We start from the raw sequence: 63,581 nt of genomic DNA on the forward strand, positions 1-63,581 counted from the left end.
GATCCCGGGGTCCGGGAGCTCAGGGGTGGGCCAGGGAGTGGACGGGGCGGGGTAACCGGGGAGCGCCAGCTGGGGTGGGGAAAGAAGATGCCCAGAACTCCAAGCAGGTGCGCGGGGCGGCGGGGCGGCTGCTCATACCGCAGAGGTCGCTCGGGGTTCCGGGGGCGATGTCGTTGCTGGGCACTTGAGTAATTAAACGCAGCGGGGTCGCAGGTGACAGCGGGGAGGACAGGGGATCAAGGGGACCCTGGCCAGAGGGCAGGAGGCTGACCTTGAGCGCCACGGAGGCAGTGCGGGGAGGGCCGGGGTCCCGTGGGGCGCAGTGACACCGGGTGCGTAGCTGGCCGGGGGTGACGCTGGCGGCGCCTGAGGCTCAGGGTGTCGAGACCGCCACGCGGTCGCCCGCAGGCCTGGAAGTCCACGCCGGTTCCTGGAGACGGCGCCTCTGCTCTGAGGGTTCCGTGGTGGGGAAGTCTACCCACTGCACCCCGGCGCCCACTGCACGCGGCCCGGAGGACCATGTCGGGTGAGTAGCTCAAGCTCCTTCAGTTCGGCCTGCCTGTTCCTGCCGGCTTGGGTGAGATTGGTCTGCGCTGCGGAGAAACCCAGTTTGACCCAGGACTGCCCCAAATCCGAGTCTCCCCTCATTGACTCACCCAGGTCTCTGTGGGTCTGGAGGGACTGGTCCATCCGACGCTGCTGGAAATACCGGTGGGCTTCAGCTGCTGGGAGGGGGTGATTGGTAGCAAGTGAGGGTGGCGTTGGGATTTCACCAGTTCCACTTGTAAGATGTAGTCCTGGAAGTTTCACTGGGCTCGTTTCTTGGGAATAGCATTGAACTGTCTGAGATTCTCACTGCGTGGAAGGCCGATGGTAAGAAGTCTGTTCTCCTAAAATGGCCCTAAAACTCTGGGAAGAGGCGGTCTTCCGGTTCTTGGAGTTCAGGCCATCGGTTTAATTTCCGTGCCCAGCACAGACGCAGGGATGGCCTGGCTTGGTGGCTCGGGCCTGTAACCCCAGCACTGTGGGAAGCTGAGGCAGCAGGATCGCTTGAGGCCAGGAGTTTGAGACCGTCCTGGACAACATAGGCAGACCACATCTCTAGGAAAAATAAAAATAAAAATTAGCTGGGAGTTGTGGCATGTGCCTGTGGTCCCAGCTACTAGGGAAGGTGAGGTGGGAAGGTCCTGAGCCCAGGAGGTCAAGGAGGCACCACTGCACTCCAGCCTGGGTGACAGAGTGAGATCCTGTCTCCAAAACCACCAAGAAACAAAATAGGAACCCAGGTCAATCCTCCTGCAGGCAGCAGGCAGCAGGCAGGAAAGGCCGGAAAGGCCTGCCCCTTGAGGACTGGCGAGCCCCATCTCTCTGCACTTGGTTCTGTGGACATCAGATAGACCGGTTGACTTCAGATGCCTAGATATGAGAAGGTAGATTGTACGTCATCCCATAATAAAGATGCTGGTTCTATTTTTTTATCGTTAAATCATTAAGGCACCTCCTTGTACCAGACCAGACTGGATCATTCCTGAGTGCATTTTATGTATTTCTTTTCAAAAAAAATTTTTTTTAACTTTGTAGAAACAGGGTCTTACTATGCTGCCCAGCTTGTAGGCTCAAGCAGTCCTCCTCCATTGGCCTCTCAAAGTGCTGGGATTATAGGCAGGAGCCACCGCACCTGGCACACACAGAACAGATTACTCTTTTATTCAGAGGAGAGATTCAGTAAATCCCAGAGCTGCTTCCATCCTGTTTTCTCCCACTCTGGACTTAGAGACGAAAATCATCAGGGGAGGGACCTTAAGAGTTGTTTTCATGAGGTGTACTGGCAAACTCTGTCCCAAGGAATGGCAAAAAGGGTCTCTGTTGTAGGGCTGCGTTCGGAGCTCTCTAAAGTGAAAGCCACACGGTTCCCCAAGGCTGCTAGGGTATGTATAATAGCAGCATTCAAGATGGACATTCGGATACATCTTGCTCAGCCTCCTGCCTGAAGAGAAGATTCAGCTGTGCAGAAAACAAAAGCCACCTTTGAGTAGAGAAGGGCTGAGAAGGAAGCTGCTAAGGTGATTTTGATGGGTGATTAGAAGATGCCTTGAGTGCAGAGGGCAGGCGAGGGGTAGAAACAAACGGTTGTCATGGATTCATAAATTCTTAGCCCCTGCCATCTCCAGGCTGGACTTAATTTTGTGACAATAACTCCTTTTTGTGGGCTGGAGTGCAGTGACAGATTTTCTTGCTGTGTTTCTACTCCATGCTGCTGCTGAAAGTGCCCCCTTCAAGGCAGCCGCAGCCGCATTGGAGAACTGTGACTGTTCTCCAGCACCACACCAGGACTTGATCTCCAGTCGTTTCTCTGGGGCAAGGCGATGTGGAAGCTCAGCACCTGTCAATCACTGTTCCTGCCACCAAAGTTCCGGTTATGCAGATGAAGCCTCCAGGTAGAAAGCGTCAGAGAGTATAGTTTGTAAATCAGATTTTAAAAGGTGCCAGACTCTTAGTTAATTATCTTCTGAATCTGATAAAAGGACTGGAAAGTGAAGGAGATTCTCTACAGAATGCAGATTTTTTTCTCCCCACAAAAGACAGCTTTGCAGGACCATTCCAAAAATATGTTGCATAAATATATTTTGGGGTAAAATACTTGGATTTCTCTCAGGACCTGCTATCTGTCCTGTTGGTTATGGCTACGAAGAGTCTGTTTCCTCAGTCTGAAGGTCTCTGTTTTAATGTGAATGCTGGTCAGCCATGCCTGAATTCCAAAGGAAGGTAATGTGAATGCCTGAATTCCAAAGGAAGGAGAACCTAATGATGCATGTCCAACCCCCACTTCCAATTATCGTGTGAACTAGCTTTTCAGGTTTACTTCGGAATGCCTTTGGCTGAGGAGAGGGTCCATTCAGAGGGTTGAATTTTATTATTTTTATTAAGCTATCCAGATGCCATTCTTCTCCGTCTGGCCAAGATTTGCCAATCGCAACATCAATGACCACTGAAGTTGAATTTTATTCCATAGCATTGCCAGGATGGCATGACAGCCTGCTCCCCATCCATCCTGTCCCTTTATGGGACTCCCTCTAGGGAAAGTGAGAGAGTAGGAAGGAAGAAACCAGTCAGGCTGGCAGTGAGCGTGGATCCGCAGTTGAATCCCTTCAAATGAAAGAACAATCTGCAGGCACAGGTAAGGGAACTTGCACAGGGTGGTTGCCCAAGACATGCCCACAGCTACACAGATAAGAAAGGCCACACAGGTGGCTTGCCCAGACATGCCCGCAATGGAAAACTCTGTGCCTTGACACACATGCAGTAAGCAGAATAAAACAATATGGAGTAACTTAAGCTAAGGTGAGAAGTTCAAGACCGGCCTGACCAACACGGCAAAATCACATATCTATTAAAATATATTAAAAAAAAAAAATTAGCTGGATGTGGTGGCAGCTCCCTGGAGGCTGAGGCGGGAGGATCACTTTAACCTGGGAGGTAGATGTTGCAGTGAGCCGGGCTCAAGTAATCCTCACACTTGAGGTTCCTGAGTAGCTGGGACTACAGACATAATGCCACCATGCCCTGCTGATTTAATTTTTTTTTTTTTTTTTAGATGGAGACCCAAGACTATCATTACTCACCTGCAATTAATTTTCCTCAGGACTGGTCCAGCATTTCAGTCAGAAATGAAAGAGGTGATGTAAAGTCGGTGTTTTTTCTTTGTTTTTTGTTTTGAGGTGGAGTCTCACTCGTTGCTCAGGTTGGGGTGCAATGAATAATGTGATCTTGACTCACTGCAACCTCTGCCTCCCAGGTTCACAGGATTCTCCTGCCTCGGCCTCCTTAGTAGTTGGGATTACAGGGGGGGTGGGGGGGTGGGGGGGGGCGGTGCACAACACCACACATACCTGGCTCATTTTTTGTACTTTTAGTAGAGATGGGGTTTCACTATGTTGGACAGACTGGTCTCAAACTTCTTTCCTGGTGACCTGTCCCGCCTCAGCCTCCCAAGGTGCTGGGATTACATGCTTGAGCCACCACGTCGGGTCTTAAATTTTTAATAGAGACAGGGTCTTGCCATCCTGCTCTCCTTGAACTACTGAGCTTACACAATCCTCCTGCCTTAGCCTCCCAAAGTGCTGAGATTACAGGCATGAGCCACTGAGCTCAATCTTAATTTCTCATTTTATTCCACAGTGGTGGTAGAATATGCTTCATGGGATTTTGGTTCTCTGAACTTTTTTCAGAATTGTTTCGTGACCTACAGTGGTCTGTCTTGGAGAATCCTCCATGTGCTCATGAAAAAAGTATGCCCTCAGCAGTTTTGCGGTAAAACATTCGGCAAATTTTTGTCAGGTACCTTCAGTTCGATGTCTAGTCGGAGTTCAGTACTTTATTGTTGTTTTCCTGTCTAGATGATTGCTGTAAGGCAAGTGGGGTTTGAAGTTCCCCCCATTCTTGTGTTGAAATATCTCTCCTTAGATTAAGATTTGTTTTATGAACCTGAGTGTTCCAGTACTGGCTGCATATATATGGAATTGTAATGACCTTCTTTGTCTTTCCTATTTTTCCTGCCTTTGGCCTAAAGTATAGCTACTGCTGCTTACTTTTGGCTTCAGTATGCTATTTTCTGTCCGTTACTTTCAGTCTGTATGCTGTCTTTGCAGGTATAGCGAGTTTCCTGTAAACAGCATAATAGTGGATCACGTTCTTTAATCCATGGAGTCTGTGTCTTTTAAGTGTGCATTCTAGTCCATTTGTTTTCAAGGTTACTGATAAGTTGATATGTGAGGTCCTATAGCTGTCATACTGTTAATTGTGTTCTGATTTTGTATATTCCTTCTTTCTTTTTCTCTTACTATTATTGTGTTGTGGCAGTTATCTGTAGGGGTACCATTTGTGTCCTTTCCTATTTTTATGTTTTCTTACAATAGAATTTTATGTCTTGATGTGTTTTTGTGGTGGCAAATATTTTTCTTCCATTTTCAGAGTTAGTACTCCCTTAAACAGTTCTGGTAGGCCCCATCTGTTGGTGATGAATTCCCTCAGTCTTTGCTTGTCTGGAGAAGACTTTAATTCTCCAGCATTTGTGAAGGAAAATTTAACTGGATATAGAATCCTGGGCTGACAGATGTTTTCTTTCAGCACTTTGGATATATCATCTCATTCTAACCTTGCGTGCAAGATATCTGCTGAGCAATCTGTTTGTCCATTGGGTTTTCTGCTATAGATAACTAGATCCCTTTTTCTTGCTGTTCTTACAATTCTCTCTTTGTCATTGACTTTGGACGACAGTGTTACTATAATGCGCTGTAGAGAAGATTTTTTTTGTGTCACATCTGAGCGGGTAGCTGGATCTCCTGTATCTGGATGTGTAAATCTCTTGCTAGACTTTGGAAGTTTCATTTGTTATTTTGCTAAACAGCTTGTGAGTCCTTTTGTTGTTTTTTCATCTGCTGAGATACCAGTAGTTTATATATTCGGTCACTTTATGGTGTCCTATATATTGTAAAGATTTTGTTAATTCTTTTTTATTCTTTTAAAAATGTGTGTCTGCTTTGTTAATTTCTAAAGACTTGTTTTCAAGTTCTGTGGTTGTTTTTTCTTTCTTTCGTTTGCTTGATCTAGCCTATTCTTGCTGCTTCTAAACCCACTGTGTGTAGTTCATGAAAAGAATTTTTCAGTTCTAGAATTTAGTTCTAATAAAAACTAAACTGGTGTACTCCTCCTTCATATACTGACTTGCTTTTGTTTCTGGTTTTTAAAATGTTCTTCTTTCTCGCTGAGCTTCTTTATAGTTATTCATGTCGTTTTTCTGCCATTTTATGAATATCTTTTTGATTTGGTTCTATTTCTGGAGAATTATTGTGTCCTTTGGAAATGTCATATTAACTAGCTTTCTCATGTGTCCTTTCACTGATACCAGCATAACTGGCCTATCAGTCCCTTCCAGTTTTCTATAGGGAAGGACATATTTCTGAGGATGAATCTAGCATTGCTTGGGTAAGGCACTTTGGCTTTAATTCTCGGTTCATGCAGTAGGATAGTCTCTGTATGATTTCTTGGTTGTAAAGAGCATCTGAGACTTTTTCACTGGCTGTGGGTGCAGTCAGTATTGGAGCCTGTACTGCAATTTCACTGGGGACTCGGACGCCAGCTTGGCCAGACTGCAGGCCCTAGTAGTGGCAGCAGTGGACTGAACAATTATATCTTTGGGCTTCAATGTGACCTGCAATGGCACAAGTGTTAGTGTGTCCAAGCAGGCCAATGCTTGGGCCCCCAGGTGGCCTACACTGATGGAATAGTGACAGCTGTGTGCTGGGCATGTGGGTAGGTTAGTGGGCCTCTGGACAACTGATGTAGCATGGCTGATGGCGCTGGCAGTGGCAGTGGAAGGTCAGCCCCCAAGCAGTGTGTTCCAGGCTGCAGTGGGCTTGTCAGGCCAGTCTCCTGGCCTACGTGTGATACCTTGCATACACGTATCCGCTGTGGTTATAGCAAGCAGGTGAATGAGATCCAGCCTGAGCCCCCTCAAGAGGAGTGTTCAGGTGTCAATAATACTGGACTGAGCTGGGTAACACCCAAGCTCCAGACTTAGCTCTGGCATAGGAAGGGGATTAAACCTTGTCAGGCTGGTTTTTTTTCCTCAGGGCTGATGTTGTGTACATATGCTGGCCATGGAAAAGCAGGGGTTGGGAGGATCCTCAGGCCACTGGCAGAATGCTTAGGTGAATGGTGGCAGGATTTGTGCCACTTCCCTGCCACTAGGCAGGCAATACTGGTTTCAGTGACAGCAGCTTTGGCCTGCCTGTTGTCAGCACATGTGCCACACGTGCCTCAGCTCTGGTAGTGCTAACTACGTCTCGGGGACAGCAGCAATCTTTTCTATTGCCTCTCAGCCCCAGCACTGCTGGGCTCCAGAACAGTAGGCAATCTTGTTAGGTCTCAGTGAATGTAAGGGATCCTGCACAGGCTCTATCCATAAGCCAGTGCCTTCACACTATTTCTCTGCAGCTCCCTATGTTAGTTTCAGGACTCACTGAGTGGGGTTAGTTCTCCAGTGGCTAGGATTACAGGGGTACTGGTGTCAATATGGATCCCTGGGGGTCATTAACCGCTTAAGTTGTTAGATAGTCTCTCAGCTCCCAGCCCATCCTAGCCAAGCAGGCTGCCTCACCTAATTCTTCCCTGCTTCAGGTATTGCCTCTTTTCCATTGCTGTGTCTTGGATGATCAAGTTAGGTGTGGTTACTCACTTTGGTTCTCTTATTGGAGAAAGCAAACGCCCCTAGTCAGCCATCACGAAGGCTTCTTCATTTCTCTTCGAGAGATGTAATAAGTCGTACTGGTTTTTTAAATTTCTATTTCCCATGTTCATCTTTAGTGTACAGAACGATGATTGGCTTTTTTATTTATCTAATACTCTCTAACCTTGCAGAACTCATTTATTAATTCAAAAAGGTTTTGGAAATTCTTTGGCATTTTCTGTGTGTACAAGCTGCAAGAAAGAAGAGTGTGTGTTCCTCCCTTCCTATATGTCGTTCACTTGTTTGTTTTCCTTTATCACAGCAGCTGGAACTCCCAATATTGTGTTAAATAAGAATGACGAGAATGGACACTCTTGCTTTCTTTCGTCTCCAATCTTTGAGAGAAAAAAAACCCCATATTTTTCTTAGTAGTACAATGTTAGCTGTAGTTTCATTAGGAAATGCTCTCTATTAAGAATAAGTTCTCCTCCATTCTTAGTTTCCTAGCAGGTTCTACCATTGAGTGTTGAAATTTTCAGATGCTGTCACTTTTCTGCATCTGTTGATATCAACCATATGACTTTTCTTCTTTTCTTTTTTTCTATCTATGCAATTGCTGAGGAGTGATTTACTTTCGATTATGTGGTCACTTTTAGAATAGGTGTGATGTGGTACTGAGAAAAATGTATGTTTTGTGGATTTGGGGTGGAGAGTTCTGTAAATAGTTGTTAAGTTTACTTGTTCCAGGTCTGAGTTCAAGTCCTGGATATCCTTGTTAATTTTCTATCTCATTGATCTGTCTAATATTGACAATGCAGTGTTTAAAGTCTCCCACTATTGTTGCGTGGGCGTCTAAGTCTCTTCGTTAAGTCATTAAGAAGTTGCCTTATGTATCTGGGTAACTCTGTATTGGGTGAGAATATATGTAGGGTCGTTAGCTGTTTTTGTTGCATTGATGCTTTTACCATTATGTAGTGTCCTTTTTGTCTCTTTTGATCTTTGTTGCTTTAAAGTCTGTTTTATCAGAGATGAGAATTGTAACTCCTGTTTTTTTGTTGTTGTTGTTGCTGCTCTCCATTTGGTTGGTAAATCTTCCTGCATCCCTTTGTTTTGAGTCTTTATGTATCCTTGCATGTGAGATTGGTGTGGATACAGCACACCGATGGGGGGAGGCAGAGGCTACAGCTATTCCAGAGATCATGCCATGGGACTGCAGCCTGGGTGACAGAGGGAGATTCTTTCTTAAGAAGGAACAAAAAAGAAGAAGGAATGAAGTTATACATTAAAAAAAATATCTAGAGACAAATGACAGAAGAGACATACCATACCAAAACACATAGGATTTGCCAAAAGTGCCTCTAAGATGAACGTTTATCATACTAAACGTTTATATTTGAAAAGAGGAAAGAACTTCTCATGATGGCTGACTGGAGATAGTAGACATGAGTTCTCTGCAGAAAAAGAAAAGTTACAGGTGAATAATTATAACCCCTGGACTGGAATATTGAGTGGAGAATGGTAAAGCCTATCTGGGAATCCAAAAGGGAAGAATCTGAAAGTAAGAAAGGAAGAGCTTGGCAGAGATCAAATCCCAAGAAACCTGGAGTCCTTCGGAACAGGTAGGTGGGCTTTTGTGGTTTCCCTTACCCTTGTTGCAGACTGTTGGTTTCTGAAGTGTTGCAGAGTCTGTCTGCCATAGTGAGCCCAATCACTGGAGAGGGAAAAATTTGAGAACCTCTTTGGGGGAAAGCATGGGCTGGCAGCTCACACAGGCTGGCTTGTTATCTCCCCAGACTTCAGCTGAGGTGGCAGGTTCCGTAATGGATGTCTGTTTATTGTGAGCCTCTTTCTTGTCTAGAGGATCTCAGCCATTGTGTCTCTGTATCACCGAAACGCCTGCAAATTTTCCCCAGCACCTACTTGGACTGCAGCCATCATTTAAGGCTGGTAGAACCCAGGAAGCTGCAGGAGGCCCGATTCCTGGAATCCGTCTGTGCTGGATTCCTGGAGGTCTGACCCTTGCAGTGGGATATCGCTAGGAGAAACAATAGTGCAGTGCACCATGGGAGCACTCTTTGGGACAAAGTAAACCAGAGCGTGGTGCTTTCTTGCACGTGAGAGCTTCCCGCTTTGCAGACCGAAGATGACTGTATTCTTTCCGGTATAGATGGAAGCACTGTCCTGGGCTCTGTAGGGGAGGAGTGTGGATCTGCCACAGTAGTCAGCTGGAACCAGTACTTGGACATGGATTTGGAGAGAGAGACTTCTCCTCCCACCCACTCCTGCATTCACAGCCATGGCTGCTCCTGCAGAGAATGGACAGTTATTCCAAGACTATTTGAGGCAGCTCTCCCATCTCCCTTCACGGGCAGTGTGCTCCCCAGACCTGGGCTTGCTTGAACAGCAAAATCCCACCCCCACCGTCTCTACACAGAGTGTCAGTGTTATTGCAGTTGAAGTCAGGTGAGCCACAACCTGTGTGTTTGGGGCCGTGGGAAAAATTTCTGAGTTATGGATCCCAAACAAATGTGTGATAGGAGGCAGCTTGCCTTTTGGCCTGCCCAACATGCATGTGGAGCTGATGCATCCCTCTCCCTTCCCTGGCAAGACCATAGTACATTTCACCATAAGCTCCCCATGCCACCCTCAGAGATGGTGCTTGTGCTCTCTGCAAACCAAGCCTCCATCCAGCTTTGTCTCCCTCTCCAGGGCTGGGCAGGGAAGTCATGGCACTGAGCAGTCCATCTTTTTAGACAACAAAGAGCTCCACCTGGGAAACTAAGTTCTATCACATGCTCATCTGCTTCTGCGGCATTCAGCTAGCTCTTAGCTATAAGCACTGCCTACTTGTCTGGAGGCTAAAATGAGAAACCCAGTACAAATCCTGTTGACAGAGGGCAGGCTGATGGAGAATGAGATAAACTTCCTGAGACGTCTGCAATCTCAGTCTCACAGAAGGTAGTGAGCCTGCTCGAATACACAGTAAATTGCTAACAGAACCAGCATTTGAGAAGGCTACTGGACAAAGCCTATTTATAACCAAGGAACTCATACAGAACCTTGGCCCCTACAGCATCCAGGATTGAAACCAAATGACCACAGACAACAAACATTACAGTCACACAATGAACATTACAGTCACCCACTCAAGGGGTGGAAAATCCTCAACCAAAGGAAGGTAAATTAAAAAGCCGAACACGACAGCTGCTGCATAACAGAAGGGATGAGTGTAACGATTCCGGCATTATACGAGAGCATGGTTGTTATGACACCCCCAAGGAGCATACTGCCTCTGTAGCAATAAATGGTGATGAAATGAAAATTCTGAAAGGCCACAAGGAGAACTCAGATTGTAGGTTGTAAGGAAGTGATATCAGCAAGGATCCAAAAAGAATGTTAAACAACAAAAATGAAAATTGGAAAAATAATTTAGAATGTGATTTATTATTATATTACACTTCCTGTTCCGGGGTACCTGTGCAGAGCGTACAAGTTTGTTACATAGGTATACATGTACCATCATGGTCTGCTGCATTCATCACCCTCCCATCTACATTAGGTATTTCTCTTAATGCTATTCCTCCCCTATCCTCCCACCCACTGCTTTTCCTCCCCTAGGCCCCAACCCCCGAACAGGCCCCTGTTTGTGATGCTCCCCTCCCTGTGTCCATGTGTTCTCATTGTTCAACTCGAATTTATGAGTGAGCACATGCAGTGTTTGGTTTTCTGTTCTTGTGCCAGTTTGCTGAGAATGGCGGTTTCCAGCTTCATCCATGTCCCTTGAAAAGGACATGAACTCATCCCTTTTTTATGGCTCCACAGTATTCCATGGTGCATATGTGCCACATTTTCTTTATTCTCTCACTGATGGGCATTTGGGTTGGTTCCAAGGGTTTGATATTGTGAACGGTGCTGCAATAAACCTAAGTGTGCATGTGTCTTTATAATAGAATGATTTATAATCCTTTGGGTATATACCTCGTATTGGGATTGCTCAGTCAAATGGTATTTCTATTTCTAATCCTTGAGGAACCACCACACTACCTTCCACAATGGTTGCACTAATTGACACTCCTACAAACTGTAAAAGCATTTCTATTTTTCCAGATCCACTCCAGCATCTGTTGTCTCCTGCTTTTTTAATGCTCACCATACTAACTGCGGTGAGATGGTATCTCGCTGTGGTTTTGATTTGCATTTCTCTCATGACTAGTGAAAACGAGCCTTTTTTCACATTTTGGTTGGCTGCATAAATGTCTTCTTTTGAGATGTGTCTCTTCATATCCTTCATCCACTTTTTGATGGGGTTGTTTGGTTTTTTTCCTTGAAAATTTAAGTTCTCTGTAGATTTGGGATATCAGTCCTTCGTCACATGGATAGATTGCAAGAAGTTTCTCCCATTCTGTAGGTTGCCTGTTCACTGTGATGATAGTTTCTCTTGCTGTGCAGAAGTGCTGAAGTTTAACTAGATCCCATTCGTCATTTCTGGCATTTGTTGTCATTCATTACTTTTGGTGTTTTAGTCATTAGGTGCTTGCCCATGTTTATGTTCTGAATGATACTGCCTGTATTTTCTTCTAGGGTTTTTATGATTTTAGGTCTTATGTTTAAATCTTTAATCCATCTGAAGTTAATTTTTGTATAAGGGGTTAGGAAGGGATCCAGGTTCAGCTTTCTGCAGATGACTAGCCACTTTTCCCAATAACATTAGTTAAATAGTGAATCCTTTTCCCTTTGCTTGTTTTTGTCAGGCTTGTCAAAGATCAGATGGATGTAGATATGTGGCATTATTTCTGAGGCCTCTGTTCTGTTTCATTGGTCTATGTATCTCTGTTTTGGTACCAGTACCATGCTGTTTTGATTACTGCAGCCTTGTAGTGCAGTTTGTAGTCAGGTAGCATGATGCCTTCAGCATTTTTTTGCCCCCCTTAGGATTGTCCTGGCTTTATGATTCCATCTGAAATTTAAGGTGGTTTTTTCCCCCAATTCTGTGAAGAAAATCAATGGTAGATTGATGAGGATAGCATTGAAGCTATAAATTACTTTGGGCAGTATGGCCATTTTCACAATATTGATTTTTCCTAATCATGAGCATGGAATGTTTTTCCATCTGTTTGTGTCCTCTCTTATTTCATTGAGCAGTGGTTTCTAGTTCTTCTTGAAGAGGTCTTTCACATCCCTTGTTAGTTGTATTCCTAGGTATTTTATTCTTCTTGTAGCAATTGTGAATGGGAGTTAACTCATGATTTGGCTCTCTGTATAGGTGTACAGATTTGGCTCTCTGTATGTGCTTGTGATTTTGGCACATTGATTTTGTATCCTGAGATTTTGCTGAAGTTGCTTATCGGCCTAGGGAGATTTTGGACTGAGATGATAGAGTCTTCCAAATATACAACCAGGTCATCTGCAAATAGGGACAAGTATCTGATTTCCTCTTTTCCTAATGGAATACGCTGTATTTCTTTTTTCTTTTTTTTTTTTTTTTGGCTGATTGCCCTGGCCAGAACTTCCAATACTCAGTTGAACAGGAGTGGTGAGACAGGGCATCCTTGTCTTGTGCCAGTTTTCAAAGAGAATGCTTCCAGTTTTTGCCCATTCAGTATGACATTGGCTGTGGGTTTGTCATAAATAGCTCTTATTATTTTGGGATACATTCCATCAATACCTAGTTTATTGAGAGTTTTTGGCATGAAGCGTGGTTGAATTTTGTCAAAGCCCTCTCTGCATCTGTTGAGATAATTTTGTGGTTTTTGTCTTTGGTTCTGTTTATGTGATGGATTATGTTTCTAGATTTGCATGTGCTAAGCCAGACTTGCATCCCAGGGATGAAGCCAAGTTGATTGTGACGGACAAGCTTTTTGATGTGCCGTTGGACTCTGTTTCCCAGTACTTTATTGAAGATTTTTGCATCGATGTTCATTGTGGATATTGCCCTGTAATTTTCCTTCTTTGTTGTGTTTCTTCCTGGTTTTGGTATCCTGATGATGTGCAGGACTATCCCCTCTTTTTCTATTGTTTAGAATACTTTCAGAAGGTGTGGTTGCAGCTCCTCTTTGTGCCTCTGGTAGAATCTGGCTATGAACACATCTGGTCTTGGATACGTTTTTTGGTAGGTTATTGATTGCTGCCTCAATTTCAGACCTTGTTATGGTCTATTCGGGGATTCGACTTCTTCCTGATTTAGTCTTGGGAGGGTGTAAGTGTCCAGAAATTTATTCATTTCTTCTAGATTTACTGATTTGCATAGAGGTGTTTGTAGTATTCTCTGGTGGCCGTCTGTACTTCTGTGGGATCCGTGATGATATACCCTTTATCATTTCTTATTGCATCCCTTTGATTATTTTCTCATTCCTTCTTTGCTATCAGCTAGCGGTCTATTTTGTTGATCTTTTCATAAGACTGGCTCCTGGATTCACTGCTTTTTTTTTTTCTTTTTAATTTTTTTTGTGTGTCTGTCTTTTTGAGATCTTCTCTAATCTTAGTTGTTTCTTGTCGTCTGCTATCTTTTGAACTTGATTGATCTTGCTCTTCTAGTTCTTTTAATCATGACGATAGGGTGTCGATTTTAGATCTTTCCTTGCTTCTCATGTGGGCATTTAATGTTATAAATTTCCTTCTACACATTGCTTTAATCGTGTCCCAGAGATCCTGTTATGCTGTGTTTTCATTCTCGTTGGTTTCAAACAACATCTTTATTTCTGCCTTCATTTCATTATTCATCCAGTGGTCACTCAGTAACAGGCTGTAAATTTTCTGTGTAGTTTTGGGGTTTTGAGTGACTTTGTTAATCCTAAGTTCTAATTGGATTGCACTGTGGTCTGGGAGACTATTTGTCTCTGATTTTTTTCTTTTGTATTTGCTGAGGAGAGTTTTTCTTCCAATTATATGGTCAATTGTAGAATAAGTGCAATGTGGTGCTGAGAGGAATGTATATTCTGTGGATTTGGGGTGGAGAGTTCTGTAGATGTCTTTTAGGTCTGCTTGGTCCAGATCTGAGCTCACATCCTGCGTATCCTTGTGAATTTTCCATCTTGTTGATCTGTGTAATATGGACAGTGGGTGTTAAAGTCTCCCACTGTTATTGTGTGGGGGTCTACACCTTTTTGTAGGTCCTTAAGAACTTCCTTAATGTTTGTATCGGGTTGCTCCTGGATTGGCTGCATGTTTATTTAGAACAGTTAGCTCTTTTTATTGCATTGATCCCTTCACCATCTTTGATCTTTGTTGGTTTAAAGTCTGTTTTATCAGAGACTAGGAATGCGACCGCTGCTTTTCTTTTTCTTTTTCTTTCCATTTGCTTGGCAAATCTTCCTTGATCCTTTATTTTGAGCCTATGTGTGTCTTTGCACATGACGTGGGTCTCTTGAATACAGCATACTGATGGGTCTTGACTTTTTATCCAACTCGCCACTCTGTGTCTTTTAATTGGGCCATTTAACCCATTTACATTAAAGGTTAATATTGTTATGTGTGAATTTGATCTTTCCATTTTGATGCTAGCTGGCTGTTTTGCCAGTTAGTTGATGCGATTTCTTCATAGTGCCAATGGTCGTTACAATTTGGTATACTTTTGCAGTGGCTGGTACTGGTAGTTTCTTGTAAGGCAGGCCTGGTGGTGACTTGGAAATCTCTCAGCAGTTGCTTGTCTTTAAAGAATTTTATTTCTCCTTTGCTTGTGAAGGTCAATTTGGCTGTATATAAACTTCTGGGTTGAAAGTTCTTTTCTTTAAGGATGTTGAATATTGGCCCCCACTCTCTTCTGGCTTGTAGGGTTTCTGCGAAGAGATGCACTGTCATTCTGATGGGCTTCCCTTTCTCTCTGGCTGTCTTTAGCATTTTTCCCTTCATTTCAACCCTCGTGAATCTGATGATTATGTGTTTTGGGGTTGCTCTTCTCAAGGAGCATCTTCATGCTGTTCTCTGTGTTTCTGAATTGAATGTTGACATGTCTTGCTAGGTTTGGAAGTTCTCCTAGATAAAAATATGCTGAAGAGTGTTTTCCAACTTGGATCCTTTCTCCCTGTCACACTCAGGTACACCAGTGAAACATAGATTTAGTCTTTTCACATTATCCCATAATTCTTAGGGTTTTGTTCATTTATTCCCACTCTTTTTTCTCACATCTTGCCTTCTCACTTTATTTCACTGAGTTGATTTTCAATCTCTCATATCCTTTCTTCCACTTGATCGGTTCAGCTATTGGAACTTGTGCAGGCTGCACGAAGTTCTCCTGCTGTGTTTTTCCACTCCATCAAGTCGTGTATGTTTTTCTCTTCACTGGTTATTTTAGTTAGCATTTTGTCTAACCTTTTTTCAAGGTTCTTAGCTTCCTTGCATTGGGTTACATCAGGCTCCTTTAGCTTGGAGAAGTTTGTTATTACCCACCTTCTGAAATGTGCTTCTGTCAGTTCATCAAACTCATTCTCCGTCCAGTTTTGTTCCCTTGCTGGTGAGGAGTTAAGATCCCCAGGAGGAGAAGAGGTGTTCTAGATTTTGGAGTTTTCATCCTTTTTGCACTAGTTTCTTCCCATCTTCATGGATTTATCTACCTTTCTTCTTCGAAGTTGATGATCTTTGAATGGGGTCTTTGAGTGGATGTCATCTCTGTTGATGTCAAAACTATTTCTTTCTGTTTGTTAGTTTTCCTTCTAACAGTCAGGATCCTCTGCTGCAGGTGTGCCAGAGTTTGCCGTAGGTCCACTCGAGACCGTGTTTGCCTGCGAATCACCAGCAGGGGCTGCAGAGCAGCAAAGGTTGCTACCTGATCCTTCATCTGGTAGCTTTGTACCAGAAAGGTACCTGCAGCCAGAACTGTCCTGTATGAGGTGTCTGTCATCTCCTGCTGACCAGTGTCTCCTATTCAGGATATATGGGGCCAAGGAGTCACTAGAGCAGACAGTCTGTCCCTTATTAGAGCTCAAAGGCTGTGCTCCCTTCAGAGCTACCATGCAATGATGTTTAAGTCTGGTGAAGCTATACCTACAACAACCCTTTTCCCAGGTGCTGTGTCCCAGGAAGGTGGGGCTTCATTCATAGGTCCCTGGTGGGCTTCTGCCTTTTTTCAGGGAGCCCCTGTCCAGCAAGAAGGGAGTCGAGTGACACAGTCTGCCTGCAGTGGCCTTACTGATCTTCTGTGGGCTCTACCCAGACACTGTGTAGACTTCCTGGCCACTTGGTTACACAGGTGAGGTTAAAGCTTAGTGTCTTCCTGAAAGGCCACCCAGTTTTGTGCTGGAAATCCAGACACTAGTGTTGTAGGCACTGGAGGTAATCTCTGTTCTGCGGGTTGTGAAGACCATGGGAAAAATGCAGTATCTGAGCCAGAGTGCCCGAGTACCAGGAAAAGTCCCTAATGGCTTCCCTCATCTAGTAGAGGAAGTTCCCTGGCCCCTTCCACTCCCCAGGTGAGACGACGCCCAGCCATGCTTTGGCTCACCCTCCTTGGGCTGCCTTCACTGCCTAACCAGTCCCAATGAGATGAACCAGAAACCTTAACTTGGAAATGCAGACAGTACCTGCCTTCTGCCTCGTTGTAGCTGGGAACTGCGCAGCGGAGCTGTTCCTATTCGACCGTCTTGCCACAAATCCAGTTTAACTTTAAACAAGTTTGTTTCATTAAGACAAATACTCTGTGCTTTGTTATTGATCCTGAGAATTAAGATTTCCAGAATCTGAGACGCTCTTTTTCCCACAAGAAACTAAGCAACATAGGTAATATGTTTCAGAATCCTTTGACAAATTCAGGCTTTAGTCTTACACAGAATCTAAACCATATATGTTAGTGTTCATTTACATTTATTGTGGCATAAAGGAAGAGTTACAGTTTGGTCACTCATGATTTTATTCATATCTCAAAAATCTGGAGAACAGTAAACATTCTTCCAGGCCACAAAGTCTCCTTAGAATTATGAGCCCCACAATGTCTTCAGCTCATTTCTGGTCCTGATAGACACATACCGAGAAAGCAGGAACCCCAACTTTGAAGTGGAGATAGAAGTGGGTCCGGAATATGGGACGAGGTAGGATAGGAAACAACTCTGTGTCAAGAGCTGCTTTACATGAAGAAAGCTAAAACAGATTTATCGCCTTGACACAGCTAACTCGGTTCCCCTAGGCAGCTCTAAAGTGAACACTTGTGATATTCATATTAAGATCCCTGTTGATTACCAAACATAAAAGTGAATTGGGCTATAAGAGGGGAAAGAACGTGAATAGCAGCTGCCACAGATATGGCACCTGCAACGTTTCTCTATGCTGTCTTGTAACAGGTCTGCTTATAAGGCCTTCTATTGCTAGTACATAAAAGAAGGCTTTTCCTGTGTCTGATACATATAGATTTAATAGAAGGAGAAGACTCCTAGACAACATCGTATGAGAAGTACTACCTTGGAGATGCAATAGACTATCAGAGTACTCTTGGCTCGGTTTGCTAAACATATAAAATTGGCATAAACTTAGCCAAGGAATACATAGTCTTGCCCTTTTACAATCCTTTAACAAATCAGTAAAATCAAGGTTTGCAAATATTCATTTTTTACACTTTTATGGAAGATTAAGTTCACTACTATCATTAATATTTTTGGTACCTATTTCGTCATTTTATTTGGAATGAACAAATAAATTATACCACTTTATTCAATAACAAACCACTTTATTCAATAACAAACATGTTTAACAGTCCATACAGTGGTTCTATTTTGTCCTTTTTTTTAAACCAAGTATTTGTCTTTAATTATCTTACTTTCTTCTGTAGCACTTACTTTTCTTTTTGTTGATTGTCCAAAGCTGCCAAAATGCTGCTGAAATGGCCACTGAATATCAGTTATAGAAAATGAGAAAAGAACTAATTAGATTAAATATATTCTTAAATATTTTAGTAAATTTAATATATTTATATTTAGTAGATTTGTTTCATTTCTATCTGCTTTTGCTATTACGATAAAGGTATTTTAGACCAATGAAACAACATGGAGAACCTAGAGGTAAGGCTGCACACCTACAACTTTCTGATCTTTAACACACCTGAGAAAAACAAGCAGTGAGAAAAGAACTCCTTATGTAATAAATGTACTGGGATAACTGGCTAGCCGTATGTCCAAGATTAAAACTAGATCCCTTCCTTTCACCATATACAGAAATCAACAAAAGGTAGAATAGAGACTTAAGTGTAAAACTCAAAACAGTAACAAGTGTGAAAGGCAACCGAGGAACTACCACTGAAGACATAGGCACAGGCAAAGATTTCAGGACAAACATGCCAAAAGCAGTTGCAACGAAAGCCGAAATTGACAAATGGAATGCAATTAAACAAAAGAGCTTCTGCACAGCAAAAAAGAGACTATCAACAGAGTAAACAGATAACCTAGAGAATGGGAAAAAAAAGTTTTGCAAACTCTGCATCTGGCAAAATCTACCATCTAGTATCAACAAGGAACTTAAACACATTTACCAGGAACAAAACCAAACAACTCCATTTAAAAGTGGGCAAAAGTTATGAACGAACACTTTTCAAAAAAAGAGTACATGCATGTAGCCAACAAGCATATGAAAATAAGCTCAACATCACAGCTCATTAGAGAAATGCAAATCAAAGCCACAGTGGGATACCATCTCACACCAGTCAGAATGGCTACTTAATAGGGTAAAAAAACAACAGACACTGGTGAAGTTGTGGAGAAAAAGGAATGCTGATACACTGTTGGTGAGAGTACAAATTAGTTCAACACATTGTGGAAAACAGTTTGGCAATTCCTCAAAAACCTGAAGACAGAAGTACCACTCAACTCAGCAATCTCATTACTAGCTGTTTACCCAAAGGAATAAAAGACATTCTATCATAAAAACACATGCATGTGTTATGTTCAATGCAGCACTTTTCACAATAGCAAAGACATGGAATCGACCTAAATGCCCATCGATGATGACTGGGTAAAGGAAATGTGGTACCTATACACTGTGGAACACTAAGAAACCATTAATAAGCACAAGATCATGTCTTTTGCAGGGACATGGATGGAGGTGGAGGCCATTATCCTTAGCAAAGTAATGCAGGAATAGAAAACCAAATACCACGTGTTCTCATTCGTAAGTGGGAGCTAAAGGATGGGAATGAGTGGATGCATAGAGTGGAGCAAAACACACTGGGACCTGTCAAAGTGTGCAGAGTGGGAAGAGATTGATCAGAAAAAATAACTAACGGGTGTTAGGCTCAATACCTGGGTGACGAAAGTAATCTGTACAACAAACCCCCATGATAACACATTTACCTATGTAAGAAAACCAAACTTGTACCTTTGAATCTACAATAAAATTGAAAAAATAGAATAAATGTATTTGTTTTTACTAACTTTCATTAGTCAACTGTGCTTACATGAAAGTTAAGCACACATACGTAACCAGAGGTTGACTGTCTGACAAATTTCCATAGATTGGCATGCCAGGAAAACAAGTTTTATAGATTATTCTTTCACTAGAAGAATGCACTCCTATCTTTGGGCAAAAATGTTTTCCTAAACTAGAGGTTTTTTATATTGTGTTTATTGTCAACCACAGTGAAAATACTGTGCTTTTAAAAGATATTAAAACCAGTAAGAAATTTCTCTCTCTAGCTTGTCAAGATAAACACATTAAATTCTAAACTGCTCTGATGTCTGTCTATCTCCACTGGAGGGATGCTGAGCAGAATTAACTCAGACTCTTAGTTCTTGTTATTACACTTCTGCTCTCCTTTCTCTATGGCTGTGTCTAGATTCCAGGTTTTGTGGCATCAGTGTCCTTATATCAGGCTTACTAAAATCTCTTACAAGTAACAGAGAGGCCTCAAAGAAGGGTAAGAGCCCTAAGACAGTGCTAAGAAGTACTGCTCCTAAGTCCCTGAAGGCATCAAACCTTTTACTTTTTCCCCAAAAATATATCTCTGTCAACCAGGGTTACCACTTTTTGTTTCCCCATTGTTCTGCTTCTTCACTGTAGATTTAATATTCATCAAATCTTATAATGACCAGTATCAGAAGCTGAACTACAATTCAGGTTTTTCAACCGTTTTCTGTATGCAAGGCACTATACCAATTTATGGTCTATAATAATAAGGCAAGTTTACACTCTAGTGGAAGAGCAAATACTGACCAAATAAGTATGTATTTAATTAAATTCTTTAATATAAATTTACCTTATTTTTATAGTCCACCTATATATCTCTCTCTGTCTCTATTTCTGTACTTGAGAACTAGCAAAATAGTTTTTTAAACTTCCAAAATGCATCCTTGCCTGAGGTTCAGTGTATATGACTGAATTTATAGAACATGTTGAATCTTTGATCTAATAATGTTCCACAATAATACTGATGAAAATGATGAGTTTTATTGGAAGAAGTGGTGAGTTCTTATGCAAAGACCCTATGTGGGTCCCAATCCCTTAGACGCTACATTGCTGAAGAATTTTAGTTTAATTGGAAATCATCTGTGACCTTGCCATTGTCAGTCTTGTTTTGGCAGGTCTAATTAGGGACTAGTTAGTTATAGTGCTGCCTAAATTTGCAATTATTGACATGGTCAAATAAAGAGGGAAAAAAGTAATTTGTAATGTAAAAGTCAAATAGGCATTGGTACAATGAAAACTAGGCTCCAGAATGTGGTTCCAGTGAATTCTTTGAATACAAGGTATCAAGGAAAGAGTCATGAAGACCTCTATCAAGAGAATGAGATGAAACTGGCTTCTGGGTCTTTCTTGTTAGCCTGACTATGGAAATATTAACAAATGGCCAGATTATAGGAGCTACTGGTAACCAGCAGCTCTCCTGGACTTATCCTGACTAGTTCTGGGACAGACACAGATAGGCCTGGGGGTTGGAAATGTGTTTGTTGAAGAATGTACATTCTTTTTCTGCCTTGTCCTTATCCTTCATACTATACTTCCTATATCCTGGAGATGAGCAGTAATACATATTGAGCAGTTTCTATTGCCAATGTTTGTTGTACAAATTTGCCATCATAGGGAACATTGTCTCCTTTGTCCTGAAACAGATTTTTTTCTCATACTTATATGTAAAACACTGAAGTTTGACTTTGGCTAATTCTGGCAATGGTGCAAAAACAAATGTGAAAAGATAACGAATCCAACTGACTTTTGCTTGCTTTTTCTTTCCCCTACGCTCACTTTACCTTCAACCCCTCATCATGTGGAATGAACCTCTTCAGCACCTGCAGAAGGAGTCTGAGATCTCAGAGGGAGCATGCATACTACTTTGATCTAATAATTTTAAACAATAAAATTGAGGAAAATGATTAGACATCTGGAAGAAGCTGGTGAGTTCTTATGCGCAGACCCTACATGGGTCCCAATCCCTTAGATGCTGCACAGCTGAAGAATTTTAGTTTAACCAGAAATCACCCCTTACCTTGTCATCATCAGTCTTCCTTCAGCAGATCTAACTAGAGACTAGTTGTTACAGTGTTGCCTACATTAACAATTGTTGATATGCTCAAAAATAGAGGAAAGAAAAGTAATGTAGGGAGACCATGTATTTTAAAACTAGTTCTCCTACACTTTAATTAAATGTATACTTAAATGTATAAAATTATATAATTAATTGGAATGATTAGACATAGTTAGAAATCATAGCTTTCTATTGTCAAGTCTCCAATAACTGCACAAAAATGGCTGCTGCTTTCCACAATCAGTTTTATTAATAATAAAAAGTTGTCTTGAGCTGAGAACACTACATTCTTTTTACAGTATGATTTTACAGATTAAAAGGTTTTTCGTAACTGATATGAAGAAGTGATAAAAGTTATAACTTCTTAGAAACTTTTTTGTAAGACTAGTATTTTACATCCTTTCATGTAACTTCCAGATAAGATAATATCATCTCTTTTCAATATTCTGAAAGTCTTCTAGGTATATAAAGTTGAGTCTTGACTAATGCATATCAGAGTACTATGTGCCTGTACCAAAGAAAAAAAAATCTGTCGTCTTTTAAAAAATATACTTCCTGGCCTGGCACGGTGTGGCTCACACCTGTAATCCCAGCACTTTGGGAGGCCGAGGCAGGCGGATCACGAGGTCAAGCGATCGAGACCATCCTGGCTGTGGTGAAACCCCATCTCTGCTAAAAATACAAAAATTAGCCGGGTGTGGTGGCACGCCTCTGTGGTCCCAGCTACTCGGGAGGCTGAGGCAGAAGAATCACTTGAACCCAGGAGGCGGAGGTTGCACCGAGCTGAGATTGCGCCACTGGACTCCAGCCTGGTGACAGAGCAAGGCTCCATGTCTCTCTCTCTCTCTCTCTCTGTCTCTTTCTCTCTCTCTCTCCATATATGTGATGTGTGTGTATACATATATATGTATATACACTTCATAACCTTATTCTATAAATAAAATATGTAGTTTTTTAATCAAAATACATTATATGGCACACTCAGTAGAAGTAAAATGTTCTATAACTAAGCTGTAAACCCATACACACCTGTTAAACTGGGGAAACATTTTAAATAACTGAGTTTTACTATTAATAATTATATAGTGAAATCTATTTGTAACTTTTTCTCAGTTTCAGTTTTAGAAGGTTCTCCTGTTTGTTGGTTTGTTTTAAGACACACTCTCCCTCTGTTGCCTATACTAGAGTGCAGTGGCACAATCTCAGCCCACTGCAACCTCCGCCTCCTGGGTTCAAGAGATTATCCTGCCTCAGCCTCCCAAGGAGCTGGGATTTCAGGCTCATACCACCATGCCCAGCTAACTTCTATATTTTTAGTAGAAATGAGGTTTCATCATGTTGGCCAGGCTGGATGGGAACTTCTAACTGCAAGTGATCCACCTGCCTCAGCCTCCCAAAATGCTGGGATTACAGGCATGAGCTACTGTGCCTGTCCAGATTTTATCATTTTGGAACTTATTATCTGAAAGGAAAGTTTCAATCAGGCAAAGAAATGCAGATTTTTAATTAATTTTTTTCACTGCAGCTTCAAATTCTTGGGCTTTAAGTAATCCTCCCTCTTCAGCCTCCCAAGTAACTTGGACAGCAGGCAATAGCTACTGAACCCAGGTCAGATTTTTGACCTTCTAACACCAATCAGTTTAGGCATTAGCTGTCAAATGCACTATTCCAAATGATGCATTTATTAAACAATACAAATTTAAAATTAAGATAGCAGGAGAGTTTCAGCAGTTTTAAAAATATAGTTACTCATGTGTTCAATAATTAAATCTTGTTAAATCCTTCATTTTATTATAGATACATGTAGTTTTCCCAGCCAATACTCTTTTTTTTTTTTTGGTATTTTTTTTTTATTGCATTTTAGGTTTTGGGGTACATGTGCAGAACGTGCAAGACAGTTGCATAGGTACACACATGGCAGTGTGTTTTGCTTCCTTTTTCCCCTTCACCCACAGTTGTCATTTTTCCCCAGGCTATCCCTCCCCAGCTCCCCAACCCACTGGCCCTCCCCATTTCCCCCCAATAGACCCCAGTGTTCAGTACTCCCTTCCCTGTGTCCATGTGTTCTCATTGTTCGTCACCCACCTATGAGTGAGAATATGCGGTATTTCATTTTCTGTTCTTGTGTCAGTTTGCTGAGAATGATGTTCTCCAGATTCATCCATGTCCATACAAACGACATGAACTCATCATTTCTGATTGCTGCATAATATTCCATGGTGTATATGTGCCACATTTTCCCAATCCAGTCTATCATCGATGGGCATTTGGGTTGGTTCCAGGTCTTTGCTATTGTAAACAGTGCTGCAATGAACATTCGTGTGCATGTGTCCTTATAGTAGAATGATTTATAGTCCTTTGGATATATACCCAGTAATGGGATTGCTGGGTCAAATGGAATTTCTATTTCTAAGGCCTTGAGGAATCGCCACACTGTCTTCCACAATGGTTGAACTAATTTACACTCCAACAGTGTAAAAGTGTTCCTTTTTCTCCACATCCTCTCCAGCATCTCTTGTCTCCAGATTTTTTAATGATTGCCATTCTAACTGGCGTGAGATGGTATCTCAATGTGGTTTAGATTTGCATCTCTCTGATGACCAGTGATGATGAGCATTTTTTCATATTTTGTTGGCCTCATATATGTCTTCTTTTGTAAAGTGTCTGTTCATATCCTTTGCCCATTTTGAATAGGCTTGTTTGTTTTTTTCCTGTAAATCTGTTTGAGTTCTTTGTAAATTCTGGATATCAGCCCTTTGTCAGATGGGTAAACTGCAAAATTTTTTCCCATTCTGTTGGTTGCCGATTCACTCTAGTGACTGTTTCTTTTGCCGGGCAGAAGCTGTGGAGTTTGATTAGGTCCCATTTGTCTATTTTGGCTTTTGTTGCCAATGCTTTTGGTGTTTTGTTCATGAAGTCCTTGCCTACTCCTATGTCCTGAATGGTTTTGCCTAGATTTTCTTCTAGGGTTTTGATGGTGCAAGGTCTTATGTTTAAGTCTTTAATCCATCTGGAGTTAATTTTAGTGTAAGGTGTCAGGAAGGGGTCCAGTTTCTGCTTTCTGCACATGGCTAGCCAGTTTTCGCAACACCATTTATTAAACAGGGAATCCTTTCCCCATTGCTTGTTTTTGTCAGGTTTATCAAAGATTGTATGGTTGTAGATATGTTTTGTTGCCTCTGATGCCTCTGTTTTGTCCCATTGGTCTATATCTCTGTTTTGGTACCAGTACCATGCTGTTTTTATTACTGTAGCCTTGTAGTATAGTTTGAAATCCGGTTGGGTGATGCCTCCCGCTGTGTTCTTTTTGCTTAGAATTGACTTGGCTATACGGGCTCTCTTTTGGTTCCATATGAAGTTCATGGTGGTTTTTTCCAGTTCTGTGAAGAAAGTCAATGGTATCTTGATGGGGATAGCGTTGATTCTGTAAATTACTTTGGGCAGTATAGCCATTTTCACGATATTAATTCTTCCTAACCATGAACATGGAATGTTTCTCCATCTGTTTATGTCCTCTCTTATTCGTTGAGCAGTGTTTTGTAGTTTTCCTTGAAGAGATTCCTTACGTTCCTTGTGAGTTGTATTCCTAGGTATTTTATTCTCTTTGTAGCAATTGTGAATGGCAGTTCGTTCTTGATTTGGCCTTCTTTAAGTCTGTTATTGGTGTAGAGGAATGCTTGTGATTTTTGCACATTGATTTTATATCCTGAGACTTTGCTGAAGTTGCTTATCAGTTTCAGGAGTTTTTGGGCTGAGATGATGGGGTCTTCTAGGTATACTATCATGTCGTCTGCAAATAGAGACAATTTGGCTTCCACCTTTCCTATTTGAATACCCTTTATTTCTTTTTCTTGCCTGATTGCTCTGGCTAGAACTTCCAGTACTATACTGAATAGGAGTGGTAAGAGAGGGCATCCTTGTCTAGTGCCGGATTTCAAAGGGAATGCTTCCAGTTTTTGCCCATTCAGTATATTAGCTGTTGGTTTGTCGTAAATAGCTTTTATTACTTTGAGATATGTTCCATGGATACCGAGTTTATTGAGGGTTTTTAGCATAAAGGGCTGTTGAATTTTGTCGAATGCCTTCTCTGCATCAATTGAGATAATCATGTGGTTTTTGTTTTTGGTTCTGTTTATGTGGTGAATTACGTTTATAGATAGACTTGCGTATGTTGAACCATCCTTGCATTCCCGGGATGAAACCTACTTGATCATGATGGATAAGTTTTTTGATTTGCTGTTGCAATCAGCTTGCCAATATTTTATTGAAGATTTTTGCATCTATGTTCATCAGGGATATTGGCCTGAGGTTTTCTTTTCTTGTTGGGTCTCTGTTGGGTTTTGGTATCAGGATGATGTTGGTCTCTTAAAATGATTTGGGAAGGATTCCCTCTTTTTGGATTATTTGGAATAGTTTCAGAAGGAATGGTACCAGCTCCTCTTTGTGTGTCTGGTACCATTCCTTTTGAATCCATCTGGACCTGGGCTCTTTTTGTGTGGCAGGCTCTTAATTGCTGCCTTGACTTCAGACCTTGTTATTGGTCTATTCATAGTTTCAGCTTTCTCCCTGTTTAGGCTTGGGAGGACACAGGAGTCCAGGAATTTATCCATTTCTTCCAGGTTTACTAGTTTATGTGCATAGAGTTGTTTGTAATATTCTCTGATGATGGTTTGAATTTCTGTGGAATCTCCAATAATCTTAGATTTTGGAATTTGTTGCTGATTCTTTAACTAACAGAAGACCAGGGAATGAACAACAGTTGGCAGGACAACACAATAATCTAAAATAGCATAGTCCGGCTCACTTCCAGAGTGGCTTCTGCTCCCTCCTGCTTTATCCTTGACATAGGAGAACAATCATCTCATATAAATTTAGAAATTGTTTCATGATTTTAACTATCCTCCTGCTGTCAGAGGTATTCAAACCAGAGAATGGATTCTTTCTTTTTTCTTTCTTATATCCTGGAAATTTCTTTGTCCTGAGATGTGGAAGGAAAAAAAAAAAACCATTCTCATAAGCTGCCTCAAAGCTTGGCTCCATTTTGGTAAGTGTCTCTCATCACTGTGTTTGCCAGATATCATTAATAAACCCATTTTAATTTCTAATCTTATGCTTTTCAGAAATAGGCACATAATTTCCCTGACCTCCCATGTCACTTTCAGCTAGCCAAAGTATGATGAGAGAGCTCAGTCTAGGTGAGGGCTCTTAATTCCTAAGAGAAGCCAGAAATATCTTGCAATGGTAAGCAAAAAGTTCTGAGACGAGAGCATTGGTTCATTCTAGGACAAAGGTGGCAGTACATGAGGGCACTAAGAAATAATTTGAACCAGAGAATCCATATGAAGCCCCATGTTTTTTACCCCAGTCAACACCTAAACTTTATCTAGGTCCAATAAAACCTCACAGTTTAAATGTACCTACAATGAGCTTCCTAGACCTTCAGCCTCCTTCCTTTGGTTAGCGAGTAAAAAACAAAAACTGACCATCCAGTTTGATAGATGATGATCACATCCTCTCTGAGAGCAGTTTCTAGTCTGTTAGCACCCCTGCACCTGGCATTGACAATTCTTGACACTCTATGGCATGATCGAAGATGATGATGATTGGGAAATGATTCAGAAGAATGACTGATGCTCCCCTTACCCAGATTGCTCCTGGCTTGGTCACATGGAAAGAGAACATTATTTTCCAGGAGAACACAATGGTTGACGATTTGACCTCAGGAACAAAGGCAGAGAATATCACTGTCATCTTTGCCATCCCTCCAACACAACGGGAAGGTGAAAAATTATTTAGAGAAGTGCTGGTAGTACCAAGGGACAGGTTCTTACCCTCCTGTGCCAATGTTCCTCACTGGTGACAAGGAGCACTAATAGCACTAATCTCCTAAGTTTAAGATGAAATACAACATCTTAAGAATGCCAGAAACATTCTGTATCTTGATCTAAGAGTGAGTTTGTAACAACAGCGTATTTGCCAAAGTCCATGGAGCTATTTATTGTAACGTTTTATAATACAGTACTTTTGGGGAAAAAGTGATCTACAAAATACCTCTGGTAAAGAGAAAATGCATGCATAGTAAATGCACAGCTCAAGGAATTATGAGATGAATGTGTATCTGTGAACTACACCTTCAAAAAGAACATCGGTTATTGACATCATAAAAGCCCTCTTTGTTAATATCCCCTCAAGGCATCTCTAACCCTGGTTTTAACATTTAAACTTTCTATGTGGAATCATACATTATGTACCATTTTGTCTCTGACTTCCTTGGCTCATCAGGCTGAGACTTCACAACATACCAATTCTCTTGAATATGATATGGGATGGGGACAGGGACGTGCTACATAGAGAAAGGTGGGGTCCCTGGAGAGGGCTCCACCCTCAGGCCTGTGGCCACAAACCTAGGTGAGGACTGGCACTCCTGTGTTCACACTCAAATGTTGCATTTGCCAAGACCACCCTGGCGCACTACGCCTCCCATCCTGTGCCTATAAAAATCCCTAGACCGTAGCAGGGACACTCACAAGTGGCTGGATGTCAAGAAGAACACACTGGCAGAAGAACACACAACAGGCCATGGACAATAGAACAATGCAGACACCAACGGAAATTCAACCAAGGATGGTGAAAGTAGAGTCTGAACTCTGAGTGGCCCAACTCCAGGGGAAGACCACCTTCCCACTCCATCTCTTTTCTGGCTCGCCATCCATGTAGTGAGAGCTACTTTCCCTGCTCAATAAAACCCTGCACTCATTCTCCAAGCCCATGTGTGATCTGATTTCTCCTGTGCACTAGGGAAGGAAACCCATGATACAGAAAGTCCTCTGCTCTTCTGATAAGGCAAAGGGTCTGAGTGAGCTGATTAACACAAGCCACCTGCATATGGCAAAGCTGAAAGAGCAGTCTGTAACACACGCCCAGTGAGCTTCAGGAGCCATAAACATTCAACCTTACCCAAGGCCAGGGGGTTGGAGCCCACACGCTCCACAATCTGCCTGTCTGCTTGCTCCCCTGACAGGTTTGAGCTTCAGGGCACTCAAAGAAGTGCCACTTCTCCTGTGTAACGCCCTGCCAGGGAGATAGGGAAACTTTTCCTGTTTCAACTGGGGACTCATCTGAGATCCCAGAAGGTGAGCGAAAATGTGAAGATCTGCTTCTTTTCCAAAACCCTGCCACCTCTCTTTCTTACAGATGAAAGGATCTGTTTCCCTTCAAGGAGATTTAACTGCCCTAAGTGGGCTGGTCAAACCCCACCTTTGTCTCTTTTCTCTTTCTCGTGGTTTGAAATGGCTGTTAACACGTCCTTTATAACGTTAAGGGTTTTGCTACCGGCTGCAGCAATGCTGTTAAGTAAAATGGCTCAGCTGCCAAAAGTGCAAATCTGATGAACTGTCCTTAGAGGTGCCATCTCTGCCACCAGCCTGACAGACGCAAACACACACAGTTCAGGGAGCCTCCCCTTACCTTGTTTCCTCCCCGCACGGGAACCCAGACATGTCCACAGCATGCAAAGGTTGTGTCTAACAGCCATGAGCTGGCGTAGGTGAGAGAAAACCAGGGTGGTAGCCAGGACCTCACAGGGCTGGCAGGCAAGTGCTTCTTGCCTGTCACACCAATGGAACCTTTCCTCCCCTGGCCAAGGAATTCAACCAAGTATGAACCAGAGGAAGCATACAAGGATTAAAGGGACCCACTTGCACAGGGCAAGGAGGTCTTTCCCTAGAACCTCCCCGTTTTGATCCTTAACCTGGTTTTTCTATTTTTTTCCTTTTCTGAGTGAGAGGACTCCCACTTCCCAACACTCTATTTCTGATAGGGAAGTTAACAAAGAACCATCCCTTGCTGGCTGACAACTGCAAATTCAGCAGGCCCGTTTGAGACACTACCCAAACAGAAGCAGTCTCTGAAATATCTTTTTTGGTCCCAAACTTCATTCCAAGCCTCCAGCTGAGAACTTAGAAAATAAGCCCAGGTCAGAGGGATCCAAAGTCAGGCAACGGGCACAATGTAAATAGGCAGCACTAATTCCTATTGACTCAACCCCCAACACCATGGAAGGAGGCCATACTCCCATGGCATAAACAGGCCCAGAGAACTCAAACTTTGTCAACAGCAGGGAGAAAGGTGGCACACATGAGGGTGGTTAATTCCTATTCTGCAGGTTTTCCCTGCTCCATGGGTCCACACTGCATTGGTACCTATGGCCAACACCTGCCAAGGTCACTGAGACTGAGGGATAAGTGGCGGAAGGGAAGGGAGGATACTAGCTTTCCTTCTCCATCACACACTCAGTTTTTGCTTCAGCAAAACTGAAGTTAAAGAAATGAGACATGCCTCTATTTCCTGTCTTTCAGAATGGGCAACCAGCTCTCTTCACCACTCCCAGCTTATATTCCTCGGCAGTGTGTCCTGAACCATTGAGACTGCTTTGACCCTCAGAATCTGGAGAAAAATGCCGATGGCCCTCAAAGGTTTGGAGAAATTAAAGACCGGGTTGGCCCTTTATAATTCAATTCTATACCATCAATTCAATTCAATTCTATACCACCTGGCAGCTGGAGCGTTTTCATAGACGTGAGAACAGATGGTCTGGCTCTCATATATGCAGGGCTTCTGTGACTTGCAAGGCAATCCAGAACTTTGCCAACAGTGTACGATTGATCCAGTCCTCCTGTTTGGCATCTCAGGGAAGACTTCAAGGGGCAAGCCTAGGAAATTAAGGATCTGAGTGCCAGAGGCACCCCAGCAGATGAGCCAGCTTCCTCCAGCTCTGCTCCTCCAGGTCCACCCAAACCTCCATATCCAGCTTCAGCCTCTCACTTGTCCCCTCCTAGAAATCCTTGCCCTTCACAAGCCCCAGACTCACTCTTGCCCCTCCATCATATTGTGATAACCTACCCTTTGTTAGCCTAACCAGTTCTCTCTTTCTTAGCTGAGAGCTGCACAGACTCTGGGATAGCTTCATGGGCTGGACAGACTCCCCTTTAGTTTCTTCACTTGCCCATCCCCTCCCCTGACTTCTTCCCTTCCCCTAAGCAGGTAGCTGGGCTAAGCTGACTACAAGCAGACAATGGAGTGTCCTTACTGATAAGATACCAAGTTAAGCTGTACCAGCCTCTCCTAGGGATGTCTCTGCTAATAGTATCAGCCACCCCTCCGAACCTGCCCGCTGATAACCAAAAGCCCCTACATCGGCAACTGTTTATCTTTCTGCAACAGTTTACCTTTTAATCTTTGCTTGCTCTGCTTCTGTAAAACTTGCTTTAGCTAGGCTCCCCTTCCCTCCTTTAAGCAAGGCATGAAAACAAACAAAGCCCCTTCTTCAGGGCTGAGAGAATTTTGAGCATTAGCCGTCTCTCGGTCCCCAGCAAACAGAGGACTCCTGATTCAATCTCAGCGTGTGGTGCTTTCTCTAACTCGCTGGGGTACCACAAAATGCCCAGTGAATCTGGGCCCAGTAAGGTCCAAGTCCCCTTCTCCCTATAAAACTTAAAGCAAATTTCCAGAATCTCACCCAAATATTTGAACTCTCCTGGAAAGATATGTTACTTCTGAATCAGTCCCTGATAGGCACTGCTGCTTGGATCTGGGGATGAGCTTTGCATCACACATAGCATCAGGGAATGGAGCAAATACCATCCAAGTGGAAGAGAAGCAGTATCAGTGAATTACCCTAAATGGGATACCAGTGATGGGATAGTAGACTGGAAGAGGAGACACTTTCAGGTGTGCGTAATGAAAGGCTTAATGTAGGACTAAGACCAAGCATCCCAATTATACTAAGTTGTCCACAACTGACCAAAGATTTGATGAAAATCTCACTACCTTCTTGGAAAAGCTGAGAGGTCTTGGTCAAGCACACCTCTCTATCCCCTGATTCACCTGAGGGACAGCTAATCCTAAAGGATAAATTTACAACTCAGGCAGCCCTTGATTTTAGGAGGAGGTGGAAGAAATGGTCCCTGGGGCCGGATAGTACATTAGAGGACCCCCTGAAAGTGGCAACCTCAGTCTTTTACAAGAGAGAAATGGGGACCCGAGAAAGAGGCATAAGCTTTAATGACCACCAGGTAAGCCCACAAACACCAGAATTTCCAGGCAGGGTACACCTGTTAACTGCTAAAAATATGGCTACAACAGGTACCTGTCTTCTAAAGTTTAAGTGATCCCATTCGAGATTTAATTTCTTTCAGCAATGCAAAACAGCTCGGTATACAATGTTTTTGTTAGTATATTTTACGTCTTAGCTCAATCTTTGGCCCTAAATTTTCCTTCTATGATATGCATTTAAACCATGCATATGTGACCTTATAAAACTTGTTTTGTTTTTCTCTCATGCAGAGGCCACCAAACTCCAAACAGGCAGGCAACCAGAGCCTCAAGACAAGCTAAGAACCCTTAATTAAACAGAGCTCTAGAAGGAATCTGACTGCCGTTTTCCTAAAAACAACGCCCCCTGTCAGAAGGAAGCAGCTAAGACTGGTTGTCTCCATGTTTTGATGGCAGTTAGATAGGTGTACCTCTTCAGAGGACAAACATGATACAAGAAGAAGGCAGGGTCCCTGGCAAGGGCTCCACCCTCGTGCCCGTGTACCTAGGTGAGAAGACGTACTCCTGTGTTCACACCCAAATCTTGCATTTTCCTAGAGCACCCTGGCCTGCCACAGCCGCCACCCTGTGCCTATAGAAACCCCAAGACCATAGTGGGCACACACGCAAACAGCAGGACATCAAGAGGTACACACTGGCAGATCACACAGATGGTGACAGACCACTGACAGTAGGGTGGTCTCGATGCCGAGGAAAATTCAGTAGAGTGTGGGTGGTCAAATGAGAGAGTCCAGTCACTGAGAAGCTCAGCTGCAGGGGAAGGCCAACTTCCTACTCCATCCCCTTTCTGGCTCCCCAGCTATCTACTGAGAGCTACCTCCCCCCCTCAATAAAACCTTGCATTCATTCTCCAAGCACACGTGTGATCTGTGGTCTGATTTTTCAGTGCGCTAGGGCAAGAACCTGGGATCCACACAGTCCTCCATCCTTGCAATAAGGCAGAGGGGCTAACTGGACTGATTAGCTAGACAAGTTGCCTGCAGACAGCAAAACCTAGAGAACACACTCCAGCACAGCCCCAAGAGCTGTACACACTCAATCCTAGACACTGCCATGGGGTCACAGCCCATGCTCCCCCTATGGGTTGGACCGCATGGGACACTGAAGAAGTGACCCACTCCCGTCATACGCCTTGTGAGGGGCATATGGAAACTTCGGTTTCAAATATATAGTATCTCATTACAGAAATCTATTCATTCTCCTTGCAGCTATTAAATTGAGCATCCCTGTGAATAGGCTCATCTTTGTAAAGATAGTCAGTTAATGTCTTAAGGAAAAGTTCTAAAAGGGCTCATGTTTTTCATACACACAACTGCTACGTAGCACACATCAGTACCATTTCCTGTTCACATGTGTTGTCAGGACAAGCTTGTCTAACTGTTCTCTTGACTGCTGTAGAGATGCATCCACTTCGTTTGTCCAAGAGGAATGAGACCATTGCATGGAATTCAGATCCTAACTGATCAGCTATTCTCTGAATCCAAAGAACTCATACTCCTAGAAATGGGCATTAGACTACTGTCTGTGGTCTTCAAAGGGCAAATACACATACTTGCGTGCAAATGCGCACACATTCAATGTATTAACCGTCAGTCCTGGAGAAGACAGATACAATGATTCAGTGAAAAATCACACCTAAAAATGCCTGATCAGGATGGAAGAAAATGGGAGACCATTTCTGGGGGTAGAAAGTTGACTTGGTCACTATTTGGCTGGTTCACTGCAGAATTTCCAAACAGTATCTATTCCACAAGTATTATCTACTAATCTTCAAACATCAGGAGTAAATTGTTTACTGAACTATATTACCATCAACCAAACCGAACAACTTGATAATTGCTAACCCAATTTTACCTACACTATCATTTTTTGGGAGATAGCAGTTCCCCAAAATCAGCTCATTTACTAAGTATGCCTGTAACTGATAAGGACAAACTCTTTTTAACTGAATGAACCCTATCACACCTCAGGTGCATTATCGTTAGTCATCAGGATGATAAATACAAATTAAAACAGGATAATAACATGCCTACGTAAATATATAAAGAGTTTAAGAAACCAAGTAATGGTGAGAAAAGTAGAGGAACCAGAAATCTCATCAACTGTGAGAGGAAGTGTAAAATGGTATACTTCTAACACTGAAAACATGCAGGAGCATTCGTATTTACCATAATCATATGAAAATGTTACCGTTACGAACTAGAAATCAGGTGCTATTTACACAATAGGATTCCATACAACAATCAGAATGTTACAATTCTAAGTGACAATATAATTTCATCTCACAGATACATTTACTGCAGGAAACCGGTCACAAAAATGTAAGCTGCTGATTTCATTTACACAAAGTTTAAGAATAGCCAAAAGCTTCTCTGTGATGTTAAAAAAAAGTGCTTATCTTTTGCAGTCTGAGGTCAGTTGCAAAGAGAGGACACAAAGGGACACTGAGGTTCTTGACTACCTTAAAAAAAAAAACAAAAAAACGCATTTCAGACATTAACATAATAGACCAGTTTGCCTCTCATTGTTATGTGTTATGTGTGTGTGAGAGATGGAGTCTTGCTGTCTGTGTGTGTGTGTGTGTGTGATGGAGTCTTGCTCTGTTGCCCAGGCTACAGTGCGGTGCCTATTGTGTGTCTGTGTGTATGTGTGTGTGTGTGTGTATGTGTGTGTGTGAAGTCCTGCTGTTACCCAGACTACAGTGCAGTGCCTATTGTGTGTATGTGTGCGTGTGTGTGTGATGGGAGTCTTGCTCTGTTGCCCAGGCTAGAGTGCAGTGACGTGATCTTTGCTCACTGCAAGCTCCGCTTCCTGGGTTCAAGAGATTCTTCTGCCTCAGCCTCCCGGGTAGCTGGGATTACTGGCACACACCACCATGGCCAGGCTAATCTTTGTGTTTTTAGTAGAGATGGGTTTCACCATGTTAGCCAGGCTGGTCTCGAACTCCTGACCTCGTGACACAACTGCCTCGGCCTCCCAAATTGCTGGGATTACAGGCGTGAGCCACCGCACTCAGCCTCGCCTATCATGTTTAACTGGTGCTAACTGCCTGTCACAGTGTGTTAAATGGGACTGCCAGCCACCAGAAAAAAAGAAAAGTTCGACAAAAGGTGATATCCCATCTCTGCTATCATTAACTGGCTCCAGTTAACTCTTGACCTTACTACTTACAGTCAGAAAGTAATTGGTTGGTCAACTGACTTTCTCCTCAGTTCAGTCATCCTTCACATCAAAAATGCTTAAAATAACAATCACACTCACATTAAGTTGCTTAGACCAAAATGCAATACATGCTGCATATATAGGCCTTTTAGATTTCCATCAGTCCACAATACAAATCCTGCCTCAGTACTCCGAAACTTACACCGCCATCATTCATTCAAGTAGGTAAGGCCAGTACATACTTCTAGCCTCCAGACCTATTTCTCAAATAGCTTTGGTAGTTAGCCAAGATACCAGATTTCCAATCTTCAGGTTAAGACAAGTTCATTTTCAACTCAACATTAAGCTACTGGTGACAGCAGAAAACAGATTTTTAACTTTTTATTGTAGTAAAATCAGAATAACAGAGCACATGCAGTAACAGCATCTGCAACTAATACAATAAGCAATTACTAAACTTAGAGTGACTTGAGGGTCAATGGTTACATTCAGCAATTACATTCTTTACTGAAAATATTGCTGGCTGATGAAACTGAATGTAAGTCACTGCTCACGGCAATACACAAAAATATAACGTTTGAGGACTGTAGATATGCCAGACAATCACTGAAATTCAAAACAAAACATCTAACAAACTCAGAGAGCATCTACGATGTAGACACTTCATATCAGTGTTCAGATGAGTTTCATTAATACCATAAGACAAGGATATCAAAACCGTGGCAAGTTTTAATTCAAGTTGACAATTTTGTCTTAAATTTTCTCAGAAAATTATAGCTACATTGCCAATGCCGGGTCTGCTTAATTTGACTCAAGTTTAATAGGACTTGACATTAAAAGCGCACACTACCAGAAAATATATTATTTCACATACGGTTACATTCAAGTGCCAGTGTTTTCTGTACTGTCTTTTGGTCAAGTTTCTTTAAACTTTCAGAGAATCATTTTTAGGCTTACAAAAATAAATATTTGTCAAAATTTTCAATAAATATTATACAACTAGCAGCAAAAGTATCTAAAATCTGTTGTGTGCAAACAGTTTTCTTCTCAACTATCATTCCACGGTCCCAAATAAAATTTTGCAATCTACTTCTTGACTGGCTGCATTCAACAATCTCTGAGAGATGAAATAAAACTGGGAGATTGAGAACACACACACAAGACAGTCATATATAAAATTCTCTCAATCTGCAGTAAGTGCTTTGTAAAAAGTTATGGGCAAAATGTACAAGAGTCTAAACTTATACTAATTGAAATAGCACCTTAACAAATGACCTCAATACTGTAAAGTACACCTACTTATAAATTTTAGAACAAGGCACAAGACACTTGAAAATCTCTTGCACTTTAACAAATTTTGCCAACTTCTGATGCCACTGAAAAGATTTGTTTCTGAAGATCATTGCATTGTGGCTGCAAAATCAGTAGAGAATTCCAAGTGAGAGAGGCATTTTGAGCGGTGGACAACCGTCTTTGGCCAAATTTACCACAAGAGACTGCTAATACAATGGAAACCTATGCAACTAAAATACACTAAAACTGCAGAGAGAAGGTATACCTTGTGCAGTTTAGTACATAAATGCAACCTGTGTGATTTCAAGCATTTGGCAGCCTTAGATTTAAAAAGTCCACAAGTGTAAGCCATTTTAACATTTCAATGCAGCTACAACAGAGCATTACTAATCTACATTTACATTAAAGCCTGCTGCATAATCCTTCCTGTTTAATTTCCTTCTTGACTGAAGAACATAAACACTAGCATGCAGTTAAAGACCAGAAACCAATCAGGCCTGCCGTGAGACTTGGTCGTTGCCATGGCCAGCCATTCTAACATTTTGAATTTTTACAGCAGGCATAAGAAAACTACTTAAATGATATTTCCCCAAACATCTTATCAAAGCTTTAAACCAACCTTTCCTGTGACAGTATGCCCACGTTTGCCTAGCTTAGAATAAACTTCTCAAACTTTAAAAGAGAAACTGCTGTATTTACCTCAGTTAACTTTAAGAGCTCTTTCAAAAATATTAATGGGTAGGGTGATACATTCCACCTCCTCACCACTGGAATGGCTTATTTAAAGAGGGTAAGTTTCTAAGTGCCCCTCCAGGATACACTGAGAAAATCAGAACTTACTATAGGTTGGTCACATTAAAAAAAAAACAAACTATGCTTTAATGCTTTAAGATGATCCCCCACCCGCCAAGACTGCAAGAGTCAAGCGGTCCGAATGCAGGCTACTGTCTGAAGATGTTTTGTTTTGTTTTTTCCCCGTTTATATTCACGGATGAATTGATGATTCCTGTTGAAGTTGTATCACACCTGTGTGCCACGGTTTGATTTTAGGCCGAGGTTAGTAAATTTATTTTGTCAAAACAGTGGGTATCGTGAGCATGACTGATCCAACAGGACATCAAAGTAGGAAGCTGTCTAAAGTTAAAGTCACAGTATGTTAACAAACAAAACGATCCTTAGCCACAAACTTATAAATGCAGTTTGGGGTGGGACTAAAGCAGGAGGGGAGAGTTAAATCCAAATCACAGCAATTAAGTCTTCAAACCAATTTCTGAATAGGGCTGCTGTTTTATTTCCTTTCATTCTTCTTCTTGTGACTTTGAGCTCCCTTGAATTTTCAGGACAATCACTGCTGGTAACGTCCTGCAAGTTCTTGAGGCTACACGACACAGTCTGGCTAAGTTACACGTGGTTTCCATATTAGCTTGTTTGTAAGGGTGACATTGCTGCGAAGCAGATTCAGTTGCCCCACCAGTCAACCCCCTGGAAGTCATAATTTCCTCCACATCCATCACTATTGTAGAAGCCTCCATAGCCACCTATCAAGAAAAATGTTTAAAGAGAGAAACATTAAGTCACCCATTAATACCTTTTTTTTTTCTCTCAAGTACTCTAACGTAAACCCAACAAAAAAAATCTAGTGTTAAGAGTTTGTGTCCCTCAGAAATTAAATTTCCCCAATGAATTATGGTATGAAAAACAGGACTCATAAGAAAAAGAAAAAGCCCTTCCTCAAGGAAAAATTAACATTACCTCTACCAAATCCTCTGCTGTTGCCGTAACCACCTCCACCACCGCGGCTGCTGCCTGCACCACTACTACTGAAGCCAGAACTGCTGGAGGCACTACTCTGTCGACAGTCTCTAGCACCAAATCCTCCGCTGAATCTATTATTGTAAGCAAAAATATAGCATGGCACTGTAAGTCCAAAGTTGGATTAAACAGCAAATTCCTGCTTCAAGTTCACAGTTCCCCATTTAAGTTTTCAGTTCAGTGCCATTATGTTCTCATGGGAACTGTACCATTAATGTCCCAGGTGTTCTAGCAGAGTTTCTAAAGTACTCAGTAGTGAAGAACTGACACCTAACGCCATGTCAACCTTTCTAATAATTACCCCTTGCCCAAACGTTTATGTATTATAGTTGAAAATAACTGTTTAACCCGTTACTCGGGGAAAAGCTAACTCTGAAAGCTTACTGCCCCCAATAGGTAATACCAAGAGTGAAGGCTCACAACAGTGCGTACCTTTTAGATCGTCCACGATTGCCACCCTTGTAGTGGTGTTCGTAAGCCATACTTTCCAACCAAGAAGGCACTTCTTGTTTAGCTTCTACAAGAAGATCCAACAAATCCTTTGCAATATTCACATTTTTTTCATTAAAGAATGAGGTGGCAAGGCCTACATAGATCAAAAAAAGTACATGAAGTTTCCATAAAGCAGCATGCTGTTCTTACATTCCTATATCCCTATGTAAAATATTGTAAGTCCAAAACTAAAACGTGACATTGTGATTTGTAGTACAACCAAATCAAACGGACGGAAAAAAAAATTTAGTTGGCTGATTAATCTAAAACTTTTCCTCAGATATAAACGTTCTATTTTTAAGGTCCTTTGTCAAATCTTTGCTGGGTGCATCACAATAATAAAACCAAAATAAATAAAACTCCCTAACAAAATTATTACCCAGGTTTCCTACACGTCCTGTACGGCCAATACGATGCACATATTCTTCAATATCACTCGGCAGATCAAAATTGATAACGTGTCTCACATTTGAAATGTCTAGTCCTCGTGCTGCCACCTGAAAAATAACTTTTATTTAAAAAAAAAAGCACTGTACAAACATGAGTAATTAAACAATAATGTTTACATACAGCTGTAGCCACAAGAATTGGGCTTCTCCCCGAGCGAAACTGGCGAAGGGCCTCCTCTCGATCTCTCTGTGATCGGTCTCCATGAATACTAGTACAAGCATGTCCTTCATGGTATAAGAAATCCTCCAGGGAATCCGCTCCCTTTTTGGTCTCTACAAACACCAAAGTCAGTGAATCCCTCCCTGAAAAATCAGAAGGCTTTGTTTACTCATAATGAATTAGCATCGCTGGTTAATCTAAATATTAACTGGGTTAATTCTAGTCCTTCTGCTAGAATAAATCTTGGAAGCAATTAATGTAAACATTGTTATAACTATGTTTAGAATGAGGAAAAGGCAAGGGAAGGAACAGAAGAGATGTAAAGAGATTCTCCTTACATGTAACTGACACTATTATTATTATTATTCATAATTTTACCTGTTGCTCCCAAGATATCAAGCAGAAACGACCGTTTATCTAAGTCTTCCACCCAAACTACTTTCTGTGTGATGTTCTCAGAGGTAGAGCCTACTCTGCCGACAGCCAAAAAGATATATTCATCCAAAAAGTCACGAGCAAGCATCTGAAAAAGTGAGAAAAATACTCAATTGCCTACTTTAGTACACAAATTATCTAAATATAATAAACACATATGCTCTAATCAAAAACGAAAACATCCAACAATACCTGTATTTCTTTAGGAAAAGTAGCACTAAACATCATGGTGTGACGAACGCCCTTTGGTGGCATGGTATCTTGTTCAACGATGCGACGTATCTGAGGTTCAAATCCCATATCCAACATCCTATCAGCTTCATCCAACACTAAGTACCTGTTATGAAAAACCCTCAGTTGATCCTGGATCATTAGATCTGACACACTAATTACTCGGTATGTTGCCTAACTAATTACACTAATGTAGTCCCCTCCATAAGGGAATATTCCAGTGCCACAAACAGATACACACACGCATGCATGCACACATGTGCGCACGCACACACACAGAGACAAAATGGCTCAAGATTACAACCAAATTAGCCACGTTGATTGTTAAAATAAAGCTTAGAGCCTCAATTAAAATTTCACTTACTCTTTAAACAAAAAGGTTAACTGCAATTTTCAGAACTATGTGGAAAATTAAATTATCGAAGCTCAGGCAGCCCTAGTAAAAATACTACAGAAGTAATCAACTTCTAATACAAAAAGAGGCGCATCCCATATGTAAAAACTAACGTACTTGCAGAAGTCTAACGCAATCTTTCCTCTTTCCATCATATCCACTAGACGTCCTGGAGTGGCTACTAACAAGTGGCATCCACGTTCTAAGTCCCGAATCTGCTGACCAATATCAGCACCACCATAGACTACACAAGGACGAACTCTAGATCGGTATGAAAACTGTAAGCAAAGAACATGTCAGTGGCCATAAAAACATCGTTTGATCAAGGAGAAAAGCAACAATCACTAAAATGAGTATTTTACTTTTCTGGCTTCCTCATAGATCTGTACTGCCAATTCTCTCGTTGGGGCTAAAACCAAGGAAATTGGATATTGCTTGCGGCGCCCACACCTTCCGTTTCCCTAAAAAATGAAAATAATTTACACTTTCTGGCCAAAAACTGTAATTCTTTTTTAAAACTTACCAGTTTCCTTTTATAATGTGCAGATTACACCTACAGACTTATTTTCATTGGGTGAACGGGGTGAAAAAATAAAAATAAGGTGTAGCTGGCCTTGTTTAGAAAAGTCAACAGGCATTTGCAAAGCCTTTTTAAAACAAAAATGTCTCATTTTACAGCAATACCTTTACCTTCACGGCTTTCAAAGCTTCTCCTGGACCATCTGTATATATCTGACTCAGTATGGGCAAAAGAAATGCTGCCGTTTTTCCAGAACCTGAAGACAAAACACTGACTTATCATTTCTGAATATTAATCGTTGATAAAGTGTTCTCGATGCTCTCGAGAATTACAGGAAATTTTTTCTTACTCCATTTCCAATTTTCTAGGACGTACAGTAAATTTATACGGCAAACCTAAGGAGTAAAGCGACTTCTGTGCTCTACTTTCAAACAGTACATTTTAATTTGTACAAAACACAACCATTTTGTCTGAAAAGTGGCAACAACTTTCAGTGCAACATTTCTTTGTAGTGGCTCTATAGTGTTGGAAGGTAAAGCAGGAATCAGTAAACTTTCTGTAAAGAGCTAACAGTACATGGCTCTTGCAGGCCAGTCTCTACAAGAGAACACTTTTTATCTGTGCCAAATCTCTGGCTAACCTCTACAGCACAGACATAACAAATGGGTATTTATATTCGAATATGGCTGTTGAAAAATACACAAGTGCTAGGTTTCAGATCAGGCTGCAGTCTGCTAACTCCCGTGGAGTTAACCGAAAAAGATGCAGTTCTGTTTCTTAAAGAAGGTATTCAAGCTGACAATTTGCCATGCGCTTCCTCAAGATGCCCAGATACATCCCAAGGATCCAGAGGTACAGACAAAAAGGCACATCCCCAAGCTCTCTCAAATGCTAAACACAGGACTCAGACATCCCTTCAGAACATACTACTTTTAAAGTAAGCCCAATTAGATATTCTTAACTTTTGCTTTTTATCAACTAAGCTTACCTGTCTGGGCACAAGCCATTAAGTCTCTTTTTCCCTTAATGATAGGAATGGCATGTTTTTGCACTGGAGTAGGACGAGTATAGCGAGTAAGCTCAATGTTCCCCATGATAATTTCTCCCATGTCAATATCACTGAACTGTCAGGAAATGTAGCCGGGTTAATCAAATACAAGTAAATATAGAAGTAAACATGACAGATATAAAATGCTGTATCTTTTGCAATTTCTGTTTTACACTACCATATTAATGGAAGTAACCAAACTGTCTGTGATTTGGTTTACAGATGCTATGATTTCAGTTAAAGAATCGTGGCATTTTTTAACAAAATGGACTCCTGGGTTTAAAAAATTGAAACAGCATTTGGAGGCAGGCATGGTGGCTCGTGCCTGTCGTCCTTCTTCTTTTTCAGACAGAATCTCACTCTGTGGCCAGGCTGGAGTGCAGGGGCGCAATCTTGGCTCACCTTAACCTCCGATGCCTGGGTTGAAGGGACTCTCCTGCCTCAGCCTCCTGCATAGCTCAGATTACAGGTGCGTGGCACCATGCCCAGCTCACCTGAGTGTTTTTAGTAAACACGGGGTTTCACCACGTTGGCCAAAATGGCCTCTATCTCCTGACCTCATGATCTGCCCGCCTCAGCCTCCCAAAGTCCTGGGATTACAGGCGTCAGCCATCGTGCCCGGCCAATTCCGAGACTATTCTTAATAGTGGCATTAATGTTTCATAATCCAATGGGTTTGCATTAAGAACTTTAAGAGTCAAACAAAAACTTACGTTTTCAATATGTGGTGGACAGTTACTGCCGGTTGCCTCTACTGGTATATCATCGTATTTCTCAAAGTTAATCCCCGTGTTTCCTCCAGAAAACAGTTCCCTGAAATCAAACAATTATTACATGTATATTAATTGTTAAGAAACTTATGGCTTAGTATAACATGTTGTTCAAAAACTTACCGCTCTAAGCGTTCACTTGGTGGCAGTGGTTTTGACCAATCATCTTCATCCGACTTGTCACACCAACGACTGTGTCCACTCCGTTCATATCTACCAAAGCCAGTTCTGTCACGACTGCCAATACCATCATATTCACTCCGTCCACGATCATCAAATCTGAATGGCACGAGCAATCAAAAATACACGATTTAGCCGATATCGGATTATCACCCCTCTAGAAATGTCCTTGGGTATCAGCTGACTTACTGAACACAACCACCCTTAAACGATGTCAGCAACTCAGTGTTTACCTCGTGTGAAATAAGCCCCTCTAATTAACCAGCGCTTATGTGTAATCTGTGTCTTCGTTCTTAAGAAAATTATAAAAATTTTTATAAAATTACACAGCTTAGACATCGCATGCTAAGAATTAGGTTTAGATACTTACAACTAGTGCATACTTTACATCTTCATTTAAGACAGTACCATCTAAACATATTTACTGGTATCATCTAAATATATTTACTGGCAGGAAAGCAGGAATAACACATGAAATTTTTTAGATATAACATTTTTAGATATAAAAAAGTAGAAGACATGTGACAAGAGAACATTTTTCTTAGAGTTTTATTCCTGTTTCTGAAAAGCAAGACAGGATTAAATTCAATTATTAGGGTTTGTTTGTTTGTTTGTTTGTTTTGAGATGGAGTCTTGCTCTGCCACCCAGGCTGGAGTGCAGTGGTGCCGTCTCAACTCAGAGCAGCCTTTGTCTCCTGGGTTCAAGTGACTCTCCTACCTCAGCCTTCTGAGTAGCTGGGACTACAGGCACATTCCACCATACCCATCCAATCATTCTATTTTTAGTAGAGATGGGGTTTCACCGTGTTGGTCAGGCTGGTCTCGAACTCCTGACCTTGTGATCCTGCCACCTCGCCCTCCCAAAGTGCTGTGATTACAGGCATAAGCCAACCCACCCGGTCCTGTCTCTACCAAGAAAAGAATAATTAGCCGGCCAGGTGGTGGGCGCCTGTAGTCCCAGGTACTTGGGAGACTGACGCAGGAGAATCACTTGAACCCAGAAGGTGGAGGCTGCAATGAGCCCAGATCGTGCCACTGCACTCCAGCCTGGGCAGCAGAGCAAGACTCTGTCTCAAGAAACACGCACGCACGCATGCACGCACACACACGAAGCATTTAAAGCTGTCGCAGACTGTATCATTTAAGTTGAAACAGACTTCATTGTGTCAAATAGTATATTCGTCTAAATTAATAAACTACTTTTAGTAAAGAACTCTCAGTGCCAACAGAGCAATGATAAACTATCACTCTGCTTTAAATCCATGAGTAGTCTCTTAAAGATATGCTCAAGGACCAGTGTAAGTATGAAGAATGAGAACTTGCCAAATTAAGATTCCTAAACTGCTACTGTATAAACACACAAGCTGGGATTTACCTTCCACGATCACTGAAATAACCAGACCTTCCTCTTGATTCTCGAGACCCAAAACTGCTATATGCATCCTTATCTCTGCTGCAACTCCAACCTGAACTGTCTTTATCAGAGAATCCTTCAATAAAAAAAGCAAAAATTGAAAGCTGATGAGACGTTTACACGATTTCCATCTTCCCAAATATGAAGTCCTTCACATGTAGTCTTCCTTTATCTTATCCTGCTGGGAACAAAGGTCAACAGGTCCTTCACATGTAGTCTTCCTTTATCTTATCCTTGTGGGAACAAAGGTCAACCAACAGGTCTCATAAGCAGAATTTTTACAAGCGTTAATGTGTTCTTCTACCAGAGATGATTAAATGAGGCAAAGTAATCTCATGACCTGAGAACAACGTAGCCTGCATGTAACACAGCTATGATACTATCACCACAATAGTAATTGTTTTCATTCACCCCCTAAGTATAAATGTTATGTGTCCAACACGTAAACCTACTCCAATGCAATTATTTACGATGTCTTTTTTTAAGCTATGACTGATTAGGAGGGATTCCAACTCCCTCACTTTTAAGCTCAACTTGTAGCTAGTGCAAGCGATGCTTCTGTTAGTTTCCTAGCTATGATCCATCTTTGACAAATCCTGAATAACGTAACGCAAAAGGTGTTAAACCTAAACATTTAACGTAAGCTATGTATAATACACATTTTGGAAAGGCCCAGCTAAAGACTACCTCAGGGACTGTGGATTACCTTGAACTAAGAGAAGAGATCTACATAATCAGATAAAAATATGTCAGGCCTATTAAGACAGAGAATTTCTAATTACTCTTTGAAAATTTCAGGCAGGGGACAGTAAAGATACAGCAAATTAGGTTTTCCCATTGACACTGCTCTAACTTTGAACATCACAACCCATTTCTTAAGTCACTATGGCATCCTACCACCTAAAAACAACGTTTCTCGAACTATTCACATAAAGTTATTTTAACACAATCTCGCATTCAGAGATGGTCAAGACTTTCTATTTTACTGTTAACAACTAAAACTAAGTTGTTACAAACATCACTGTGTGCTACGCTCATACACACACTACTGGCCTACCAAGAGTCCAAACATAATTGTGTCATCTTAATACCCTCAGTGAGAATAAACCTATACTTGAGTTTTAAAAACCCTCATTATTACCTACTTTCATTGTCTACAAACTGACAAAGGAATGACAAGAGCAAACTTGCTGGAGGGCTTCCCTAATCCAAACTTTTAATTAAATGTTTAAAGTTACAAGTTTATAAAGTTGTCACTTTTCATTCTCCCCTGCTTTTAAAAATCCAGTATTAGACAAATGACCCATAGTACTTCCCACATTAAGGAAGTTAGATGGTTAACGTCTCTTCCATCCCCGCAAATACTAAAATATTGCCAACTCTTCTTAAGGCACTTAAGACACCTCGGGTGCAATTCCAGCCAGATACAACACTTAGCATGCTTGTGATAAAAGAAACTCTGCAGTTACTCTGAAAAAAGAAAACAATCCTTAGCAAAGTGGTCTTCTGATAAACACATACAGACTTAAAAACAGGGTACAGACTAAACAGAGAAAAACAAAGTCAACTGCAAGTACTCTACCCACTCCACACCCCTTTATCATTAGCTTCTTTCCTTTTGGTTTTAAATATTTTTCCTGACATTTCCTTCTCCTAGAAATTTTTTGATGTGCGTGAGGCACTCAAAACATCACCCCAATTAAACTTTTCTAATGAACTCTTCTACCTTACAAATTTGATAGGAAACAACCCTAGGTGTTTTAATGCATTTCATACAACACCTTTCCAATGAAGTTGTCTGGGTTGAAACATATCCCCAGCTCATTGAATGTGGCCCAAAGTGATAATTTTACAACTGTTAACTAGTCCAGAAAAACAAAACACCATTTCACTGTGGCAACTTTTCAAGACAGCAGCAAGCAGAAACTTTACCACCAGACAGTTTCTTTGACATAAGGCATTCGCAAAAATATGCCACTTTCAAATTCAAACCACACCATAAATGTTACCAACAGATACAGTACCATAGTTAACCTACTTGGTAGGTTAACGACACAAACCCAAATTCTTTGGGCTCAGTCTGCCACAGGACACAATAAGTATCCATCATTCAACATTCGAGGAACTTTTCCGAGGACAGAAAGTGCTAGTTCCTAAAGACAGTCCAAAAGAGGCACAGGAGGGGACAAAAAGTGTTCACAGACTTCCTCAAGTCACTCTTTTTCCCTAGGCTTTGATGAGCTGCTAAAGGTTACATCTACAAACTTGCCTTAAATACATACCTTTAGACGCTTCTCTGTTCCGTAAGTGAGGAGGTATATAGCGTCCTTCTAAAAGAGAAAATGTAAAATTAGAAGCCTATGACATCACCACGACGCTGCCTATTCAGAAAACGTCTATGAAAAGATAGGTCCTGGAAAACAAACTTCTAAAACCTGTATTTCATACAGGAAACTACTTTGCAAGATGAAGGGGAAAAAATGCTTACTCGAAAATACGCTGAGAACCAAATGTATTTCAGTAGCTAGTAGTGGTTATTTAATAACCATGTTTTAAAAGGCTCTATTTCAGATAACTGCTACATGAAATCAACACTGATCATTAAACGCGGCCATTACTCCAACGTAACAGTGTCGTAGAGAGAGAGGAAAAAAAGGTTCTATGTGCTATACTAAATCATCTACCCAGGAAGAGGCTTTTTTAAAATGTCCAAAGATTAAAGTGGAGATACCATAAAAACACATGAAAAGTTGGAGAGTGAAAATTTTCTGGAAATTTCTGAATCCCAGGTCAAGGGATCCTCCTGCCTCAACCTCCGAAGGCAGCTGGGAGTGCAGAGACGAGCCACCACGCCGGGCTAATTTTTTTGTATTTTTAGTAGAGCCGGCGTTTCACCGTCCTTGGCCAGGCTGGTCTCGATCTCCTGACCTCAGGCTCTACCCGCCTCGTCCTTCCCAAGTGCTGTGATTACTGGCCTGAGCCACCGAGCCCAGCCCAAGGCTCCGTTTTTAAAAAAGAGTTTTCGGGCCGGGGGAGCGATGGGCTCACCCTCTAATCCCAGTCGTCTGGGAGGCCGACGTGGGCAGGTCAGGAGATCTGAGATCCAGGCCATCCTGGCTAACGTGGGGAAACCCCGTCTCTCTCCTCATAATATTAGCCAGGCGTGGCGCGCCCGTAATCCATGCTACTCGGGATGATGAGGCAGCACAATCGCTTGAACCAGGGAGGCGGAGGCTGCAGGGAGCCGAGATGGCATCCCTGCACTCTAGCCTCGGCTACAGAGCGAGGCTGGGCCAAAAACAAAGGTTTTACTTACTGCTTGCTGTACTTGCTCCTCCACTCTGTTTCTCAGAGGAGTTCAGGTCCAGATCCGCAAGCTAGAAAAGAGGTATCAATAGCTCACATGCTGACACACAAGAACAGATAAGATCACAAGCGACAAATAAGAAGACCTGGATTCCAATCTTATCCTGTACCATACACTTGGCTGCTGGGACTGCCTGGCATTACCCGACAAGATTTTAAAGATGCTTAAGTCTATCAACCATGACAAATGCAAATGGCACCACCTGAATACCGGCAGTTTCATACCAACAAAGTTCAAATTCATTCACTCCAAACAAATTTTCTTGAACAATTTACCATGGTAAAAGCTTTCCAAACAAAAAAAAAAAAAAAAAAAAAAAAATCTACCATCCATTTCTCAGTAACTTAAACATTCAATTTAGCTACAGTCGTTAATAGTAAAATGTTCCCAAAGACAGTGGTTTTCTTGATATCCTAAACCTAAAAATAAATGGACACCGGAACATTTGAAGATTCCTTACGGTCGACTGGCGCCAAAGACTGTGCAACTATTTTTAAGGCAGATAAATTCCTAGACATCAAAAGTTAAAATAATAAACCAACTTCACTATGTTTTGAGTACTGTGCAGCTTTACACAGCTGTCATTTCATGTTTGACGCTCTATGAAGGTGGCAGTATTCATTTCTCCCATTTTAAACATCAACTTCAGAGGTCTTTGGTGACAAAGTTAAAAAGCGACACATCTTTTCTTTAATGCTTCTAAAATGACATACCCATTCTTAACTCCTGCCTCCTTATACGGCTAGATTTTAAAACTATAGGGGGAAAAGGTGATTTCGCTTTATGGGCTTGCAGCATAATGCTTTACCAAGAAGTACTCAGTAGCGGCGGGCGGTGGGGGGGCGTGGCGGTGGGGGGGGCGTGGCGGTGGGGGGGGCGGACAATCACCTACGTCAAAATAGGTTGCAAGAAACAAGTGCAACGCCCAGAGCAACTTTGTCACCTCTCTGAACAAACCTTCTACGCCATAACACGCTTACATATGTATTGAAAGTTCAAGATACTATCAAATTAAATGCATCATCGATTAAGATACTGTATTTTAAAACTTCGCCATCTGAATCTGGTTACTACTTAATTCTAGCGAAGTAGACAGTACGCTTTATCAAGAGTTAAGTGTTGCCAGTTACATAGAAAACATTGTAAACTCGTACCGCCGAATTCTCTATTCCTTAGTTCTCTGTTTCTACGGTCTATTTAACATATTAAGAATCAGTAAGTTGCAGGCCTTAATACGACGCAGTGAAAAACTATCTCAAAAGGCAGACCGTTAAATCCCTCAAACCGCACCTAAGCTTTATCCTTTATTCATTCTCTCCCCCAGGCGTGGGAGGCAAAAATGCAGGCATAAGGGTCCGAAGCACTGCAGTGCAAACTGCAGTAGGTTCCTGACACGGTATAGGAGCCTGATCTCACACGTACACCACATATCCTGCCCCGTCGTCGGGCAGACTTCAAAGGTAAAGGATCTGCCCTTAATGGAAACAGAGTTAGACCTATATCAACATTCCTTCTGCGGTAAAAAGAGAGTAAACCACAAATAACCTGTCCCGCGAATCAACCGGTTAATCTCCTACGGGCCTAGTTCCCGTATCGCCTAACGCAAAGGCACAATACTACACAAAAGGCGCACAGTTTTCGGCTAGCCGGCTATCCAGTGGCTCTCCGAGTTAAGAAAGGGGTGTAGCGCAATCCTGGATCCCTAACCTTCAAGGTGTCTTCCCGCTGGCCTCTGCTTTCCATTCTTTCTAAGGCAGGTCAAGAGAAGCAGGTGGCGGCCATTCGCCCTCCCCTCGCCGCTGTCGGTTTCAGGTTCTTCTACGTCACAAAACTGCCACACCGGAAACGCGGACCCGGCACGCTCAGCATCCGGTCAGCGGTTGCTCCATCCGTAAGGGAAGCGGGCAAAACAAGATACAGGACGCTTGTTTCCCTGGGCTTCATAGTCACTCGCCTTCAAGAATTCCATAGGCCCGGCCCCTGCAAGGACCACAGCGCTACTCAACTCATACAACCGCATCCAAGACTGTGGCCACTCGCCGGAGCCAACACCATACTCTTTGTCCTCGCTACACACAGTGACTGGGTGGCCTGCATGCACTTTCTGCCTAAACGAGACTTCCGTGCATATGTCACGGGCGCCTCGTGAAGGTCTAACCGCTAGACTGGAAAAAAAAAGTCCCTTTTTTGCGAACCGCCGCCTTCCCCGCCCCTGTTGACTAACCGGTCAGTGGTCGCACATGCGCGTCTCCGCGGGACCGCTCATGCACGCCCAGAAGCCGCCATTGCGGGCGGCCCACTACCCTAGGAGAATACCGCGTAAACACCACCCTTCACGCTGTGGCCACCGTCCGGTCTCCCGTACGTGGGCTGTCATATATAGGACCGAGCACAATACCCGAACCCTAAAAGCTATGAAACTGAAATACCAATTAGTAATGCGCCACAAACTAATGTAAGCCAACGAAAATGTCCCCGTAGAAAGCGTCGGTACGCTTATTTCGACTTACCTGCAGGTCCAATTCAGGGTCGTTTTTCACCAGCACATGACTCATCCCTAAAAAGAAGCGAAAACTCGGATACTCCACTTAAGGTGAGACCGAATATCGGAGCTCTCACCGGAAAGCCACTGCTTAGACTCCGTCTTAAAATGGCCCCTCCTACAGCCTACATCAGCACGCAAGACGTGCGTCCTCGTTGACTCCACCCCCTCATCCCCGACCGATGCCTTCATTGGTACGTTTCCTTGCGCCTAAGCCGCGTTTATTTAATAGTAAGATCGCGGGTTCAGGTAGTCAAGTCCCAAAGACTCTAAAAATTCACCATATCTTTCTTATACCCGCCATCTCACAGTGTTTTTGATTTCTGGGCAACTAGCCGCAAGTTGTCTTTTGCCTTTTTCCCCTTGGGAAATCTTAAGCATAGTAGCTATACGTACACCTAACTCTGTCTCCCTCCCTTTTCCCCACCCTGAACTTTTCTTCCTTAAGCGCTCTCTGCCCTTTTACTTCCAAAAATCTTGGAAGTTTTCTAAAATCTGCCCATTCTAACTAGCCGTCGCCTACCTTTGACAGCCTTCATTCAATCTCTTACTAGTCAAACCTCAAGCGGAAACGGATCAGGGTCACGGAATCCCAGGTGTCAGGCGCAGTGACCATTTTAAGTGAGCGATTCACGGTGTTTGAATACAATCCCCAGGTACAGGACGTGAATTACTGCACCTGAGGAAAGCATGTACCTCCTGCCAGATACTTTACGGGCTTGACTTACTTAGGCTGCCGCGGTTCAGCTAGGAACCCAAAACCCTCTAAGTTTTCCTAGCTGTGTGTCTGCGCTTTATTAGCATACGACCTTAGCGTCACAGGATGAGGAAACAATTATATCCTGAATGACGCTGCTGATAACACACCTACCAGATGTCGTAGTCCCTTAACACACACTACCTGAGGTCTCCCGTTTTGAGCAAACAGTGAAACAATTATATACTGAATGACATTGGTAATAATACACCCTCCCAGGGACCTAGGCCCTTAACGCACACTGGCATAGGTCCCTTGTTTTTTCCAGCGCACTGCGACCTAAGTTAACCAATGGTATTTTGCGTCTCCAAAGCCAGCCTAACCATGAGATCGTGAAAGATTCTTTTGATTGTCTCAATCAGGATTGAGGAGGATAGGCCTGCTGAAAGATCTACATTACAGCTGTCCCACGTTCAGAACAACTTACAGGTGGCTGCAATGGATATGAAACAGTCTTTTGCCCTAGGAGATACTTTTCTTGGAAAATTCTCAGTCCACTAGTCCAGATTCAGCAGACAGATTAAGCAGACAGACAAAAAGAAAAAGAAAAAAAAAAACCTCATCGTACTGGATCTCTGGCTGTAGTCATGTACGTGGATTTACAAACACTTCTTCCCTCTAAACTCTCAGCGAAATCAAATTAAATAAACAGGTTTTACACTATCCTTCAAAGGGTTTCCTAGTGCTAAAATTCAAATACCCTCATTATCAGAACATTATCACAAATATTTTTGCTGTTCCGAATTTAAAATTAAAACATTCAAAGTGATTAGAACATACACATTTTGTTAAGTGTTCCCACAGTGAAGTTGCTTTACTGCTTTGGCAATTCAAAAATTCCAGCTAGATTTTTTATAACATTTTTTGTGTCAACACCTTTACCATTCTAAGTTAAACCCATACATGATATAAAATAAATTTACTGGCTTTCTCCATTTTCGACCTTCCTTTTCTCTCTCCCTTCTGAAAAAATAAACTCAACAATGCACAATGCTGCCCCTCTTGCCCCTAACAAACTTAATTGTAATAAAATTTAAAGAATTATTTATAATAAAATATTTTTAGCACATAAATGACCTCCACAATGACACTGAAAAATACACAACTGGTTCCCTAATTTAGCTGCAAATATAAACAGAATTAAAAAACAAAATATAAATTTATACAGTCATTGCCTTCTTGGGGGGAAAAAAACAATTTCTGTATGTTTAAATTATATATGTTGTTTTTGTTTGTTTGCTTTTGTTTTGGTGTAGGATCTCACTTCTTCATCTAGGCTGGAGTGCAGTGGTGGAATCTTGGCTCACTGCAACATACACCTCAGGTAATCCACCTCAGCCTCCCAGTAGCTGGGACTAGAGTTGCACACCACCTGTCATGGCAGTCTAGTTTTTTGTATTTTTTTATTTTAATTGAGAAGGTGTTTCATCATGTTGCCCAGGCCGGGGTCAAACTTCTTGGCTTAAGGCATCCACCTGCCTTGGCTTCCCAAAGTGACACTGAAACTCCACCCAGCCAGAAAATACTTTTGAGTTTATGTGTAAAGTGTTGTTATGGGTTTAGATCCTAACAAAATTATTTTCTGTTGTAAATGTCCCTGCATGACAGGACATCTAACACCCTGAGCTGTGTCTATAACATGTCAGCAGCCCCCTTGCCAATCATTGTGATATTCAAAACTGCTAGCACAAGTTTACAAAATATCTTGAGAAACTAGGCTTGAAGACCTCAGGCCTATTCCAGTTCATATATAAAATTCATACTATGGAACACTGTTAAACTGCATTTTTGGCCTCACTTATTTCCTTTGTGTATCGACCAAGGTAAACATGAGCCTCTGATATTCAGAGGTTGTGGATTCTGACAGCTGTCATTTGTATATGAAAATTAGCAATAAATAGTACATAATGACTACCCTGTCTCTGGGCCTTATTTTACTTTTGAGTAGTGTTGAAATGCAGATATTGCAACCAGAGTACCTCAAAAGGTTATATATATTATGCATACATATATGTATAAGTATAGCAGTTTTCTATTTTCAGTTATTCTACACATGCTCAAGTCCAGACAGCTAGTGTGGTTTGTTAAGTACTATATTATGACAGGAGTTCAAATTGGGAAATAAAAAGAGAAACTTTTGTTTTAGAATGCATTTAGTCTAAAAAAGATAAAGTTACACGCTTAAGGTAGATACATAAGTGAACAAACTTTCACAGCACCTCAAATAACTTTTATTCAGCAATCATTCCTACTTTAGATTTTCCTACATTGTATTTGTCTTTTTTCACTACTCGGTGGTTCCAAGTCTCTTACTATCCATGTGTAATATTGAGACATTTAAGAAGCTGAAATAATGCTAACTGTCATTATAGATATTACTGGGATAAACTGAAATGATGCAAATAAATAACATGCTTAGACAACCAAAATCATACTGGAATAAAGGTCAGAACAAAAAGCATAGTAAAAGAAATTTTTGGTGGGGCACAATGGCTTGAGACTGTTATCACTGTGGGAAGCTTAGATGGGTGGTGAGAAGAAGATCAGCCTACGTGGCAAAATTATGTCTCTACATGACAAAACCTTGTCTCTACAAAAAATACAAAAGTTAGCTGGGCATGGTGGTGCATACCAGTAGTCCCAGCTACCTAAGAGGCTGAGGCACAAGAATCACTTAGGAGCTGGAAGTTGCAGTGAGCTCAGATCATGTCACTGTACTCCAGCCTGGGCAACAGGGTGACACCATGCCTCAAAATAAATGAATTAATAGAGAGAGAAGGACAAAAGGGAAGAAGAAAGAAGGAGGGAGGGAGGGAGAGTGGAATGGAGGAAAGAGAAATAAAAAGAGGGGGGAAGAAAGAAAGAGAAATAAAAAAAGAAAAGAAATTCTCAGAGGACAAAATTTCAGAAAGTTTAATGAAATTCACTTGTCCCACAGACTAACATATCTTTTCCTTCTTTTTTTTTTTTTTTTGGAGACAGAATCTTCCACTGTGCCAGGGTGGAGTGCAATGGCATAATCTCAGCTCACTGCAACCTCTGCCTCCAGGGTTCAGGCAATTCTCTTGCCTAAGCCTCCAGAGTAGCTAGGATTGCAGGTCCCTGCCACCATACCCGGCTAATTTTTGTAATTTTAGTAGAGAAGGGGTTTCAACATGTTAGCCAGATAGTCTCAATTTCCTGACTTCATATATACCTGGCTTGGCATCCCAAAGTTCTAGGTTACAGGCATGAGCCACCACTACTAGCCAACATTTATTTTGTGATTTGGTGACAATACCCAAACAAGGGAAGGACTCTCCGGTAAACAGAAGGATAATTTTGGGTGTGGAGACAAAAACAAGTTGCCAGCTGAGATTATTTTTATGCTTTAAAGTGTAGTGAACCTTCTATGTTGTGATTTTGTTTTTTGGTGGTAAGATGGAGGGGCTTCTGAAACAGCAGATTATCTAAAAATGACTGGTAATATAACATAATTAGGAGAATATTACTGTGTACAGTGATAAAATTTGTACAGAGAGATCTTTCACCATAGCCTACTGCTGTAAACCTTTATTATTCTCCAAGGAATATGGGGACTCAGCATATTCCTATGGCTGAGTTTGAACCTACCCCAAATTCTTCCTTTCAGAAAGTCCAAGAACCCTCTTTTGGAGTCTGGATCAGAACACTGTTCTGGTAACATATCTGCATTTTCAACTGCCTGCTAATGTTATTAGATTAACGAGATCTGATTCTTACAAAAAGGGTAATTATTACTGTCATAGAAACACCTTGCAACTTACTAGCATTATTATTTTCAAGAATTTTTAAAACAATTTTTAAGTTTTATTATTTTAAAGAGATCTTATTCTTAGTGTCCAACAGAGGATTGTTTGTTTGTTTGTTTTGCTTTGTTTTTTGTTGTTGTTTTTTTTAAAGAAATGCAGAGTTAAGCACAACCCTGAAACTTACTTTGTGAACTAACACTAAAAGTTGACAATATCGTAGTAATGCTATAAGCTAACAACCACAATATGTTTATCATATAAATAAAATTACACACTGGTCTTAAACGCCACAATTCTGTGAGAGGTGATACATTTCTAAATATAGAAGTCAAAGAGTTTTGGAATATTATCTCCCATAAAAAAGCAGTGTTTTCTCTACATGTTACAATATGAATAAATGTTTAAAACACAAGTGAAAAAGCCACTCATAAAAAGAGCTATACTATCTGATTTCACTTAGATGAAATGTCTATAATAACTAGCAAATGCATGAAGACAGAAATTAGATTAGAGATTTGCCAGGGTCTGAATGGAGAAGGTAATAAAGGGTTATTGCTTACTAGTTACAGAGTTTCTAATTTGGGTAATTAAAAATATTTTTGAAAATAATTAGTGGTGACAGTTATGCAATATTATGTCTGTAATTCATGCCACTGAATCACACACTTAAAAGTTATTACAATGGCAGATTTATGTTTTATAAGTGTGCCACAATTTAAATTAGAAATGTAATAAATTATGGATCCAAGATGGCCAATTAGGAGCAGCTCGGGATTGCAGCTCCCAGCGAAAGTATGGAGGGTGAGTGGACGCTGCATTTCCAGACGGATTTTTATTGCCCACAGACCAGGAGATTCCCAGGTGGAGGAGCCCCACAGGTTGCCATCACAGCTGTTTTGGCCAGCACGGCTGTTTTGCCGGCACCCCAGCGTGGCAGTTCTCTGTACAAAATATATGGGTCTGGGCACTGATTTACCTGGTGATTGGACATCCTGGGAGACAGACCCACCGATTCAACTGATTAAAAAGGGGACTGAGGAGCAGGTGCGGTGACTCACACCTGTAATCCCAGCACTTTGGGAGGCTGAGGCGGGTGGATCACGAGGTCAAGAGATCGAGACCATCCAGGTCAACACAGTGAAACCCCATCTCTACTAAAAATACAAAAAAATTAGCTGGGCATGGTGGCGCGTGCCTGTAATCCCAGCTGCTTGGGAGGCTGAGGCAGGAGAATTGCCTGAACCCAGGAGGCGGAGGTTGAGGTGAGCCGAGATGACGCCATTGCACTCCAACCTGGGCAACAAGAGCGAAACTCTGTCTCAAAGAAAAGGGGGGTGGGACTGAAAGACGCAGCCAGACCAGGAGATTCCTGGGCAAAAAAGCACCACAAATCGCAGCATGGCTATTTCAGGTAGCACAGTGGGTCGATGCATGGGAATTCACACAAATCCTGGCACCTTTTCAATAAGCAACTGGAACACATGGGAGACAAAGTTGACCATTCAACTAAAAAAAAAAAAAAAAAAAAACAGGGCTCTGAGGCACAGAGCCAGGTGATCAGGCTCAGCTGATCCCACCCCACAAAAAAACAGCAATCAGAAATGCTCTGGATTGAGAGTTTCACAGCAAGCACAGCTGGACCTCAGATGTGGGGGAGGGGCAAATGCCATTACCAAGGCAGGCCGCCACTACAGAGGTAGTTTGCTATTGCTGAGGCAGCCCGTCATAGCCTAAGCAGTCCGCCATTACAGAGAGAGTCCATCATTACACAGGTGGGCCTCCATTGCAGAGGCAGTTCTAACTATACCCATATAAAAAGGACTGCAGGGAAGTTCGCAGGCCAGCTGGGCCGAACCCACAGCAGCTCAACAAAGCCTCTACAGGCAGACAGTGATGAGGCTGCCTCCTTGGGCAGGGCAGCCCTGAAAAAAGGCATCAGCACAACAGAAACTCAAAAATAAAGCCTTAACTCCCTGGGACACAGCACCTGGGGGGAAAAAAACGTGGGGGGCGGTTAATGAGTTCTGCTGCAGCAGACTTAAACGTACATGCCCAGCAGCTCTGAATGAACAGTGGAACTCACAGCTCAACACTTGAGCTCCTATAAAGGACAGACTGTCTCCTCAAGCACCTCCTAGACCCCTGTGTATCCCAAGAGTCACCTCATAAAGCAGAGCACAGACTGACATTGGCAGGCATCCTTCTGGGACAAAGATAGCAGAAGAAGAAACTGATACCAACCCTTACTGTTCTGCAGCCACTGCAGGTGATCCCCAGGCAAGCAGGGCCTGGAGTGGACCTCAGCAGTCCTATAACATAGGGGCCTGACTGTTAGAAGGAAAACTAAGAATCAGAAATAAATAACTTCATCATCAACAAACTGGACGTTCACTCAGAGACCCAATCTGAAAGCCAACAACTACAAAGATGACAGGTGGATAAATCCACAAAGATGAGAAGAAACCAGTGCAAAAACAATGAAAACACCAGAAACCAGAACACCTCCCCTCCTACAAGGGATCACAATTCCTCACGAGCAAGGGAACAAGCCTGGATGAAGAATGAGTGTGATGAATTGACAGAATCAGGCTTCACAAGGTAGGTAATAAGAACTTCTGGGAGCTAAAAGAACTCCCAACATTCTAACCCAAGGCAAAGAAACTAAGAACCGTGAAAAAAGATTTGATGAAATGCAAATGAGAATAAACAACTTAGAATGGAATATAAGTGAATTGATGGAGTTGAAAAACACAACACAAGAATTTCAGGAAGCATACACAACTTTCAACACTCAAATTGACCAAGCAGAAGAAAGGATATCGGAGGTCGAAGATCAACTCAATAAAATAAAACGAGAAGGCAAGATTAGAGAAAAAAAGGTAAAAAGAACTGAACAAAGTCTCCAAAAAATATGGGACTATGTGAAAAGACCTAATCTACATTTGATAGGTGTACCTGAATGAATCAAGAGAATGAATCCAGGCTGGAAATACTCTTTAGGATATTATCCAGGAAAACTTCCCCAACCTAGCAAGGCAGGCCAATATTCAAGTCCAGGAAATACAGAAACACCACAAAGATTTTCCTCAAGACAACCAACCCCAAGGCACATAATCATCAGATTCACCATGGTTGAAATGAAGGAGAAAATGCAAAGGGCAGCCAGAGAAAAAGGACAGGTTACCCACAAAGGGAAGCCCATCTGACTCACAGCAGATCTTTTAGCAGACCCCTACAAGCCACAAGAAAGTGGTGGCCAATATTCCACATCCTAAAGAAAAGAACTTTCAACCCAGAATTACATATCCAGCCAAACTGAGCTTCATAAGTGAAGGAAAAATAAAATCCTTTATGAACAAACAAGTTCTCAGAGATTTCATCACCACCAGGCCTGCTTTACAAGAGCTCCTGAAAAGGCACTACATATAGAAAGGAACAACCAGTGCCAGCCATTCCAAAAACATATCAAGTGATAAGGAGCATCAACACAATCAAGAAACTGCATTAAATAATGGGCAAAACAGCCAGCTAGCATCAAAATGGTAGAATCAAATTCACACATAAAAATATTAAGCCTAAATGGAAATGAACTAAATGCCCCAATCAAAAGACACAGACTGGAAAATTGGATAAAAAGCCAAAACCCATTTATGTGCTGTATCCAGGAAACCCATCCCACATGAAAGAATACACAAAGGCTCAAAATAAAGGGATGGAGGAAGATTAACCAAGCAAATGGAGAGAGAGAGAAAAAAAGCAGGAGTTGCAATTCTCATCTCTGATATAAAAGACTTTAATGCAACAAAGATCAAAAGCAACAAAGAAGTACATTACATAATGGTAAAAGGATTGATGCAACAAGAAGAGCTAACGATCCTAAATATATATGCACCCAATACAGGAGCACCCATAATGCAAGTTCTTAATGACTTACAAAGAGACATAGACTCCCACACGATAACAGTGGGAGACTTTAACACCCCATTGTCAATATTAGACAAATCAACGTGAGAGAAAATTACCAAGGTTATCAAGGACTTGAATTCAGACCTGGACCAAGGAAAGCTAATAGACATTTACAGAACTTTCCACCAAAAATCCACAGAATATACATTCTTCTCAGTACCACACCACACCTACTCAAAAACTGACCACATAATTGGAAGTAAATCACTCCTCAGCAAACACAAAAGAACCAGTGCAATCAAGTTAGAACTCAGAATTCAGAAACTAACTCAGAACTGCACAGCTTCATGGAAACGAAACAACTGGCTCTTGAATGTTGACTGGATAAACAATGAAATAAAGGCAGAAATAAACATGTTCTTCAAAATCAGTGAGAACGTAGACACAACATAACAGAATCTCTGGGACATATTTAAAGCAGTGTCTAGAGGAAAATTTATAGCAATAAATGTCCACATGAGAAGAGTGGAGAGATCCAAAACTGACACCCTATCATCAAAATTTTTAAAGAGCTAGAGGAGCAAGATCAAAAAACCTCAAAACCTAGCAGAAGACAAGAAATAACTAAGATCAGAGCAGAACTGAAGCAGATAGAGATACAGAAAACCCTTCAAAAAATCAATAAACCCAGGAGCTGGTTTTTTAAAAAATGTCAACAAAAGAGACTACTAGCCAGATTAATAAAAGAGAGAATAATTAAATATATGCAATAAAAAATAGTAAAGGAGATATCATCACAGATTCCACAGAAATACAAACCATCATCAGAAATTATTACAAAACTATTATTATGTACATAAACTAGTAAACCTGGAAGAAATGGATAAATTCCTGGACAATTGCATCCTCCCAAGCTTTAACCAGGGAGAAGCTGAAACCCTGAATAAACCAATAACAAAGGCTGAAGTAAAGGCAGCAAGTAAGAGCCTACCAAACAAAAAAAAGCCCACCTCCAGATGAGTTCACAGCCGAATTCTGCCAGACATACAAAGAGGAGCTGGTACCATTCCTTCTGAAACTATTCCAAACGATCCAAAAAGAGGGAATCCTTCTCAGATCATTTTATGAGACCAACATCATCCTGATACCAAAACCAGGCAGAGACTCAGCAAGAAAAGAAAACTTCCGGCCAATGTCCATGATGAACGTAGATACAAAAATCTTCAACAAAATACTGGCAAACTGATTGCAACAGCATATCAAAAAGCTTATCCACGATGATCAAGTAGGATTCACCCCGGGGATGCTAGACTGGTTCAACATATGGAAGTCTATAAACATAATTCACCACATAAACAGGAGCAAAGACAAAAACCATGATTATCTTTTCTCTTTTTTTTTTGCGGGGGGGGTTTCTTTTAATTGCATTTTCAGTTTTGGGGTACATGTGAAGAATATGCAAGATTGTTGCATCAGTACACACTTGGCAGTGTGATTTGCTGCCTTCCTCCCCTTCACCTATATTTGGCATTTCTCCCCATGCTATCTCTCCCCAACTCCCCACCTCCCACTGTCCGTCCCATATTACCCCCAAGAGACCCCAGTGTGTGATGCTCCCCTCCCCGTTTCCATGTGTTCTCACTGTTCAACACCCACTTATGAGTGAGAACATGTGGTATTTCATTTTCTGTTCTTGTGACAGATTGCAGAGAATGATGGTCTCCAGGTTCATCCATGTCCCCTACAAAGGACAGGAGTTCATGGTTTTTGATGGCTGCATAATATTCCATGGTGTATATGTGCCACATTTTCCCTGTCCAATCTATCATCAATGGGCATTTGGGTTGGTTCCAGGTCTTTGCTATTGTAAACAGTGCTGCAATGAACATTCATGTGCATGTGTCTTTATGGTAGAATTATTTATAATCCTTTGGATCTATACCCAGTAATGGGATTGCTGGGTCAAATGGAATTTCTATTTCTAGGTCCTTGAGGAATCGCCACACCATCTTCCACAATGGATGAACTAATTTACACTCCCACCAACAGTGTAAAAGTGTTCCTATTTCTCCACATCCTCTCCAGCATCTGTTGCCTCCAGATTTTTTAATGATCGCCATTCTAACGGGCTTGAGATGGTATCTCAATGTAGTTTTGATTTGCATTTCTCTAATGACCAGTGATGATGAGCATGTTTTCATACGTTTGTTGCCCTCATGTATGTTTTCTTTTGTAAAGTGTCTGTTCATATCCTTTGACCACTTTTGTATGGGCTTGTTTTGTTCTTGTAAATCTGTTTGAGTTCTTTGTAAATTCTGGATATCAGCCCTTTGACAGATGGGTAAACTGCAAAAATTTTTTCTCATTATCTACCTATACTGAAAGATGTGGAATGCCTTTTACTTTGAGACATATGAGTAAAGTCTATCTGCCAGTTTTCCTACAATAATTCCCTATCCATTGAATTCAGGAGTTGAGGAAGGAGCCACCTATTCAGGAAATTAGGGCTTGTTTCACAATTACTAACAATCTGTTTGGTTGCTGTTAGTACACTTTCCAATAAAAGTGATCTTTGGGCACATCAATAAGTTTTGTCATTACATAGGTAAAAGTTTTGGTGGTTGACTTTAACAACTTTCGACTGAGTGAATGCTACCAAGTGGAGTTTGCTATCCTCTAATTGTAATCATCTCAAGTGCTGATTGTCTCCTTTCACTTTCAAGTGAAAGTGTCTCCTTGAAGGAGTCCCATTCTATCTTTGTGGAAGAATACTGAGATCTTATTTTTCTTATAGAGGTCTCCCAGATTAGATGGGTGTCATGTGTGTCAGGTCTCTTGGATCTTTTTGTTGCTGATTTGGCTACTTGATCTGCCAGTCTTTGTCCCTTGGTTATGACATCAATCCCCTTTTAATGTCCTCTACAGTGCATTACTGTCACTTCCAGGGAAGAAGAACTGAAGATAACAGTCTATTTCCTTATGGTATAAAGTTAAATGATATAGGCCATGAGGAAGTGTTTTGTTTTTTTTTCCCCGATAGCAGCATGGGCATGAAGAATGAGGGAAGCATACTTAGAATCAGTATAAACGTTTACTGTCTTTTCTTAAGGGTTTAATTCAAATGCTTTTGTGAGACAGACTAGCTCAGCTAGTTCAGCGCTAGTACCCAGTGAGAGAGGCATGCTTCCAACTATGTCATCCTGGGTGACTACTGCATATCCTGACTTGTTCTCAAAGGAACTTCACTCTGTAAAGAGCGTCTACTCTGAATTTTCTAGAAGATTTTATCTGAGTTTCTCCCTAGCTGCATAGATGTTCACCACTATCTATTCACAATCATATTCAGGTTCTTCAGTTTTCCCTGGAAGGAAAGTGACAGGGTTTAGCCAAGGTATGTTTTTAACTGGATGGTAGATCTCTCTACTAGGAAAGCTTGATATTTGAGAAGGCAATTTGCGTATTATCCAGAGACTCTCTTTGAAAGATAGCGGTTCTCCTATGATATGTGGAGTATAAACAGTCAAGTTATTCCCCGTGGTTAACTTGGTGGCTTCTGGCACAAGTAAAGCCACCACAGCAACTGCTCAGAGACAGACTGGCTATCCTTTAGCCACCAGATGGACATCCTTTAGCCCTGGATCAAGCTTCTTGCTTAGTAACTGACCGGCTGCTGGGCTGTACCTCAGGCCTGAGTTGAAATTTCCAAGGCTAGTCTTTTCCGTTCTGAGACATAAAGATTGAATGCCTTTCCAGTGGGAAGACTGGGGAAAGGTGCATTAAGTAAAGCATGCTTTCTAAAGCCTATTAAGGGGTTTCTGGGCGTCAAGTTCCCAGGTCAAAGAATAAGTTTAACTGCTTGAGTTTTTTTTAACACATTGATATAAGCAGTGAGCTATTTAACCAAATCGAGGTATCCACAATCTGAAAAAGGCTTTAAACAAAAAAAATCTCCTTAGCTGTTTGAAGGAAGAGAGAGGCTTAATCCTCTCTTCATGCAGTGTTCTCCTTCCCTTTGACTAGACAAAGCTTAGGTACTTCACTGAGGTTTGACAAAACCAAGCCTTAGAATTTGAAATTTTATACCCTCTGTCAGCTATAAAATTAAGAATTGGTCTGGGAGCAGTGGCCCACCTGTAATCCCAGTAGTTTGGGAGGCCAAGACAAGCAGATTACCAGGTCAAGAGATAAGGATGATCCTGGGCAACATGGTGAAACCTCGTCTCACTAAAAATACAAAAATTAGTTGGGTGGCATGGGCCTGTAGTTTTAGCTAGTTGGGAGGCTGACGCAGGAGAATCACTTGCACGCAGGAGGCAGATATTGTAGTGAGCTGAGCACACGCCACTGCACTGCACTCTGTCTTAAACAAGAAAGAGGAGAAAGGAAAGAAAGAGAAAGAGAGGAGAGAAACAGAGAGAGAGAGAGAGAGAGAGAGAGAGAGAGAGAGAGAGAGAGAAAGAGAGAGAGAGAGACAGAGACAGAGAGGCAGAGAGAAGGAAAAGAAGGAAAGAAAGAGAGAAAGAAAATTAAAAAAGCTTTAGTGCCTTCCTGAGAAGCCCCCTAGGTTGAGGTACAAGGAGTATGTCATCAATATGTTGTAAAATTTTAAACTAGGATGAGAGAACTCACAGATGTCTCATGACCATGCACGATCAAACAAGTGAGGACTGTCTCAGCATCTCTCAGGCAGCACAATCAAAGTTAACTGGGTGGTCTGTTGAGGGGGTCCTTGAAGACAAACAAGTATTGGGAGTCATGGTATAATAGTATGTGGAAAAGGGCAACTTTTAGGCCTAGAACAATGAAAACTTCAGTTCCCTCAGGAATCTGAATTAGCAATGTATAAGAATTAGGAATCCTGGTTGAGCTGGTTAATTGGACAGAGGTCCTAAACAAGCCTCCATTCCCCATTGGGTTTCTGTACTCCTAATATTGGGATGTTGCAGGACCTGTTGCAGGTCCTAAGGATGCCTTGTTCTTTTAGATGATTAGTGATGGCTTCTAGCCATTTTCTAGCTTCTGGCTTTAGGGTATATTGCTTCTGGCTAGAAAAAGAAGTGGGATCCTTAAGGTGAATCTGCACTGGTATAAATGTTGTAGCTTG

The 63,581-nt window shown here is 41.7% G+C and overlaps 1 protein-coding gene and 1 long non-coding RNA gene across 4 annotated transcripts; one reads left to right on the forward strand and one right to left on the reverse strand.

Moving 5' to 3' along the window:
- Positions 1 to 324: 324 nt before the first annotated feature.
- Positions 325 to 32,139, forward strand: LOC118150937 (uncharacterized). Its single transcript, XR_004739051.3, has 5 exons — positions 325 to 526; positions 3,596 to 3,677; positions 21,424 to 21,531; positions 30,020 to 30,136; positions 32,007 to 32,139. It is a non-coding gene; the product is annotated as an uncharacterized LOC118150937 (long non-coding RNA).
- Positions 32,140 to 35,306: 3,167 nt separating this feature from the next.
- LOC118150930 (ATP-dependent RNA helicase DDX3X) lies at positions 35,307 to 50,163 on the reverse strand. 3 transcript variants are annotated; one of them, XM_035289939.3, is made up of 17 exons: positions 50,013 to 50,163; positions 47,452 to 47,512; positions 46,418 to 46,465; positions 44,097 to 44,211; positions 42,665 to 42,820; positions 42,485 to 42,584; positions 41,712 to 41,847; positions 40,894 to 40,979; positions 40,566 to 40,664; positions 40,321 to 40,481; positions 39,771 to 39,915; positions 39,522 to 39,666; positions 39,105 to 39,286; positions 38,914 to 39,031; positions 38,475 to 38,628; positions 37,983 to 38,116; positions 35,307 to 37,768 (listed from the first exon to the last, which is right to left on the reverse strand). In XM_035289939.3, the coding sequence occupies exons 1-17, from the start codon at positions 50,055 to 50,057 to the stop codon at positions 37,689 to 37,691; spliced, it is 1,965 nt and encodes a 654-aa protein (XP_035145830.3). In that variant the 5' UTR covers positions 50,058 to 50,163; the 3' UTR covers positions 35,307 to 37,688. The 3 variants fall into 3 exon arrangements, with proteins under 3 accessions (XP_035145830.3, XP_078220593.1, XP_078220594.1); XM_078364467.1 differs by lacking the exon at positions 50,013 to 50,163 and adding an exon at positions 49,210 to 49,303; XM_078364468.1 differs by lacking the exon at positions 40,566 to 40,664.
- Positions 50,164 to 63,581: the final 13,418 nt, after the last annotated feature.

The sequence above is a fragment of the Callithrix jacchus genome, chromosome Y (assembly GCF_049354715.1).
Source record: "Callithrix jacchus isolate 240 chromosome Y, calJac240_pri, whole genome shotgun sequence".
In the NCBI taxonomy this organism is placed as follows: domain Eukaryota; kingdom Metazoa; phylum Chordata; class Mammalia; order Primates; family Cebidae; genus Callithrix; species Callithrix jacchus.

Excerpts from the sequence above, each read along its gene's own strand:
- LOC118150930 (XM_035289939.3), bottom strand. The coding sequence starts at position 50,057 with ATGAGTCATGTGCTGGTGAAAAACGACCCTGAATTGGACCTGCAG. Across the intron at positions 41,848-42,484 it reads GTCCACCACATATTGAAAAC|TTCAGTGATATTGACATGGG; the intron begins GTAAGTTTTTGT and ends ATTTCCTGACAG. Across the intron at positions 39,667-39,770 it reads CTTTTCCTAAAGAAATACAG|ATGCTTGCTCGTGACTTTTT; the intron begins GTATTGTTGGAT and ends TCACTTTTTCAG.